The sequence below is a fragment of the Hordeum vulgare genome, chromosome 4H (genome assembly GCF_904849725.1).
Source record: "Hordeum vulgare subsp. vulgare chromosome 4H, MorexV3_pseudomolecules_assembly, whole genome shotgun sequence".
In the NCBI taxonomy this organism is placed as follows: domain Eukaryota; kingdom Viridiplantae; phylum Streptophyta; class Magnoliopsida; order Poales; family Poaceae; genus Hordeum; species Hordeum vulgare.
This window is the reverse complement of record NC_058521.1, coordinates 409,906,171-409,978,259: the sequence shown is the minus strand read 5'-3', so window position 1 is coordinate 409,978,259 and position 72,089 is coordinate 409,906,171. Positions and strand designations below refer to the sequence as shown.

Genomic DNA, 72,089 nt, shown 5'->3' with positions numbered 1-72,089 from the left:
TAAATATAGTTTATAAGCCCCAAAAATATCCCGCTTGAAGACTAACTCTCGAGTTTCTCCCCTTTGTCATAAAGTGGCGAAAAGGGACAAACTGAGGACTAACGCCCGTGAAGACTTCACTTCTTGGCGGTTGAGGAAGAGGCGTGATGCTTCTTGGGAGTAGTCTTCTTCCTTGGGCCGGTAGCAGTGTCAAGATGTTCTTCATCAGATTCAGTAGTGCGGAATGAAGAAAAGGAGTTGTCTTCAAGGTCTGGCACTGGGAGGCCACGACCAGTCAAAGTCTCGCTCAAAGTCCATTTCTTCAAGCTGAGTCTGAGTATTCAGATGTGCAAGTGTAGCCCAGGTGCGATCAAAAACCTCATGCAGATAGTGATGGTTAATCTTCACAGAGTTCTGTGTTTCAGTGAGGGTTTTGACAATGGCACCAAACTGGCGTTTGACCCATTTGTGGTTGCGATCCACCTTCTGGTGAAGACTGAGGAGGAGCTCTCTGGTATTCAGCACGCGAGGAGGAACGGGGCTTGCTGGACGAGTCTCAGTATCGTCCCATGAAGAATAAGCTTCTGGCTCTCTGAACTGGCCATCAAGGGGCCTACTGCCTTCTTCAATCACTGATTTTCCTTTTCCTTCAATGGGCTCGAAAGTCTTCTTGTTGACCCGGATAGGAGGCATATAACCAACATGGTTTTGACAATCAGCGTGAAAGTTGATGCCTGTCCTTGTCCTGATGAATCTCATGATCCACGGGGCATATATCTTGTGATCAAAAGGGCACATAGCATTGTCGGCCAAAGTGCTCAAGAAGAAATCATGGATATTGATAGGAATACCATGAATGATGTTGAAGAGGATATTCTTCATGAGGCCTACAACATCTTCTTCATCGTCATGGCCTTTGATCGGTGTGAGCACACTGCAGAGGATTCTGTAGACAGACCTGGGTGTGTCCTTGAGCTCGTGGACAAGGAAGGTTGTTCTTGAAGATTTTCCTTCAGCCAAAGGCTTCATGAGGACTTCCATCATTCCATTTGGCAGCTCACGCTCACCATAAAGCTTAACAGCCTCATCTGAGGGAATTGGTACGGGCAGTTCTCTGAGGAGTTCAGTAGCAGGAGCCTTGTAGTGAGTGTTTTGTGACATCCAGTCAAACACCCAAGTGTTGATGTCTTCAGGGTTACCAGATATGTGAAGAGTGGCATAGAACTGAAGAATTAACTCGTTGTTCCAGTCAGATATGTCGGAGCACATTGGGAGCAAACCTGCATCATGGAGTACACTGAGGACTGGCTCCAGGCAAGGTATTGCTTCAAGCTCAACATGAGGAATATGCCTGTGCTGGAATATCTTGTTTCGTCCACAAAGCACAGAGGCATAGTAGTTCATCTGAGTCCTAGTCCAAAACTTCAGATGCCTCATTTGAGGCTTGTCATAGGGGTTCTCTCCGATGAAGTACATGCGTTCTTCAAAGAAATTCTCCTTCTGAAACTTTGGACGCTTGGAGAATGGCTGACGCTAAACTGGTTGAAGATTTTGCTGAGGAATAGGAGGGGAGACAACAATAGCAGTCTCTGGGTTGAGCACAATGAATGCATTGTCTTGGGCAGGTGCATTCACTTCAGCATTTTCCTCAGAGTGAGGAATTTCAGCAGCTGGTACTTCAGGCTGACGAGATGGTGCTTGCTCTGGCTGAGCTTCAGGCTGAGGAATTTCTGCTTCTTTCTCAGTTGGAGGAGTTGGATCAGCCTGTTCCTCATCTTGAGGAGTTTGCTCAGAGTGTTGAATTTCGTCAGCTTGAGTATTTTCAGCTTGTTTTTCCTCAGCTGGCTTTGTCGCAGAGGCAGTTTCATCAGCTGGTGCAGCTGATGCTTGAACATTTTCTGTCTGAGGAATGGGAGGTTGAGGACTGTCGTCTATCTGAATTTCCTCATCAGTGTGTTCCTCAGGGGCGACATCTTTCATTTCCTCATCTGCCTTTTTTGCTGGATCATCAATGATGACCATCTCATAGGAAGGAGCGACATTCAGGGGCACAGGGTCCAGAGGAGCAGATTCTTCAAGTGCTTTGAGGCGCTTCGCCTCTGTTTCTTCTTTTACTGAGGAGGCCTTTCTCTTTTGGGCTTCCTTTTCAGCAGCCCTTGTTTTCTTCACGTCTGATGCAGACGGAATCATCTTCTTCACCTTTGAAGCTTTTGGTGAAGGGGTTCTCTCTACAGATTCTTCAGCTGGTATTGAGGAACCAGCTGGAACAGAGTCATCAGCCTGCTTTGATGAAGCAGCTGGATCAGGAGCAGTCTCATCAGCGGAAGCAAATTCATCAGTTGGAGTTTCCATGATGATTCATCTGCTGGCTCCTCAATCAAGGGCTGAGGAGTTGGTGCTGGGGGTGCGGCTCTCTGGTTGTAGTCATCAACGGCACTAGTGGCCAGCTTGATGAAATTGCTCTTGAGGCTTTTGCGATCTGACAGCTTGGCGTACTTGTCAGTCAATTTTTGCAGCTCTGCCTGTGTTGTCACCAGTGCATCAGGAGTCAATTTGAGGAGATTCTGCCTGAGGAATTTCTCCTTTTTGATCTTTGCAACTTTGGCCTGCCTGGCCTGCTGTTCTTTCCACTTGGCTTCATTAATGAAAGTGGTCACCATGTGACTGATGCCAGGCGGAAGCTTCCAGTCATCAATTGGAGTGTTTGGGTCCTCATACCAGATGTCGATGTAGTCAAGGAGGACCTTGGGGTCCATGGCCAGAGGAATGACACTGCCTGATGCTTGAGCTACTCTTTCTTGCTTGTTTCTGATGATGGCTTGCAGGGTTTCATCATCAAATTCATCACTTCCCTCTGATGCAGACGGGACTGTGATGATTTTGCTGGGGCTGGGCAGAGGTGCACGTTCAGCAGTTACCAAAGTCTTCGCAGGAGGTGTTGAAGACTTTGTCTCTGAGCTGGTTGCAGCTGGGAGTGAGGAGCTGGAGCTGGCGGTTGTAGGCTTCACGACTTGCTTCTGTACTGGTTTCTCTTGAGGCTTTGGAGGTGGAGCTGAGGATTTTGGTACTGAGGAGATTGGTGCTGAGGGCTTTGGCGCTGATGGTTTTGGTGTGGAAGGTTTTGGTAATGAGGGTTTTGGTGCTAAGGGTTTTGTGACAGAAGCCTGAGCAGACTTCTCTTGAGGCTTTGAAGCCCTTGGCTTTGATGGCACCTAAGGCATTTATTGTTTTGACTGCATTTGAGGAATTTCTGAGCCTGAGGTTTCTGCAGCTGAGGAATTAGCAGCACCTAAGGCAGCAGTTGAGGATTCATTAAATTTCCTCACTGCAGCTTCTGCCTGTTTCTTGAGCTTGGCCAGATGCTTTTCTTTCTCATCTGGATAGTCATCAATGGTCATGAGGCTTGAGGGATGTGCTACTTGATGATCCTCAAGTGGGGCCCTTCTGCTAGGAGGCTTCAGAGCGAATTTCTTCGCGTATTTGGGAGTCACAAACCTGTACTCCTTCCATTCCTTCGCCCATCGGCGTTCAATCTTCTGCAGCCGTATCTTTCTCTTGGCCATTGTCTCATTTTCATCAGGCGTGCAATAGTGCAAGTAAATGTCCTCAGGGATATCAGCAGCTGTGTTTTGCTCAAGTTTCTTTCCTCCCTTCTGTTTTCTGTCTTCCTCCATTTTCTTCAGTTGAGGATTTTGCTGATGAGCCTTGAAGAGTTTCTTCCTGAAATTCTGCAAATGAGTTAATGTGATGAGAACCGAGAGAATCATCAGCTGACATGTGTGTACCTGTGAACAGAGTATAGTTGCGAGGAATTTGGAGAGGTCATATGCGTTCTCAGATTTGAAGAAAACGAAAAAGTTTGGCAGTTTGAGGAATATAACCAGTGGTTGAGGAATTTGCCTAAGCATACTGTTCTTGGGTTCCAGAGTTGTACAGATCCGAAAATTCGCACAATTGAGGAATCTCGTGAATATCTTAGATGCTTAGCATAGTTCATCAATGATTGTGGTGATAGGTAGTGTTTGAGGAATCAACTGCGCATCGTATCTTGAGGAAAAACAGATTTCACATAGAAGATGTAAAATTTTAGATCTAACTTGCTGTAAATATGGGATATATTTATCCTGGAAGGTGCGCACGAAGAGCACAGAAAGTTGTGTGTGGAGAGGCTCTTCGTTCGAGTGTCCAATGCACCCTAACTCGGCGACAGAGGACGTCTACGCCGGCAGCGGACGAAGATGGTCTGACTCCGGCGTGGTTCCGGCGACGGAGAAGTCGAGGCAGTGAAGCTCTTCCTCACCGGCGACGAGACTACTAGCGGTGGCGCTAGGGTTCGGTGGAGTGTGCTGTGGCAGGAGAGCGATGAGGAGAAGAAGAGGATGCCGAGGGGGATAAGGACATATTTATAGCCAAAAGTTACTGTTGGCGCGAGAATGTCGAACCAAATAGCCCCTGCCTCTACGTCTCCGCACGACACGTGTAGCTCCCGTACGATGCGGTGGAGATAGTGGAGATCGTGGTTATCCGATCGTGGAAAGTGGGGGTTCAGTTACTGTGTCTTTAAAGAAACAATTTTTGAAGATTTGAGGATTTTCGTTACAAAATCATCAGCTGACAAGGACGCAGTGAGGATTTTGAACACAGTTTCAAGTAGAACGCATATGGAGAATCGAATAGACTGGATGAGTATAGCATAGAGGGAAAGTAGGGTCCGATCACATTCACTTAGCAGAAACATCAACTTGAAGAAATAGCAATAAGTGAATGCTGTTGAGGACTAGAAATCACAGTCTATCTAGTCAAATGAAAGTCATCAAGTGTTTTTGAGGATTTTTGTAATAAATCATCACAATGAAGAACAGCTGTTTTGAAGAAAAACGCATTGTGAGGAAATTGATCATTTGAAGAAAATCAACTTGAGGAATTTCACATTGGGCGGTGGCGTTACCCACCATATAAGAATGTTGATTACAGACGCCGCGTACAATTGTTGTAGGGCCCTGAGAATCAATTTCTTCATTAATTTCTTCACATTCAGAGTGACATTCTTCATCAGTTGAAGAAAATCGATTCATCATGTGTTGCACATCTAAGTCATCAACTTTGCATAAGTGTTAGGATGTGTGCATGTTTTTTTTACAAAACATTTGAAGACTCTAAGATATTTAGCTCACACCGCAACTTGCAAAACCTTTTCTCATCCAAGGTCTTAGTGAAGATATCTGCCAGTTGATCATCAGTCTTCACATGGTCAATGAGGATATTGCCCTTGAGGACATGGTCCCGAAGAAAATGATGACGAATCTGGATGTGCTTGGTCTTCGAGTGTTGTACTGGGTTGTATGAAATCTTGATAGCACTCTCATTGTCACAGTAGAGAGGCACATTTTTCATGTTGATGCCGTAGTCCTTGAGGGTTTGCTTCATCCATAGCAATTGAGCACAACAAGAACCAGCAGCAATGTACTCAGCTTCGGCAGTGGAGAGTGATACGCAGTTCTGCTTCTTTGAGGACCAGCAAACTAGTGATCTTCTGAGGAAATGGCATGTGCCAGAAGTTGACTTGCGATCCACACGGTCACCAGCATAGTCTGAATCAGAATATCCTACCAAATGAAGATTGGAGCGCTTGGGATACTATAACCCTAGTGTTGGTGTGTGAGCAAAGTATCGAAGAATATGTTTCACAGCCTTATGGTGTGATTCCTTTGGTTTTGCTTGAAAACGTGCACACATGCAAACACTAAGCATTATATCTGGCCTGGATGCACATAGATACAATAAATAGCCAATCATAGAACGATATACCTGCTGATCGAAATCTTTACCATTTTCATCAATGCCGAGGTGGCCGTTGGTAGGCATTGGAGTCTTGGCACCTTTGCATTCGTGCATGTCGAATTTCCTCAGAACATCCTTGAGGTATTTCTCGTGTGATATGAAGATTCCATTGCTTTGTTGACGAATTTGAAGACCTAAGAAGAATTTCAGCTCCCCCATCATGGACATCTGATATTCTTCACTCATCATGTAGGCAAATTCATCACTGTATCTTTTGTCAGTACAGCCAAATATGATATCATCGACATATATTTGACATACAAACAGCTCATTATCATAGGATTTTGTGAAAAGAGTTGGATCGAGTGAACCAGGTTTGAAGCCTTTCTTCATGAGGAATTCCTTCAATGTATCATACCATGCCCGAGGGGCTTGCTTGAGGCCATAAAGAGCCTTTTTGAGTCTGAAGACTTTGTCTGGATTCTTTGCATCCTCAAAACCTGGGGGCTGAGCAACATATACTTCTTCCTCAAGCTTACCATTGAGGAATGCGCTTTTCACATCCATTTGATATAAGATGATGTTATGATGATTAGCATAAGCAAGTAGTATTCGAATAGCTTCAAGTCTAGGAACAGGTGCAAAAGTTTCATCGAAATCTATTCCTTCAACCTGGGTGTAGCCTTCGGCTACAAGTCGTGCCTTGTTCCTCACCACTTGACCGTCCTCATATTGCTTGTTTCGGAAAATCCACTTGGTGCCGATGATGTTGTGCTTGCGAGGATCTGGTCATTTGACGAGCTCCCATACGTCATTCAGCTTGAATTGAACAAGTTCGTCTTGCATAGCTTGGATCCACTCCGGTTCCAGAAAAGCCTCACCAACTTTTGAGGGTTCTGTGATGGATACAAAGGAAAAGTGCCCACAAAAGTTAACTAAGTGTGAAGCTTTTGAGTGAGTGAGAGGACCTGGCGCGTTGATGTCGTCGAGGATTTTGTCAAGTTCTACTTTGTTTGCAATCCTCGGATGAGCTGGTTGAGGATTTTATCTGGGCTGAGGAAGTGGTGCTGGTGCAATTTCCTCGGGAGCATCTTCTTGGTTTTATCAGCGATGGGGATCGTTTCTTCACCAATTTCCTCAGTGGGGACAATGTCTTCAGTAGGCTTAAGCTTTATTGCTTCCTCGGGAGACAGTTTATCTAGATCAGAAGGCAATTGCTCTCTTTGCGAGCCATTAGTTTCATCGAACCGCACATCTACAGTCTCAACAACTTTGTTGTGATAGTTGTTGAAGACTCTGTAAGTGTGCGAGTCCTTTCCATAACCGAGCATAAAACCTTCATGTGCCTTAGGTGCAAATTTTGAGCTATGGTGAGGATCTCTAATCCAGCATTTTGCACCGAAGACTTTGAAATAATTTACATTGGTTTTCTTGTCAGTGAGGAGTTCATATGAGGTTTTCTTGAGGAATTTGTGAAGATATACCCTGTTGATGATATGGCATGCAGTGTTGATTGCTTCAGGCCAAAAGCGACGAGGAGTCTGATATTCTTCAAGCATAGTTCTTGCCATTTCAACCAGAGTCATGTTCTTCCTTTCGACGACACCATTCTGCTGAGGAGTATAAGGAGTAGACAATTCGTGAGTAATACCAAGTTCATCAAGATAATCATCAAGACCAGTGTTTTTGAACTCTTTTCCATTATCACTCCTGATATGTTTGATCTTGATGCCAAAGTTCGTCGAGGCCCTTGAGAAAAATCGTTTGAAGATTTCCTGCACTTCAGTTTTATACACTATGATATGCACCCAAGTGTATCTGGAATAATCATCAACTATGACGAAGCCATATAAAGATGCTGCATTGGTTAGTGTGGCATAGTGAGTAGGTCCAAATAAATCCATATGAAGCAATTCGAATGGACGTGTAGTGGTCATGATGGTTTTAGAGGGATGCTTGGATCTGGTCATTTTCCCAGATTCACAAGAACCGCAGAGATGATCCTTGAGGAATTTGACTGATTCGATGCCGATGACATGCTTCTTCTTCGCGAGCGTGTGCAAATTCCTCATGCCTGCATGACCTAGTCTTCGGTGCCACAGCCATCCTTCTGAGGTTTTTGCTAGTAAGCAAGTGGCTGGTTGAGGACCTGTAGAGAAATCAACAATGTACAAATCCCCTCTTCTTACACCTTCAAAGACTTTGGATCTGACAGATTCCATGATGACTAGACATCTATATCTACCGAAGATAACAATCATATCAAGATCACAAAGCATCGAGACTCACATAAGGTTAAAACCAAGGGATTAAACAAGCATCACTTTGTCCATATGCCTATCCTTGGAAATAGCCACTTTGCCAAGTCCCAATACCTTGCTTTTACCTTTGTCAGCATATGTGATTTGCTTCAGAGGTGACGGAGTTAGTGGCATATTCATCAGTAAGCTTTTATCACCAGTCATGTGATGTGTGCAGCCACTATCAAGAACCCACTCAGTATTCTTGGGTTTGTCATCCTGCAGATGAATTAGTACAGCTTACCATCTCATATGCTTCAGTTTTTGAAGAATATGATACTAATTTCATCAGATCAGTAATTTCATCATAACAGAAATGTAAGGACGTGTGAAATATTTCTATTTCATTAATCATTAGCTTGCGTCCTATCAAGCATTTCCTCAGGTCTCCAGCAATTTCTTCAGATGATGATTTTCATCTGGAGACCTGACCTGCAGAAGTGATTAGTTTGATTTCTTCACCACCCACATCTAAAGGGGTGGCAAAGCGTTCATCATCCTGCGAGCACCATACGAGAAAGGTGGCATTGAAGCCAATGCACTTCTCTTAACAGTAGGGGGATTAAAGTACTCATATGAATATGCAGAGAACTGGTTTGAGGATTTATGAACATAATGATTTGAGGAGTAACTCTCATATTCATATTCCTTGTAGTTTCCCTGCATGTTAGACGCATAAGCACGGGTACGAGCATAGTTTTGACCAGTTGAGGATTTTGATCCTCTTGAAGACTTTGGTCCTCCTGAGGAATTTGATTTGGGGTTCAGATTCTTTAGTGGGGGTGTCGTGAGGACATTCACCTAAAGATTTTCAAGACAGCTTTTGGGAACCCAGATTTTCCTCGAAGGAGGGCCATTCCTGCAGTTAGTTCCAACATATCGAGAAAATACTTCACCAGATTGATTTTTGAACAGTTTATAGTTGGAATCAAATGACTCATCCGAGGAATAGGATAATTCACATGAAAAGCTAGTTAGATTAGATGGATCAAAAGGAGGCCCAGTAGCAGCACCCCATGAGGTTTTGGGATACTGCTCAGGTTTCCAATAAGATCCATCAGCATTTAATTTCCTCTCAAAGGCAATTCCTTCTTTCCTCGGGTTCGTGTTCAAGATCTGCTTTTTGAGCACATCACAAAGGGTTTGATGTCCTTTGAGGCTTTTGTACATGCCTGTCACGTACAATTCCTTCAACCCTGCATTTTCATCAGTAACATTTGTGTTTTCCTCAAGTGAGGAAATAGACACAACAGGTGAAGTTGAAAAATTTATAGCAATGGTAGCATTTGATGATTCTAGTGAGGAATTAGCAGTTTCGCGTTCAATGCATTTAAGACATGGAGGAATAAATTTAACTTGACTAGCGCTGATCTGTTGAGCTAGTAACGAATCATTTTCCATACGAAGATCATCATGAGACATCCTCAGCTTCTCAAGATCAAGCTTCCTTTGAAGAAATTCATAGGAAAGCTTCTCATGATCAGTGAGGAGTGTATCATAACGATCCTGAAGATTATCAAATCTAGACTGAATACTTTTCATGTCATAAGTGAGGATTTGGGTAAGGTTCATTTCGTCATTCAACAGATCATCACTTTTGTCTAGCAGTTTCTGAAGCTTTTCCAGGGCAGTTTGTTGTTTAGTGGCAATGATAGCAAGTTTACTGTAACTGGGTTTCCTATAATCATTAGGTTCACAGTCACTTGAATCAGAGGAGGAGGCATTATTTGGTACCTTTGAACCTTTTGCCATGAAGCAATAGGTTGGAACGAAGTCATCAGCATAGTCATCAGTATGGATGGTGCAATTATCTTCTTCAAGATTGAAGATTGACTTGCTGACGAAGGTGGTAGCTAGTGCAAGATTAGCCTGTCCGGATTCTGAGTCTTCATCAGAACCCTCTTCTTCATCACATTCCTCTGATTCTGCCTCGGAGTCCATTTCCTTGCCAATAAGTGCCCGAGCCTTTCTGAAACTAGTCTTCTTGTGTGATGAGGGCTTTGAAAATGAGGATTTTGAAGATTTCTTCTTCTTCTTCGAGTCATCAGAACTGTCATCCTTGTATTTCTTCTTCTTTGATTCCTTTCCCCAACGGGGACAATCAGCAATGTAATGACCTGATTTCTTGCACTTGTGACATGTTCGTTTCTTGTAGTCCTGAGATAAAGATTCTGATTTCCTCATGTCTCTTCTTGAAGATTTACCGAACTGACCACGTCATGTAAATCTCTGGAATTTCCTCACAAGCATTGCAAGCTCCTGTCCAAATTCTTCAGGGTCACAAATGCTGTCATCTGTGTATACTTCTTCAGATGAGGAAATTGCTCTAGCCTTCAGTGCACGTGTTCTGGAATAGCTTGGTCCATATAGATCTCTCTTTTCTTCTAGCTGGAATTCATGAGTATTTAGCCTTTCAAGTATATCAGCTGGATCAAACATCTTGTAGTCTGGTCTTTCTTGAATCATCAAAACTAAAGTATCAAATGAAGAATCCAAAGTTCTCAGCAGTTTCTTCACAACTTCATGATCAGTGATGTCTCGAGCTCCCAGTGCTTGCAGTTCATTTGATATGTCAGTGAGGCGATCAAAGGTGTCTTGGCAGCTTTCATTGTCATGTCTCTTGAAGCGATTGAAGAGATTGCGAAAAATATCAACACGAGAGTCACGTTGGGTTGATACTCCTTCATTTACCTTGCACAGTCTCTCCCAGATCCGTGTTGCAGAGCCCAAAGCACTTATTCTTCCAAACTGGCCTGGGCTCAGATGGCCACAGATGATGTTCTTCGCTTGAGAATCGAGTTGCTTGAATTTCTTCACATCAGTTGCAGTGACACTGGCAGAGATGATGGGGACGCCATTTTCCACAATATACCAGAGATCATTATCAATAGCATGTAGATGCATTTGCATTTTGTTCTTCCAGAAGGGAAAGTTCTTTCCTTCGTATGTAGGACATGCTGCAGTCACCTTAAACATGCCTGCAGTCGGCATAACTAAAAATCCAGGTGATTAAACCAAAATCACACAGAACAAGGGAGTACCTTGCTCTGATACCAATTGAAAGTGCGTTATATCGACTAGAGGGGGGTGAATAGGAGATTTTTAGAATTTCATCACTGAGGAAATTCCTTTTGAGGAAATTCCTCACTGATGACTAACTTACAGCGGAAACAGTAAAGGATCAGAAGTGCAAAGTTTCACAACAGCAGTTTTTCAGAGTGAAGAATGTGAAAACAGATTGCACAGTGAGCAGGCACGCAGAATACAGATGAGGAATAACTAACGTGAAGAATTTTGGGTTGAGGAAATTCAGAGAAAGTCTTCAGCAAATTCTTCAAACAGTCACAGTGAAAGTCATCAACACATAATACAGGGAAAGTAAAGAGTTGAGGAATTAGAACCCGTTTCTCAGTGAGGACAGTCGTTGATGACCCAGTTCCAACTGCTGTGACAGTCGTACATCTGGTTTGGAGCGGCTTGGTATTGAAACCAAAGGACACCCAGTTCCGGGACACACAGTCCCTACCGTATTCTCCTTGAGCTAAGGACACACAGTCCTCGCCAACACTGGTGGTAAGTCTTCAGGGCAGACTTCCAAACCCTCACAAACTTGGTCACCGGCGATCCACAATTGACTGCTGGAAAGCTCTAGACCATGACGCCTAACCGTCTGGAGGATGCACAGTCCTCAAAGGTAACAGGCTTCAGTCCCACACAGGAACAACTTCTTCAGTGATGCTCAATCACTAGGTTTGGTTTGTGGTTTCGGTGGGTGTTGTATTTCCTCACTGATGAATTTCTCTCGAAGGCTCTGAGGAATTGGGTTGCTCTTATGACAAGTGTCAGTTTCTAACGGAGCAGCCAACGAGCTAGGGGTTGTGGGGGGTGGCTATTTATAGCCTGGGAGCATCCCGACATGATTTGACACTAATGCCCTTAAATAATATGACCGTTGGAGTGGATAAGACCAGTGACTTGGTGTGGCTATCGAAACGATCGGAACCCTCAACTGTGAGACTCCTCATGTCACTCATATTCCTCACTTGAGGCTTTTGGTAGGATTAGGCTTGGGTTGATCATCATGAGGAAATTCATTCCATAGTGTAACTTCGACCCCCTTTAACAGTACGGTGTTCCTATTACTCAAATGCGAAGAAAGTAAAACAGAAAGTGTAAATCTTCATGCTTCAAATTCTTCAGAATGATTTTCTTCAAGAACCACCGGTCTTTTCAATATCAGTATCTTCATGAGGAATATCAATTTCATCGCAGATTCCTCGCGATTCATTTCTTCAGCTTCAGACCAATTTCTTCAACTGAAGACATATATTTTTAGGGGTCGATATTCTTCAAATATCTCAAACTCCTTAATGACTTATAGATCCTGTGTACACTCATAAACACATTAGATACTTCACCTATAAGTATTCAAACCACCAAAATCACTAAGGGGCACTAGATGCACTTACAAACCTGAATACGCGTCCAGAAAGCATAGTCGCTCGCAACCCGCCGTGGAGTCGATGATCTGATCAATACGGGGCAGCGCAAAGGGATCCTTGGGACAAGCTTTGTTAAGATCTGCATAGTCGATGCACATACGGAAGGTGTCGTTCTTGTTGAGAACCAAGACCGGGTTAGCCAACCATTCAGGATGAAAAACTTCGACAATGAAACCAGCAGCTAAGAGTCGGGCAACTTCCTCTCCAATTGCCTTGCGCCTCTCCTCGTTAAAACGACGAAGGTATTGGCGAACCAGCTTCATCTTGGGATCTACATTGAGATGGTGCTCGGCGAATTCTCTCGGTACACCTGGCATGTCAAAAGGTTTCCATGCAAAGATGTCCCAATTCTCACAGATGAATTCAATGAGCGCGCTTTCCTATTTGGGATCCAAACCGGTCCCAATGGTGGACTGCTTTGAAGAGTTGCCAGGGACAAAATCCACCTGCTTGGTATCATCTACTGACTTAAACTTAAGGGGCGGTTCAGAGTAGACTGTGGGTCTCTTCAATGGGCTCATGTCAGCCGAATCCACGTTGGCTTGGTGGTACTTCAGCTCTTGTGTAGCACACCGTGACTCAGCGTACGCGGCGTCCCCCTGTTCACATTCTTGGGCTATGTTCCAGCTTCCATTGACCGTGATCGTACCATTGAGACCCGACATTTTAAGCTTGAGATACACATAGCAATGCCGGGCCATAAAACGAGCGTAAGCCGGCCGGCCAAACAAAGCATGATAAGGGTTCTTGATTTTGACGACTTAAAACGTCAATGACTCACTTCTGTAATTGGACTCATCACCGAAGGCCAGATTCAACTTAATCTGACCAACAGGGTATGCCGACTTACCTGGGACGATGCCGTGGAAGACCGTGGTCGACGGCATCAAATTCTCTTCCTTAAAGTTCATCCGCCGGAAGGTGTCATAGTATAGAATATTGATGCTGCTACCTCCATCCATAAGGACCTTAGAAAGTGTATACCCTCAAACCTAAGGCGCCACCACTAATGCCAACTCGCCAGGGTTATCAATCTGGGGCGGATGATCGGCCCTGCTCCACGTCATAGGCTGCTCAGACCAATTTAAGTATCGGGGAACATCCTGCTCATTCATATTGATAGTCCTCTGTCTCACCTTCCTGTCCCTCTTGCAAGAGCTCGTGGTAAAAACATGGTACTGTCCACCATTCAGCTGCTTAGGGTTGCTCTGGAACCTGCCCTGGTTGTTTGGCTGCTGGAATTCTCCCCGGTCATTATACTGCTGGTTGCCTTGACCAAACGACTGTCCACCATTGTTATGTGAGCCGCCTTGCCCTTGAGCCCCCGGGTTAGGAAAATCACCAAACGAAGAACCACGTGCCCTGCCCGAACCAAACTGATCCTACGGGGCGCCTTCGCCACCTCCTTGATGACCTCGGGACGCGTGAAGGCGAAACTCCTGCATCACAAAACAATTCTCCCAAGAATGAGTAGACGGGACACCTGGGGTACTATGCTTGGGACAAGGTCCCTTGAGCATCCCCTCATAATTACGTGGCTTCTTCCAAGTGAAGCCTCGATCTTCGAAACCGCCCTGATTCGTGTTCTAGCATTGATTTCGTGGCCCGGCATTGGTGTTAGCAACAAAATCAGAGACACCATCATGTTGCCTCCTCTTTCCGTGACCTCCCTGGTTATTATTGCACCCAGAGTGTTGGTGGTGTCTCTTTCCTCCTGCACCTCTTCTGGCTCCATCGACCTTCTCATCATCAGAACCGGTGTCCTTCATCCCATCCGACTTAGCATACTTGGTGAGGGTGTCCATCAGTTTGCCCATATCCTGCACCTTTCACTTGAGGCGGCCAAGCTTCAACACCAGGGGTTTGAAATGACAGTTCTTTTCCAGAATCAACACGACCCGAGCCACCGAAATATCATTCGAGGAGTGGATGATTTCCGTGACCCGCCAGGTCCAATGATGGGCGGATTCATCTGCCCGCTGAACACAATGCTGGGGATACACAATGGTCATCGGACGCTTCAAGTCCCACGGAAATTCTTGAAAAAATGCTCCTTGAGTTATGCCCAGGTGTTGATGGAGTTTGGCGGTAGGTTCTTCAACCATGTACGAGTCGGCCCTTCCAACATCATGGTGAAGTATTTGGTGCAGACCGCATCACTGACATCGAGCATGTCCATGGCCAGCTCATAACTTTCTACCCATGCCCCCGGCTCAAGATCAGGAGTGTAATTGGGCACCTTGCGCGGACCTTTGAAGTCTTTGGGCATGCGTTCATTGCGTAGGGCAGGTGATAGGCAAGGGACTCCGACATTCCTACCTTGGCCACCATGTCCCGAGGTTGGTTGAGCATGACCTGGAATTCCTTGACCCGCCAAGGCTGCCATTGCTTCCACTTCGGCCTGTCGGGCAGCTCATGCAGCGTTGACAAGCGCATGAGCATTGGGTGTTGGTGGCTCTGTTGGATTGGCCTGAGGTTGATGTCGACGGGCATCACTGGAAATCGCCGGAGGGTCATCTGGGCGGCTCTTTGTAGGGCTCACCTGTGGCGCGGAATGCGGACGATCGCGACTGTAAGAGAATTGTGCCTGCTGGATGACCGCAGTCTTTAGCATCTCTATGGCCTTTCGTACCTCCACCTCCAGGGCAGTATTCCCACAGATGGGGAGAGAATCCACATGGCAAGTCGCAGCCAGCACGTTATCCACCGGATTGGAGAAGTGACCCTGAGGTGTTTGGAAGTGTTGACTCGCCTACGGGTTCAACGGGGGTTGCATTGGCTGTTGGACGATCTCCCCATGTGGTTGTCCTGGCGGGTTGCATTCTGCCCCGAGCGTTTGCGGGCTGTTGAACAAGTGGGTTGGATTAAGGTTGGGCGGGATACGACTGTTGGGGAACGTCGCATCGGAAACAAAAATTTTCCTACGCGCACGAAGACCTATCATGGTGATGTCCATCTACGAGAGGGGATGTGTGATCTACGTACCCTTGTAGACAGTACAGCAGAAGTGTTAGTGAACGCGGTTGATGTAGTGGAACGTCCTCACGTCCCTCGATCCGCCCCGCAAACCGTCCCGCGATCAGTCCCACAATCTAGTGCCGAACGGACGGCACCTCCGCGTTCAGCACACGTACAGCTCGACGATGATCTCGGCCTTCTTGATCCAGCAAGAGAGAGGGAGAGGTAGAAGAGTTCTCCGGCAGCGTGACGGCGCTCCGGAGGTTGGTGGTGATCTTATCTCAGCAGGGCTCCGCCCGAGCTCCGCAGAAACGCGATCTAGAGGAAAAATCGTGGAGGTATGTGGTCGGGCTGCCGTGGAAAAGTCGTCTCAAATCAGCCCTAAAACCTCTGTATATATAGGGGGAAGAGGGGGAGCCTTGCCTTGGGGTCCAAGGACCCCTAAGGGTTTCGGCCGAGCCAAGGGGGGCAGCCCTCCCCTTCCAAACCGAGTCCAACTAGGTTTGGAAGGAGGAGTCCTTCCCCCTTTTCCCACCTCCTCTTTTTTTTCTTTTCTCTTTGATTTTCTTCCTATGGCGCATAGGGCCTTCTTGGGCAGTCCCACCAGCCCACTAAGGGCTGGTGTGCCACCCCCAAGGCCTATGGGCTTCCCCGGGTGGAGTTGCCCCCCCCCCCCCGGTGAACTCCCGGAACCCATTCGTCATTCCCGGTACATTCCCGGTAACTCCGAAAACCTTCCGGTAATCAAATGAGGTCATCCTATATATCAATCTTCGTTTACGGACCATTCCGGAAACCCTCTTGACGTCCGTGATCTCATCCGGGACTCTGAACAACATTCGGTAACCAACCATATAACTCAAATACGCATAAAACAACGTCGAACCTTAAGTGTGCAGACCCTGCGGGTTCGAGAACTATGTAGACATGACCCGAGAGACTCCTCGGTCAATATCCAATAGCGGGACATGGATGCCCATATTGGATCCTACATATTCTACGAAGATCTTATTGTTTGAACCTCAGTGCCAAGGATTCATATAATCCCGTATGTCATTCCCTTTGTCCTTCGGTATGTTACTTGCCCGAGATTCGATCGTCAGTATCCGTATACCTATTTCAATCTCGTTTACCGGCAAGTCTCTTTACTCGTTCCGTAATACAAGATCCCGCAACTTACACTAAGTCACATTGCTTGCAAGGCTTGTGTGTGATGTTGTATTACCGAGTGGGCCCCGAGATACTTCTCCGTCACACGGAGTGACAAATCCCAGTCTCGATCCATACTAACTCAACGAACACCTTCAGAGATACCTGTAGAGCATATTTATAGTCACCCAGTTACATTGCGACGTTTGATACACACAAAGTATTCCTCTGGTGTCAGTGAGTTATATGATCTCATGGTCATAGGAACAAATACTTGAGACGTAGAAAACAGTAGCAACAAAATGACACGATCAACATGCTACGTCTATTAGTTTGGGTCTGGTCCATCACGTGATTCTCCTAATGACGTGATCCAGTTATCAAGCAACAACACCTTGTTATAATCAGAAGACACTGACTATCTTTGATCAACTGGCTAGCCAACTAGAGGCTTGCTAGGGACAGTGTTTTGTCTATGTATCCACACATGTATATAAGTCTTCATTCAATACAATTATAGCATGGATAAAACGATTATCTTGATATAGGAATTATAATAATAACTATATTATTATTGCCTCTAGGGTATAATTCCAACAGTCTCCCACTTGCACTAGAGTCAATAATCTTGCCCTCACATCATCATGCAAATTACATTGTAATAAAACTAACACCCATACAGTTCTGGTGTTGATCATGCTTTGCCCGTGGAAGAGGTTTAGTCAGTGGGTCTGCTACATTCAGATCCGTGTGCACTTTACATATATTCATGTCCTCCCCTTCGACGTAGTCGCGGATGAGGTTGAAGCGTCGTTTGATGTGTCTGGACTTCTTGTGAAACCGTGGTTCCTTTGCTAAGACAATGGCACCCGTGTTGTCACAGAACAAGGTTATTGGATTCAGTGCACTTGGCACCACTCCAAGATCCGTCATGAACTGCTTCATCCAGACACCCTCCTTAGCTGCCCCCGAGGCAGCCATGTACTCCGCTTCACATGTAGAATCTGCTACGACGCTTTGCTTGGAGCTGCACCAGCTTACCGCACCCCCATTAAGAATAAATACGTATCCGGTCTGCGACTTAGAGTCATCCGGATCTGTGTCGAAGCTTGCATCGACGTAACCTTTTACGGCGAGCTCTTCGTCACCTCCATACACGAGAAACATCTCCTTAGTCCTTTTCAGGTACTTTAGGATATTCTTGACCGCCGTCTAGTGATCCACTCCTGGGTTACTCTGGAACCTACCTGCCATACTTATGGCCAGGCTAACGTCCGGTCTAGTGCACAGCATTGCATACATGATAGAACCTATGGCTGAAGCATAGGAGACGGTGCTCATATGCTCTCTATCCTCATCAGTTGCTGGGCACTGAGTCTTAATCAATCTCGTACCTTGTAAAACTGGCAAGAACCCTTTCTTGGACTGTTCCATTTTGAACCTCTTCAAAACTTTATCAAGGTATGTGCTTCGTGAAAGTCCTATCAGGTGTTTTGATCTATCCCTGTAGATCTTAATGCCTAGAATGTAAGCAGCCTCTCCTAGGTCCTTCATAGAGAAACTTTTATTCAAGTAATCCTATATGCTCTCCAAAAACTCTACGTTGTTTCCAATCAGCAATATGTCATCCACATATAATATTAGAAACGCCACAGAGCTCCCACTCACTTTCTTGTAAATACAAGATTCTCCAACCACTTGTATAAACCCAAATGCTTTGATCACCTCATCAAAGCGTTTGTTCCAACTCCGAGATGCTTGCACCAGTCCATAAATGGATCGCTGGAGCTTGCACACCTTGTTAGCATTCTTAGGATCGACAAAACCTTCGGGTTGCATCATATACAACTCTTCCTTAAGGAAACCCTTAAGGAACGCCGTTTTGACATCCATCTGCCAGATTTCATCATCGAAAAATGCAGCTATTGTTAACATGATTCTGGCGGACTTAAGCATCGCTACGGGTGAGAATGTCACATCGTAGTCAACTCCTTGAACTTGTGAAAAACCCTTTGCCACAAGTCGAGCTTTATAAACGGTCACATTGCCGTCAGCGTCCGTCTTCCTCTTAAAGATCCATTTGTTCTGAATAGCCTTGCAGCCCTCAGGCAGTACTTCTAAAGTCCACACTTCGTTCTTATACATGGATCCTATCTCGGACTTCATGGCTTCTAGCCATTTGTTGGAATCTGGGCCCACCATTGCTTCTTCATAATTTGCAGGTTCATTGTTGTCCAACAACATAATTGATAAGACGGGATTACCAGACCACTCTAGAGCAGCACGTGGTCTCGTTGACCTGCGTGGTTCGAAAGAAACTTGAAACGGAGTTTCATGATCATCATCATTAACTTCCTCCTCAACCGGCGTCGCAACTACAGAGGTTTCCCCTTGCCCTGCGCCACCATCCTGAGGGATGAGAGGTTCGACAACCTCGGCAAGTTCTATCTTCCTCCCACTCAATTCTCTCGAGAGAAACTCCTTCTCGAGAAAAGCTCCGTTTTTAGCAACAAACACTTTGCCCTCGGATTTGAGATAGAAGGTGTACCCAACTGTCTCTTTTGGGTAACCTATGAAGATGCACCTTTCCGCTTTGGGTTCCAGCTTTTCAGGCTGAAGCTTTTTGACATAAGCATCACATCCCCAAACTTTAAGAAACGACAACTTTGGCCTTTTGCCATACCACAGTTCGTATGGTGTCGTCTCAACGGATTTTCATGGTGCCCTATTTAAAGTGAATGCAGCTGTTTCTAATGCATAACCCCAAAACGATAACGGCAAATCGGTAAGAGACATCATAGATCACACCATCTCTAATAAAGTACGATTACGACGTTCGGACACACCATTACGCTGTGGTGTTCCAGGCGGTGTCAACTGTGAAACAATTCCACATTGTCTTAAGTGAGCACCAAACTCGAAACTCAGATATTCACCCCCACGATCAGACCGTAGGAACTTGATCTTCTTGTTACGATGATTTTCAACTTCACTCTGAAATTGCTTGAACTTTTCAAATGTTTCAGACTTGTGCTTCATTAAGTAGACATAACCATATCTACTCAAATCGTCAGTGAAGGTGAGAAAATAACGATATCCGCCGCGTGCCTCTACGCTCATCGGACCACACACATCGGTATGTATGATTTCCAACAAGTCACTTGCATGCTCCGTTGTTCCGTAGAACGGAGTTTTAGTCATCTTGCCCATGAGGCATGGTTCGCACGTGTCAAGTGAATCAAAGTCAAGTGACTCCAAAAGTCCATCGGCATGGAGTTTCTTCGTGCGCTTTACACCAATATGACCTAAGCGGCAGTGCCACAAAAATATGGCGCTATCATTGTTAACTCTAACTCTTTTGGTCTCAATGTTATGTATGTGTGTATCGCTATCAAGATTCAATATGAACAATCCTCTCACATTGGGTGCATGACCATAAAAGATGTTACTCATAGAAATAGAACAACCATTATTCTCTGACTTAAAAGAGTAACCGTCTCGCAATAAACAAGATCCAGATATAATGTTCATGCTCAACGCAGGCACTAAATAACAATGATTCAAGTTCATAACTAATCCTGATGGTAACTGAAGTGAAACTGTGACGATGGCGATTGCATCAACCTTCAAACCATTTCCTACGCGCATCGTCACTTCATCTTTCGCCAGCCTTCGTCTATTCCGCAGTTCCTGTTTCGAGTTGCAAATATGAGCAACAGAACCGGTATCGAATACCCAGGCACTACTACGAGAGCCGGTTAAGTACACATCAATAACATGTATATCAAATATACCTGATTTTTCTTTGGCCGCCTTCTTATCAGCCAGATACTTGGGGCAATTGCGCTTCCAGTGACCCATACCCTTGCAATAGTAACACTCTGTTTCAGGCTTAGGTCTAGCTTTGGGTTTCTTCGTCGGATTGGCAACAGGCTTGCCGATCTTCTTTGATTTACCCTTCTTGCCTTTGCCGTTTCTCTTGAAACTAGTGGTCTTATTCACCATCAACACTTGATGTTCTTTACGGAGTTCAGACTCTGCGACTTTCAGCATCGCAAACAACTCGCCGGGTGACTTATTCATCCCTTGCATTAGTAGTTCAACACAAAGCCTTTATAGCTTGGCGGCAGTGACTGAAGGATTCTGTCAGTGATAGCCTCTTGCGGGAGTTCAATCCCCAGCTCAGCTAGACGGTTTGAGTACCCAGACATTTTGAGCATATGTTCACTGACAGACGAGTTCTCCTCCATCTTGCAAGCATAGAATTTATCGGAGGTCTCATACCTCTCGATCCGGGCGTTCTTCTGAAAGATAAACTTCAACTCTTGGAACATCTCAAATGCTCCATGACGCTCAAAGCGACGTTGAAGTCCCGGTTCTAAGCCATACAAGACTGCACATTGAACTACCGAGTAGTCCTCCTTACGTGCTAACCAAGCGTTCTTAACATCCTGATCAGCCGTAGTGGGTGGTTCATCTCCTAGCGCAGCATTAAGGACATAATACTTCTTCCCAGCTTGTAAGATTAGCTTAAGATTACGAGCCCAGTCTACAAAGTTGCTTCCATCATCTTTCAACTTAGCTTTCTCTAGGAACGTATTAAAATTCAGGGTGACTGTCGCGTGAGCCATGATCTACAACACAAATATATTCAAAGTGGACTTAGACTATGTTCAAGATAATTAGAGTTTAACTTAATCGAATTACTCGCTAAACTCCCACTCAAAAAGTACATCTCTCTAGTCATTTGAGTGGTTCATGATCCACTTACACTAGCTCAAGTCCGATCATCACGTGACTTGAGCATAGTTTCAGTGGTAAGCATCCCCATGCTAATCATATCATCTATATGATTCATGATCGACCTGTCGGTCTCATGTGTTCTGAGGCCATGTCTGCACATGCTAGGCTCGTCAAGCTTAACCCGAGTGTTCCGCGTGCGCAACTGTTTTGCACCCGTTGTATGTGAACGTTGAGTCTATCACACCCGATCATCACGTGGTGTCTCGAAACGACGAACTGTAGCAACGGTGCATAGTCGGGGAGAACACAATTTCGTCTTGAAATTTTAGTGAGAGATCACCTCATAATGCTACCGTCGTTCTAGGCAAAATAAGGTGCATAAAAGGATTAACATCACATGCAATTCATAAGTGACATGATATGGCCATCATCACGTGCTCCTTGATCTCCATCACCAAGCACCGGCACGATCTTCTTGTCACCGGTGCCACACCATGATCTCCATCAACGTGTCGCCATCGGGGTTGTCGTGCTACTCATGCTATTACTACTAAAGCTACATCCTAGCAAAATAGTAAACGCATCTGCAAGCACAAACGTTATTATAAAGACAACCCTATGGCTCCTGCCGGTTGTCGTACCATCGACGTGCAAGTCGATATTATCTATTACAACATGATCATCTCATACATCCAATATATCACATCACATCGTTGGCCATATCACATCACAAGCATACCCTGCAAAAACAAGTTAGACGTCCTCTAATTTTGTTGTTGCGTGTTCTACGTGGTGACCATGGGTATCTAGTAGGATCGCATCTTACTTACGCAAACACCACAATGGAGATATATGAGTTGCTATTTAACCTCATCCAAGGACATCCTCGGTCAAATCCGATTCAACTAAACTTGGAGAAACTGACACCCGCCAGTCATCTTTGAGCAACGGAGTTACTCGTAGCGATGAAACCAGTCTCTCGTAAGCATACGAGTAATGTCGGTCCGAGCCGCTTCGATCCAACAATACCGCGGAATCAAGAAAAGACTAAGGAGGGCAGCAAAACGCACATCACCGCCCACAAAAACTTTTGTGTTCTACTCGAGAAGACATCTACGCATGAACCTAGCTCATGATGCCACTGATGGGGAACGTCGCATGGGAAACAAAAAATTTCCTACGCGCACGAAGACCTATCATGGTGATGTCCATCTACGAGAGGGGATGTGTGATCTACGTACCCTTGTAGACCGTACAGTAGAAGCGTTAGTGAACGCGGTTGATGTAGTGGAACGTCCTCACGTCCCTCGATCCGCCCCCGCGAACCGTCCCGCGATCAGTCCCACGATCTAGTGCCGAACGGACGGCACCTCCGCGTTCAGCACACGTACAACTCGACGATGATCTCGGCCTTCTTGATCCAGCAAGAGAGAGGGAGAGGTAGAAGAATTCTCCGGCAGCCTGACGGTGCTCCGAAGGTTGGTGGTGATCTTATCTCATCACGGCTCTGCCCGAGCTCCGCAGAAACGCGATCTAGAGGAAAAACCGTGGAGGTATGTGGTCGGGCTGCCGTGGAAAAGTCGTCTCAAATCAGCCCTAAAACCTCCGTATATATAGGGGGGAAGAGGGGGAGCCTTGCCTTGGGGTCCAAGGACCCCTAAGGGTTTCGTCCGAGCCAAGGGGGGCAGCCCTCCCCTTCCAAACCGAGTCCAACTAGGTTTGGAAGGAGGAGTCCTTCCCCCTTTTCCCACCTCCTCTTTTTTTTCTCTTTGATTTTCTTCCTATGGCGCATAGGGCCTTCTTGGGCAGTCCCACCAGCCCACTAAGGGCTGGTGTGCCACCCCCAAGGCCTATGGGCTTCCCCGGGGTGGGTTGCCCCCCCCCCCCCCGGTGAACTCCCGGAACCCATTCATCATTCCCGGTACATTCCCGGTAACGCCGAAAACCTTCCGGTAATCAAATGAGGTCATCCTATATATCAATATTCGTTTCCGGACCATTCCGGAAACCCTCGTGACGTCCGTGATCTCATCCGGGACTCCGAACAACATTCGGTAACCAACCATATAACTCAAATACGCATAAAACAACGTCAAACCTTACGTGTGCAGACCCTGCGGGTTCGAGAAGTATGTAGACATGACCCGAGAGACTCCTCGGTCAATATCCAATAGCGGGACCTGGATGCCCATATTGGATCCTACATATTCTACGAAGATCTTATCGTTTGAACCTCAGTGCCAAGGATTCATATAATCCCGTATGTCATTCCCTTTGTCCTTCGGTATGTTACTTGCCCGAGATTCGATCGTCAGTATCCGTATACCTATTTCAATCTCGTTTACCGGCAAGTCTCTTTACTCGTTCCGTAATACAAGATCCCACAACTTACACTAAGTCACATTGCTTGCAAGGCTTGTGTGTGATGTTGTATTACCGAGTGGGCCCCGAGATATCTCTCCGTCACACGGAGTGACAAATCCCAGTCTCGATCCATACTAACTCAACGAACACCTTCGGAGATACCTGTAGAGCATATTTATAGTCACCCAGTTACGTTGCGACGTTTGATACACACAAAGTATTCCTCCGGTGTCAGTGAGTTATATGATCTCATGGTCATAGGAACAAATACTTGACACGCAGAAACCAGTAGCAACAAAATGACACGATCAACATGCTACGTCTATTAGTTTGGGTCTAGTCCATCACGTGATTCTCCTAATGACGTGATCCAGTTATCAAGCAACAACACCTTGTTTATAATCAGAAGACACTGACTATCTTTGATCAACTGGCTAGCCAACTAGAGGCTTGCTAGGGACAGTGTTTTGTCTATGTATCCACACATGTATATAAGTCTTCATTCAATACAATTATAGCATGGATAATAAACGATTGTCTTGATACAGGAATTATAATAATAACTATATTATTATTGCCTCTAGGGCATAATTCCAACAACGACCCTGGCGCCTCCTCTCGTACACGGCTTCCGACGCAACTCGCTGACGCTCAAGTCGCCACGCCTCCAGCTTTAGACGTTCCTCCTGCTCGTCCATCTGGGCTCGTTGATCCATCATCCGGGTCTTCTCCACATCAATCTAGCGTTGTATCTGGGCCATCTCTTCACGGAGTTTAGCTAATTCGGTGTTAACCTCCGTCAGATTGTCAGCCGTCACAACCACCTCCATAAGTTTTGCCATCTCTACCATCAGATCTGACATAGCCTGAGCTGGGGTTTTACTTGATCCGCTAGCTCCATTGGCGTTTGCGGTGCTTCGCTGATCCTGAGCCGCCGTAGCCCCTTCCATATAGATGGCGATCTGGCGGGGGTGCTCCCGTGGTTCTTCGGAAATCGCCGCCTCAGGGAAACCGCCCAGCCTTCCCTCATGGAGAGGGCAGATTGAATCAGTGTCTCCAATCGATGACTCACCATCTGAATTGACACGGGTGTCTCCGTCAGCTTCCGGCTCCTCTAGGAGGGTGACTCCTTGCGTGAAGCCGACGAAGGCGCGACGTCGTCTGAGCTGACGCGCGGCGGGGTGGGCGAGCCGAGCCGGCTCGACAATGTCGGTGCAGATGTCCGACTCGGGAACCGGCATTCCAACTTTGCCGATGAAGACGTTGATCTTGCCGAAGGGGACCCGGTACCCGGATTTGATCGATCCGGCCTCGGAACCCCAGCCTGAGTTGTCGATGTAGTATTTTTCGCGGCGGCTCTTCGTCATAAGGCCGACCGCATAGCTCCCGAACCCTGGAAGGGCTCCCTATGAGAACTCAACTCCACCGTGCGCACGTCCCACGGTGGGCGCCAACTGCCATGGTTTTGTCACGGCAGATGTCCTTGTGAAATGACTTAGCGATGAGGCCATGATACTTCTCCATCGTATCTACTTTTCCAAACTCTTTTGCCCTTGTTTTGGACTCTAATTTGCATGATTTGAATGGAACTAACCCGGACTAACGCTGTTTTCAGCAGAATTGTCATGGTGTTGTTTTTGCGCAGAACTAAAAGTTCTCGGAATGACCTGAAAATTTACGGAGAACTTTTGTGGAATATATAAAAAATACTGGTGCAAGAATCAGCGGAGGAAGTGGAGCGTGGAGCCCACAAGCCCACCAGGCGCGACCCCCCCTAGCCGCGCCTGGCAGTCTTGTGGGGCCCACAAAACTCCACCGCCTCCAAATCCAGCTCTATTTAGTCCATTTCGCCCGAGAAAAATCGAGTAGAAGAGTTCATCGCGCTTTACGATACGGAGGTGCCGCCACATCCCGTTCTTCATCTGGAGGGAAGATCTGGAGTCCGTTCTAGGCTCCAGAGAGGGGAGATCGTCGCCATCGTCATCACCAACCTTCCTTCATCGCCAATTCCATGATGCTCTTCACCGTTCGTGAGTAATCTCATCGTAGGCTTGCTGGACGGTGATGGGTTGGATGAGATCTATCATGTAATGGAGTTAGTTTTGACGGGGATTGATCCCTAGTATCCACTATGTTGTGAGATTGATGTTGCTACTACTTTGCCATGCTTAATGCTTGTCACTAGGGCCCGAGTGCCATGATTTCAGATCTGAACCTATTATGTTGTCGCCAATATATGTGTGTTCTTGATCCTATCCTGCAAGTTGTAGTCACCTACTATGTGTTATGACCAGGCAACCCCGGAGTGACAATAGCCGGAACCACTCCCGGAGATGACCATAGTATGAGGAGTTCATGTATTCACCAAGTGTTAATGTGTTGGTCCGGTTCTTTATTAAAAGGAGAACCTTAATATCCCGTAGTTTCCATTAGGACCCCCGCTGCCACGGGAGGGATGGACAATAGATGGCATGCAAGTTCTTTTCCCTAAGCATGTATGACTACATATGGAATACATGCCTACATTACATTGACGAACTAGAGCTAGTTACATATCTCTCCGTGTTATAACTGTTGCATGATGAATAGCATCCGGCATAAACATCCATCACCGATCCAATGCCTACGAGTTTTTCCTATTGGTCCTTGCTACATTACTTTGTCGCTACTGCTGTCACTGCTGCTACTGTTACTCCGTTGCTACTGTTGTTACTCTGCTGCTACTGTTGTCACTTTGTTGCTACTGGTTACTGTTGCTACTTTTGTTATCATACTACTTTGCTACTGATACATTGCTGCAGATACTAAGACTTTCAGGTGTGGTTGAATTGACAACTCAACTGCTAATACTTGAGAACATTCTTTGGCTTCCCCTTGTGTCGAATCAATAAATTTGGGTTGAATACTCTACCCTCAAAAACTGTTGCGATCCCCTATACTTGTGGGTTATTAGGCCATCGCAGCTATGTGGTGACTCAACGGGGTTGATCGGGAAACAGGAGGCGAGTTTACCCAGGTTCGGCCTCCCAGATTGAGGTAAAAGCATACGCCCTGCTTTGTGTATATCGATGTGGGAATCGATTACAAGGTTGCGGATCCGCCTGATCTAGCTCTCGATTGATGTTAACTTAACCCTATCTTCCCTAGAGACTCGCCTTTATATACAGGTCGAGGCTCTAGGTCTTACAAGAGTCCAACTCTCATTACAATTTGTAAGCCGGTTTATCTCTAACCCGCCTTGTCTCTCACGCAAGGAAACTCCTGGTGTCTCTTTCCTTACATGGACTGCAAGTCGCCTTTGTTGAGTCTTGGGCCAACCGTCTCATCTGGTGCCTTCCGCTTCTTTGATAAGGGCCCATCTTGACCATAGGGATAGAGCCGCCATTATCCTGACACGGCCCACAGGGCGGGTCTTACAACAGGATAATATCCCCAACAGTATGCGAAAAGATTCAAGGCGAGCGACAGGAGCAAAGGTTTCACCGTAGTCGATACCCTTGACTTGGGAGTAGCCTTGTGCTACCAATCTTGCCTTGTTCCGAGTGACGACACCGTTTGCATCTTGCTTGTTCTTAAAGATCCACTTTGTCCCAATGACATTGTGGTTTTCCTTTGGTCTTTGCACTAGACACCACACTTTGTTGCGCTCGAAGTTATTGAGTTCTTCATGCATGGCGTCAACCCAATCAATGTCTTCGAGATCCTCTTGTACCTTTAGTGGTTCAATGCAAGAAAAAAATGCATGATGGGCACTAAAGTTTGATAGTTGACGACGTGTGGTTACCCCTCTCTATAAGCCGCAGTAGACATTCTCCAGCACATGAGAAAGATTTTTGAGTGTTTTGGCAGTCTTGGTCGTACGCCTTTCTTGAATCTCCTCAGGGGTGAGCTGAGAAGCCTGTTTAAGACTTTTACTGCCTTTTTGAGTTTGCCCTTGATGTTGAGATTGATTTTGTTCTTGTGCTTGCTCTTGATCTTGAACTTTGTCTTGATCTTGAGCTTGCTCTTGATCTCGGGCATCCTCAGAGGGGTGAGCAGAATGAAGGACATCATTTGGTGCACGACCATCTTGAGGTTGACCTTCCCCTTGATCGGGATCACTAGGATGAGGGCCTTTAGAGCGTTTTTGGAAGCATGTGGGTCTTGCATCGGTGATGGGTCCAAATGAGTGGAACATTGTCCTTCTCCTTCCACCACAAGGGGTTCCTCAATGGACATGAAGTATCCCACACCCATTCTTCTTATGGCTTGGGGAGGAATTTCATCACCTACATCATAAAGACCACTTTGCTCCACTTGGGAGCCATTATTCTCATCAAGCTTCATGTTACACATCTCCTCAATGAATCCCGAGGACTTGTTGAGGACATGGTAAGCGCGAGAGTTTGTAGCATAACCAACAAATATACCCTTTTGAGCTCTAGGTTCAAATTTAGACAAACGAGCACCTTCCTTAAGAATGAAACACTTAAAGCCAAACACCCGGAAGTACTCGAGGTTGGGCTTGTTACCGATAAGAATTTTATTTGGAGTCTTGTTCAAGCCTTTGCGAAGGTAGAACCGATTGGATGCATGACATGCGGTGTTGATGGCTTCGGCCCAAAAGTTATAAAAGATTTAAACTCCGCCATCATGGTTCTTGCCGCATCCATCAACATCCAGTTCTTCCTTTCTGCCACACCATTTTGTTGAGGAGTGTAAGGAGCAGAGTATTGATGCTTCATTCCTTCATCACTCAGAAATTCATTTAGGGTGTAGTTCTTGAACTCGGTGCCATTGTCACTTCTGATCATCAATATTTTGCATTATGTTGACGTTGAGCTTCATTAGCAAAGTCGATGACGGTTTGTTGAGTCTCACTCTTTCTCTTGAAAACTATACCCAGGTATATCTTGAATAATCATCCACTATCACCAAGCAATACTTTCTTCCCCCAAGACTATCATAAGAAGGAGAACCAAAGAGATCCATGTGAAGGAGTTCCAAGGTCCTTTTCATGTAGATGATAGTTGTGGGGCGGTGAGCTGTCTCATGAATCTTTCCTTCAATACATGCACTGCAAGCACTATCTCTGGCGAAACTCACATTGGTTAGTCGAAGAACGTGATCCCCTTTGAGGAGACTTTGCAAAGATCTCATATTGACATGGGCTAGCCGGCGATGCCAAAGCTTCCCCACATCAACTTTAGCAATTAAGCAAGTCGCTGTCTCAGTGGGTCGCTCCGAAAGTTAACCACATAGAGATCATTCTCGACATGCCCAACAAAGGCTACATTAAGAGTCTTGCTCCATAAAAGGGCCACAGAGTTAATGCCAAAGAAAGTACTAAAGCCCATAAGTGCAAGTTGATGAACATAAAGTAAATTGTATGCGAGGGTCTCCACAAGCACAACCTTTTCAATGGTAGGTTCCGGAGAAATTACCACCTTGCCAAGACCCAATACCTTTGAAATTTCATCATCACCAAAGGAGACTTGGGTGGCAATGGATGGGTCGGGATGAACGTCCACCACCAAGTTATTGCTTCCGGTCATATGATTTGTTGCTCCACTATAGAGAAACCATGACACCCTACCGGAAGCAAACTCCCGCATAAGATCAATGCTTGGATTTAGGTACCCATTTTTTAATGGGTCCTCTTAATCTAGAAACAAGGGTCTTAGGAACCCAGATGGATTATGAAATGTACTCATCATAAGAACCAACAAACTTAGCAAAAATATTTCCATCACTGGCACGACACAACACATAGGAGGGATTAAAGCCGTCGGCTGTGTTGGGTAGAGGGGTATTGCCCTTCGCGGCATTACCACCCTTAGCTTGGTCCTTTTTCTTCCCATGAGTACCCTCCCCTATTTTAACAAAGGTTTCCATAAGCTGGGGAGGTTGCTTGGCCTTCTTCTTCTTGTTCTTCTTCTTAGACTTGGGTGCAAACCCAACTCCTTCCTTTGCAACCACTTCCTTTTGACTTCTCAAAAGGTCATTAAGATTCTTCTCACCTTGGATACATGTCACAAGGCCTTTCTCAATCCGCTCTTTCAATTTGGAGTTCTCCTCCACAAGATGTGCATGCTCACAACAGGGGTTAGTAGCATGGACATTATCAATCAAGACAAATGGACAACAAGTGGTTATTTCCTTAGTGAATTTTACTTGGAGTTGAGCATGACACTCTTTTAAAGAGACATGAGCACTCTTCAAGGCCTTGTGAACCTTGTCAAGTCTTGCAAGCTCTTTCTTGAGTCTATCATGATCAAGCCCAAGTGCACCCTTTTCGGATTGAAGCACACGGGTAAGAACAACAGCATGATCAAGATCCTTTTTTTTATCTTAGCAAGGTCATTTCTAGGCGACTCCTCAAGAATTAATCAAAGTCCTTGCTATTTTTCAAGAGCAATGGAAACATCCGCAATCTCATCGCCATAGTCACGACTATGACCTTGTAGCATAGAATAATATCTTCATGAGATTCAATAAGGTCATTAGCCTCACCGAGTTGTTCCAAGAGAGAAACAACATACTTCTTGGATTTACCCTTGAGATTTCTCATGAAATTACCAAAGGAGTTTTCCTCCTCCACCACCTCTTCCTTTTCATCTCCGCTATCCACGGTAGTGGAAATGATAGCTTTGATGTTGCAAGTTTGAGTGTTAGATGTTACCTTGTTGGATGCCTTGGCCATCAGACAATTGGCAACGCGATTCTTGTTGGGGGCCTTGAAGAGAGACACCATGCTTGGAGAAGAAGATGCAATGGCCACCGTGGCTATTCCCATTGCTTCACCACTTGTCTCATCGTCATCATCCTCATCGGAGAGGTACTCTTCTTGAGCCACCAACCCCTTAAGGGGCACATTCTTGGGGAAGTTGTTCTTGTTTGGGAAAGATTTGGTCTTGTCTCTGTGAATGAGCTTTCTACCATTGTCTTCCCTCTACTCATAGGGACAAGCTGCCACAAAGTGACTCACATTGCCACAGTTGTAGCAAGTTCTCACATGTTGCTTTCCCTTAAACCCGCTGGAATTGTTCTTGGAGAAGTTGGGCCTTGGGTTTTTCTTGTTGCCCCAAAACTGCCTTGATGCAAGAGCCACGTGCTCGTGGTAGGCATACTTGGTGTCTTCAGGACAAGATTCTTCTTCGTCTTCCTCAACTTCCTCCACAACAGCCTTGGCCTTCAAAGCAAGGTTGGGGGAGTCTTTTCTTAACCAATGAACTCGGGCTAGAGCATTGTCAGCGGTCGTGTTCAATATGTTCATGGCAATAAACTCATCCAACACATCGCTTGAGGACAAGGATTGAAAGTACGGCCTTTGACGGATGACGGAGGACATGGACTTGTTGAAGGGCATGATGGCCTTCAGAAACTTACGCTTAATCCAATCATCATCCACATCTTTGCTTCCGTGATCTTGGAGAGCAACAACAAGAGTTGTAACTCTTCGGTAGAGCTCACGAGGTTCCTCATCCTCGATCATAGCAAATTCATCGGACTCATCAAGAACCACTTCATAGTTGGAGTGTTGAATGCTTGATCTTCCCTTGTACATGGGGATGATGTGCTCCCAAAATCTTTGGCACGAGTGAAGGGACGCAAGTGAGGAAGGTCTTCAATAGGGACTGATTCTTGAAGGATGAACAAAGCGGAGTGATTGAGTTGATTGTCAACCTCTTCTCTTGGCGTGAGGTTACTTGGATCATGCGGGTAGAAACCCTGCTCAATAATTCTCCAAAGTTGTGTTGAGTTGTCGTTCAAATGAGACTTGATACGAAAAAACCCAATTAGCAAAATCATTCTTAACAAGTGTAGGAGGAGGACCATGATTAACAATATGCTCTGTGTGAACTGGTCCTCCATGGTCCATGGGAGGTGGGACAGATGCAAAGGTATTTGCCCCGCTCATTCTGTGAGGCAATTTGTTTCTATGAGTACTAGCATTTTCCTTTTCAGGATTGGTTTCCGAACGAGAGGCAATGGGATTAATCATAGGCAATGGTTCAAAAGAAGGCTTCAAACCCTCAAGGAAATCTTTGAGCATGTTTTTGACCTCGATAGCCACTAGGACTTAAATGTGGACATGAACTCATTTAACTCCTCACGAGTGAGCGAGTTCGCAGTAGCTCCCTCGGATATCTCCCTGATACGTCTCCAACGTATCTATAATTTTTTATGGTTCCATGCTATTATCTTGTCAAACTTTGGATGTTTTGTATGTCTTTTATATCTTTTTTGGGACTAACTTATTAACTCAGTGCCAAGTGCCAGTTCATGTTTTTTCCGTGTTTTTGACCCTTTTCAGAGGAGTATTTTAAACGGTGTCCAAACGGAATAAAACTTCCGAAATGATTTTTCCAGAACAGAAGATACGCACGGGACATGAGAACCATGGCAGAAGCCACCAGGGGACTCCACAAGCCCCCTAGGCGCGGCTAGGGGGGGCGCGCCTAGCAGGCTTGTGGGCCCCCTGTGGCTCGTCTGCCCTACCTCTTCCGCCTATAAATTCCTGAAAAATCCAAAACTGCGGGAGAGATCCACGAAAATACTTTTCCGCCGCCACAAGCTTCTGTCTCCGCAAGATCCCATCTAGGGCATGTTCTGGTGCCGTGCCGGAGGGGGGATTCAGATACGGAGGGCTTCTTCATCAACACGATGACCTCTCCGATGATGCATGAGTAGTTCACCATAGACCTTTAGGTCCATAGCTAGTAGCTAGATGGCTTCTTCTCTCTCTTGGATCTTCAATACAAAGTTCTTCATGATCTTCATGGAGATCTATCCGATGTAATCTTCTTTGCGGTGTGTTTGTCGAGATCCGATGAATTGTGGATTTATGATCAGATTATCTATGAATCTTATTTGAGTTTCTTTTGATCTCTTATATGCATGACTTCATATCCTTGTAATTCTCTTCGAGTTGTGGGTTTTGTTTGGCCAACCTGATCTATGATTCTTGCAATGGGAGAAGTGCTTGGTTTTGGGTTCATACCGTGCGGTGACCTCACCCGTGACAGAAGGGGTAGCGAGGCACGCATCGTGTTGTTGCCATCAAAGGTAAAAAGATGGGGTTTATATCATTGGTTTGAGTTTATCCCTCTACATCATGTCATCTTGCTTAAGGCATTACTCTGTTCGTCATGAACTCAATACACTAGATGCATGCTGGATAGCGGTCAATGTGTGGAGTAATAGTAGTAGATGCAGAAAGTATCGGTCTACTTGTCTCGGACGTGATGCCTATATGTATGATCATTGCCTTAGATATCGTCATGACTTTGCGCGGTTCTATCAATTGCTCGACAGTAATTTGTTCACCCACCATAATATTTGCTATTTTGAAGAGAAGCCTCTAGTGAACACTATGGCCCCCGAGTCTACTTCACATCATATTTTCAGCCTTTCACTTTTACTTCGTTGCACTTTCCGCCTTCAGATCTCACTTTGCAATCAATCTTGAAGGGATTGACAACCCCTTTATAGCGTTGGGTGCAAGCTCGTTTGTGTTTGTGCAGGTACTCTGGACACTTGGCTTGATTCTCCTACTCGATTGATACCTTGGTTCTCAAACTGAGGGAAATACTTACTGCTCCTGTGCTGCATCATCCTTTCTTCTTCAAGGGAAAAACCAACGCAAGCTCAAGAGGCAGCACTCCCCAACCCTGTCCTCATCTCCATCCATACTCTTTGGGTGGTGAAACCCTTAATAAAGAGACGAGGCTCTGATACCAATAGAAAGGATTGATATGGTTGACTAGAGGGGGGTGAATAGGCAACTAACAAACTTTAAGCTTTTCTTTAAACAAATTAGGTTTAACAACAAATAGGTTGTCTAGATATGCAAATAGGAGAGCAGCCTATTTGATGCTAACGAAAACAATAGGAAGCAATAATTAAATACAAGTAAAGGTAAGAAATAACCACAAGTGGAACCGATGAAGACGAGGATGTGTTTCCGAAGTTCCTTCCCTTTGATGGGAAGTACGTCTCAGTTGGAGCGGTGTGGAGGCACAATGCTCCCCAAGATTCACTGAAGCCACCATATTCTCCTCACGCCCTCACTGTTGGGGAACGTTGCATGGGAAACAAAAATTTTCCTACGCACACACAATTCCTATCATGGTGATGTTCATCTACGAGAGGAGATTTAGATCTACCTACCCTTGTAGATCGCACAGCAGGAAGCGTTAAGAAACGCGGTTGATGTAGTGGAACGTCCTCACGTCCCTCGATCCGCCCCGCGAACCGTCCCACGAACCGTCCCGCGATCCGTCCCACGATCCGTCCCGCGATCCGTCCCACGAACCATCTCGCGATCCGTTGCACAAACCGTCTTGCGATCCATCTCAAGATCCGTTCTGATCTAGTGCCGAACAGACGGCACCTCCGCGTTCAGCACATGTACATCTCGACGATGATCTCGGCCTTCTTGATCCAGCAAGAGAGACGGAGAGGTAGATGATTTCTCCGGCAGCGTGACTGTGCTCCGGAGGTTGGTGGTGATCTATCTCAGAAAGGCTCTGCCCGAGCTCCGCAGAAATACGATCTAGAGGAAAAACCGTGGAGGTATGTGGTCGGGCTGCCGTGGCAAAGTTGTCTCAAATCAGCCCTAATACCTTAGTATATATAGGAGGGAGGGGAGGGACCTTGCCTTGAGGCTCAAGGAGCCCCAAGGGGTCGGCCGAAGTGGGGGGAGGAGGATTCCTCCTCCGATCCTAGTCCAACTAGGATTAGAAGGTGGAGTCCTTCTCTATTTTCCCACTTCCCCTTTTTTTCTCTTTGATTTTCTTTCTCTCCTGCGCAGGGGCCTTCTTGGGCTTGCCCACCAGCCCACTAAGGGCTGGTGCGGCATCCCTAAGGCCTATGGGCTTCCCCGGGGTGGGCTGCCCCCCCCCCCCGGTGAACATCCGGAACCCATTCGTCACTCCCGGTACATTCCCGGTAATGCCGAAAACTTTCCGGTAATCAAATGAGGTCATCCTATATATCAATCTTCGTCTCCTGACCATTCCGGAAACCCTCGTGACGTCCGTGATCTCATACGGGACTCCGAACAACATTCGGTAACCAACCATATAACTCAAATACGCATAAAACAACGCCGAACCTTAAGTGTGCAGACCCTGCGGGTTCGAGAACTATGTAGACATGACCCGAGGGACTCCTCGGTCAATATCCAATAGCGGGACCTGGATGACCATATTGGATCCTACATATTCTACGAAGATCTTATCGTTTGAACCTCAGTGCCAAGGATTCATATAATCCCGTATGTCATTCCCTTTGTCCTTCGGTATGTTACTTGCCCGAGATTTGATCGTCAGTATCCGCATACCTATTTCAATCTCGTTTACCGGCAAGTCTCTTTACTCGTTCCGTAATACAAGATCCCGTGACTTACACTTAGTCACATTGCTTGCAAGGCTTGTGTGTGATGTTGTATTACCGAGTGGGCCCCGAGATACCTCTCCGTCACACGGAGTGATAAATCCCAGTCTTGATCCATACTAACTCAACAGGCACCTTCGGAGATACATGTAGAGCATCTTTATAGTCACCCAGTTACGTTGTGATGTTTGATACACACAAAGCATTCCTCTGGTGCCAGTGAGTTATATGATCTCATGGTCATAGGAATAAATACTTGACACGTAGAAAACAGCAGCAACAAAATGACACAATCAACATGCTACGTTTATTAGTTTGGGTCTAGTCCATCACATGATTCTCCTAATGTTGTGATCCCGTTATCAAGTGACAACACTTGCCTATGGTCAGGAAACCTTGACCATCTTTGATCAACGTGCTAGTCAACTAGAGGCTTACCAGGGACAGTGTTTTGTCTATGTATCCACACAAGTATTGTGTTTCCAATCAATACAATTATAGCATGGATAATAAACAATTATCATGAACAAAGAAATATAATAATAACTAATTTATTATTGCCACTAGGGCATATTTCCAACACTCACACGATGCGAGGTGCCGTGATTCCACTAAGTGATGCCCTTGAAGGCGGCGACCGAACCCTTACAAACAAGGTTGGGGCAATCTCCACAACTTAATTGGAGGCTCCCAACGAGACCATGAAGCTTCACCACAATGGAATATGGCTTCGAGGTGATCTCAATCGTCTAGGGTGCTCAAGCACACAGGAGTAACAAGATCCGCATGAAATTAGTGGGGAGAATCAAATTTCTCTTGGTGGAAGTGTAGATCAAGGCCCTCTCAACCAAACCCTAGAATATCAAGAAGTTTTGTTGGCTAGGGAGAGAGATCGGGATAAAACAGAGCTTGGGGGCAAAGGTGGAGTTATCAGGGAAGAAGAACCCAATTATATAGTGGGGAAGGGAATCTGCCCGTTACCCACCCCGTGTGCACGAGACAAAGCGGTACTACCGATGATAAGAGGTAGTACCGCTCATGGGAGCGGTCCTACCGCTCAGGCAAAAGGAGACAAGCCAAAACTGAGGCAGAGACGCTAGTACCGCTAAGGGTGGTAGTAACACGCGGTAGTACCGTGCTACGGGCGGTACTACCGCCGTGTACTACTGCAAAATGCGCCCAAAAATAGTGTTCGCACTTTTGAGAGCGGTACATGCCAGCGGCACTAGCAGAAAACTACCGTACTGAGCGGTTCTACCGCCCGTAGGGCGGTACTACCGGTGATAAGAGGTAGTACCGACAAATGCAAGGCATGTTTAGGCAGGGTAGAAAATCTCCATCGAAGCGAAAAATGGGTGAGGGAGAAGTGTACGTGATGATTCCACCCAGACTTTTCCAAAGTGGATCCCCTCTTAATAGTATGACTTTTCCTACGACCCAAGCACACCAACAACGAAGCGTAAGAGCGAAAACCGTCTTCACATCAAAACACCGAGGGGCAAGAATTGTCTTTGTGCAAACCTAGGAAATACCTGAAAGGCTTATTGCACACGATTAGTCCGCAAAAGTATCGTCATCAATCACCAAAATTACACGAGTAGAAATATGCCCTTACAACTGTCATACCTTACTGCCTATCTTTATTTGAAGCTTTGATCGTATGTTGTCATCAATTACCAAAAAGGGGGATTGAAAGCACATATGCTCCCTTGGTGGTTTGATAATTCATGACAACATACATTGTCTCTTCGACTAATAGGTCTACCTAGCTTATTTCAGATATAGTCCACATAGAGCATTGACTAAGGATTGTGAGGAGAAGCCCCAAGCAAGGAAAGGAATAGGATTGGCCAACCTTCAAGCTTCAAGTCTCTACATTTTACATTTTGTGAGAAAAAATCATTTGACTCCATAGGAAAGCCAATAGTATTAAAACGGGACGAGGTGTCTATGATGATCTAGTTGCTCAAGTACTTAGAGATTAGTCACCAAAAGTACTCATGAAATTCTCCCACAAATATTCTATCCAAACCCTAAAGTCAATTTTGGTGCCACCAATATTTCCAAATCGGCCCTGCCGAGTTTTACCCTAGACAAAACCTTTGCCAAACCCTAACATCTCGGTACTACCAAGTTTGGTTTCGGTCTGACCGAAAAACATTGACCAACTCATTGGATAGACATTTGCTAAATTGAGATCTCCGAGTTTTGCAAATTGGTGTCACCGAGTTTTGTAATTGCCAAGGCCTGCCAAAATTCGACCCTCCACTATTTCTATATCGGTCTCACTGAAAAGCCTAAAGTTGCCACATTTTGCACTAGTCGGTGCAACCGAGTTTTTTTACTTTGGTTTGACCGAGTTATGCAATAATGTTGTAACGGTTGGATTTTTGGAGATGCCTATATATACCTCACCACCTGCCTCTCGTTCAAAGAGGAAACACTTAAAACGAACCAACACTTGCACCATCCATTTTCTAAGAGAGAGCAACCTACTCATGTGTTGAGATCAAGATATTCCAATCCTATCATATGAATCTTGATTTCTAGCCTCCCCAAGTTGCTTTCACCCAATCAATCTCTTCTATCCAAGCCAAATATCTCAGAGAGTGATTGAGTGTTGATGAGACTATTTTTTGAAGCACAAGAGCAAGGAGTTCATCACACTACCACATTTATTACCTTTTGGAGAGTGGTGTCTCCTAGATTGGTTATGTGTCGCTTGGGAGCCTCTGACTTCGTGTGGAGTTGAACCAAGAAGTTTGTAAGGGAAGGAGATCGCCTACTTCGTGAATATCTACCCCGAGTGAGGCTAGTCCTTCATGGACGATAGTCATGATGGAATAGACAAGGTTGCTTCTCCATGGACCCTTTGTGGTCTGAGCCCTGCGTGGACTCTCACGACCGTTATCCTCCGTGGGTTGAAGTCTCCATCAACGTGGACGTACGATAACATCACCTACAAGAACCACGCAAAAAGTCACCGTGTCGTCTTTGTGTTTGATCTTCCTAACTCTACTCCTTACTATCATGTGCATGTCTTTACTTTTCGCTCTTATACTTGTAGACTTGCATGTGTAAGATGTGTTTGACTTGCTGTAATTGCTAAAATATGCAAACCATTAAAATTTGAAAAGGATTAAGTTTTAATTTTGTCAAATAGTCTATTCATCCCCTCTAATATCCCTTCTAGTGATCCCACAACTCCCCGCGTGACTCCTTTGAAGGTGCGTCCTACATTCCGTGCTCATCACCGAATGTACATTGTGATGAGTTTGTGTGCAAACATAATGTCCGATTTATTAGCTGTATGTACTCTTTTGAAGGTCATGCTTCTATTATCGAAGCTCGTAATCTAGTATGCTATCTTGTTCCAACCCATGGAAAGTATGCTATCTAAATGCAGATTCATATGCCCATGGGTAGAGGGCGTCCCCACTCTTCAACCTGGCCTAGTTTGTATCCTACTCTATATAAACTTTGTAAAAAAAACCCAGTAAAACAGACATTTGGTGACTGAGCTCACTGAAGCTTGAAATTTTTGAAGAATTCAAAATTCAACTTTTTTGGTTTCAAAAAAATCTAAAAAAAGTTGTGCAAGTAGACAATGATGTTATTTGTATGTGTGTAATTTTTATGAATCAAATACCTTGAAATATGATCTGGATAAGAAATATAAATTCATGGTATGAAAGAATGAATAGTATCATGTGTTAAAAAGCTTCAGATTTGTCGTTTTTATACAAGTCACATTTCAACGTATTTTGCTCTGAAAATTTACACACATGTATGTTATGTCTTCATTAATCTCTGTATATTCTTAAATTTGTCTGAAATATAAAAATATAAATTTACACGAATTTTAAATTTTATATTTGAATGACTGCATGGAGCTCTACCTCCAAAAGCAATTTAGGAAAACCCAGCCGTTAAGCAAAGCAACCGTTTGTGCCTCGGGTAGAAAAAACGGACGTTCGATTCTAAAAAAAAAAAGAAAAAAAAGGAGGATCGAGTCATTGCTTTGGATCGAAGGATCCTGCCCGCAGCTGAGTTCCTCCTTCGCTCTTCCAAGTTCCAAGTCCAACCCCCTTCTCCCCTCCCCCTCCCCCTCCCCGCTTCTTCTTAAAGCTTCGAGTCAGAATCAACCCCCTCCCCAACGCAAGGCAGACTTCTTCTTCCCTCATTCGTCCTCCTCCCAATCACCGGATCCCGGAATCAGCCAGGACCAGGACCCCTCCGTACGTGAGCTCGGTTGTTCTCCCCTGGCTAGTATAATCCAGCGGAAGGTATGCGCATGCTTCGCGGAGTTTCTCCAAATCGTGAAAAAGGCATTAGGTTTTGAAGTTAGGCGGATGAAGCTGTGGGGGTCGATGGGGGAATAGAATTTGGTGGGAGTAGGGCTCTGAAGGCACTCTTAATATGTCGATGGTGTTGTAGAAGGATTGCGATTTCCTTTTGAGTCTGCATTTAGAGGGCACTTTAAATTCCTCTCTTTTTTTTCCTTTTATTTACTTTAGAGAAGCCGCACTATATAAGTGATTTGTTCCAGATGAATATTTTGTGTGCTGTATGCTTAGCTCGACATATATATTCGTGCTTCAGTGCACTGCTAAGATGTTGATTTTGTATCTGTTTTTTCTTGTTGTTCTGACTCTTTTTCTGGCATAGTACTTCATGTCAGCGAGCAATCTTAGGCGGCGGCTCCATCATGCGGATGTTGATGGAAGGAAGAATGAACATGTTGACATATGCCATGTAGATTCCCTGGATGAACCTCTACTAGGGAAGTCTAGTTATGATGATGGCGGATCAGAAGTTAGTAATTTTCTAAACATAATTTCATAACTTCTTCCAACCTTGGGGGTGAATGCAGAGTATTGACAAATGTCCTTACCTCCTGAAGGTATATGACCCCAGAAGGCAAGACTTGTGGGATGATGATGATAGGAAAAAGGAACAATTACACTGGTCGTTTCTTTTCTCAAATTTGATTGCACAGTGGGCACAGTGGTTAGGTACTGCTCTACGCATTCATCTATACACTCTGTAATGCTTGACACTGACGGACTGTTATATTGTCTTCTAGTTTGATGGTTTTCTATCACTTGGTATGCGAATTTACATATTAAATTATTATTCATCTTTGCCAAATATAGATTCACTGATTAGTTCGTGTAAACGGGTAGGCAGGTAGCTATCATGAAATTAGAAGTAATATTTCTGATTTCAAATCCATGACATATCTTTGATTGTATCAAGTCATGTAAACAATATACTGATGTGGCAATGCTCTATCTTGGAAGTCGTTGAGTTTTTGTTCTAGACGAATTTCTAGTAGCTATTGATGTACTTCCTAGCCATGATTTTAATTCTGTGATATACTGATATTCTTCTGTCCTTTTTGCTATTTGTTGCAGCAAATATTATTGTAAGCTCCGGGTCAATTTTTGGTAGGTTGTTTCCCTTTTCTTCGGATAACCAAACCAGCAATCCAGTATATCTTAGTCCCTTGCAGGTAACATGTGGAACAAAGTTAGATAAAACAGGCCCTTAGAATTATTTAAGTTCTGAACTTCTGTTTTACAGGAAGAAAGATTGGACAATTTAAGACGCAGATTGAAAATCCCTTTTGACGGTTCCCGTATTGAGCACCAAGTACATACAACCCATTTGGAAAGCTCGGGCATGCCCTTCTATTATTATTTTTCCACTAGTCGTGCTCTCATAGAAGCAAAGCAACTGATCTGCATTATTCTTTTTAGGACGCCTTGAAACAACTGTGGAAGTTAGCTTACCCAAGTCGTGAGATTCCTCCTCTAAAATCAGAATCGTGGAAGGAGATGGGTTGGCAAGGCACTGATCCATCAACAGATTTCAGGTCTCCTTTGAATGGTCTTGACTGTTATGTACCAGGCTACGCTTATGGTGTAGTTTACTCAATTGATAAAGCCATCTAACACAAATAGTCTCCATGCAGGGGTGGTGGATACATATCATTGGAGAACCTCATCTTTTTCGCTAGGAACTACCCAGTAAAGACCTAGACTCCAAAACTGCGGTCATATCTCTGTTATTATATAGTTTCGTCTGATCATTACATCTGTTCTGTATCAGGCATCCTTTCAAATGCTTCTGAACAAAGTGCAAGGTCAAAGAGCAGATTGGGAGTACCCTTTTGCAGTTGCTGGTATCAACATTTCATTCATGCTGATCCAGATGTTGGATCTGCAATCAAGTAAGAGCACGAGCAATTCATTGCTTCTAAGAAAATTGCTAGAACTTGGTTCGAAGAAAACTAAATTTTCTCCGGTGTTACTTTTTGTAACACCTACTTATGGGCCCACATGTCAGATATTATATTCCTTTATCATCTACCTTCCTCTCAATATTGAGCCAACTTGGGTCCCACACATAGTCAACTCTCGTAGAACCTGGTTCTGGTACTAGAGTGGGCACTAAGATTTGTTAGTACCAGTGAAATTACCAACATTGGCCATGCTCTGTAATGCTATTGTTCCTAATTCCTAGTTTCTGCGCTTCTCACTTCTTCGCAGCTGTTCCATCTTCAAAGTCAGGAGTCCGTTTCCTGGAACTACTCGGACGAGATGAAAATGCATTTGATCACCTCTATTGTGTAGCCTTTCGGATGCTTGACGCCCAGTGGCTCGTGAAACGTGCCTCATATATGGAGTTCAATGTAAGCTTTTTTGCATTCCTTGTAGGCTAATCCTGCTTTTAGTTGTACCATTAATCTGTAATTAGCTGCATTACTATTTGGTTGTGTCAGGAGGTGATGAAATCCACGAGAACTCAGTTGGAGCGTGAACTGGTTTTAGAGGATGTATTGGCGGTCAAGGACCTACCGTCTTACACAATGCTGGACAAATAATAGAGCTTCTGCATTTGATTTGCCGTGAGATAGATCTGACCCTGCTATGGGGGATCGGAGAGCGGGATGGGTCGACTCAGACTGAAGGGCTACTAACTTGATGTGTCGGTGTCTGGTGATAAATTGTGTATGGCCCCTTGTTGTGGTTGTATATTGTTGCATGTAGTCCATTATTCAACTTGATCGTGAGGAAAATTTGAGGCGTTCAACATGTATATATGTAAGCATGTTGTTCATGTATCTCTGCAGCTTTCATACTTGCCACAATAAAAAAATAAAGGAGGTAAATACACTGGGAGTGCCTAAACTTGCATTCGATGGTCACTTTGGTAGCTTATAAGTTGCAAAACGCAAGTTTCTGTTGCTTGAACTTGCCTCGATGTGCAAATATGATGCCTCATCTGGTATGCCATGCCTGTGTGGTGCGTGTATTCTTGTTTGTAGCTGTCTACAGTCTACTCTGAGGTGTGCATGTGGGCCCCGCTTGTCAGCATAATAGAGAAATAAACCTCTCTTGAGGTACGTGGATCCTACATATCATCTTGCGGGGTGTAGAAATATGAACAAACAACGGTGTTGTCCACGATTCAACCCCAAAGACCTCATGTGCTACACATCACACATGCACATTGTTATGATCCTGGATAAGCAAGGTACACTGACAGTCTTGGGAAGATACGTCTCTATATGAGGTGTGCATCCAACATATCATCTCGTGGGGTGTAGAAATATGAACGGTCTCTATATGAGGTGTGGATCCAACATATATCATCTAATGGGGTGTAGAAATATGAACGAACAATGGTGTTGTCCACAATTCAACCCCAAAGACCTCATATGCTACACATCACATATGCACATTGTTATGATCCTGGATAAGCGAGGTACACTGACAATCTTGGGAAGATATGCCTGTTTAGTGGTGGGACGGGCTTCAAAGATTTACAGTTGTTCAATGACGAGCAAAGCAGGCCTGGAGACTGCTAGACAAGCCAGATAGTTTATGTGCCTTCGAGGACGATACTTTTTGGATGGGAACTTTTTACAAGCTCGCTACCCTACGGATGCTTCGGTGACGTGGAGAGCCATTTGCCAGCGGAGGAAAGTTCTGAAAGCAAGCCTCTCATTAGGCTTATAGGTGATGGACGAATGACTGAAATTTGGCATAACCAGTGGATCGAGGGAACTATCTTAATGAAGTCATTGGGCATATTTTCATATAAACTGATTCATCTAGTTCATATCTCATTGAGGAGGATTCTGGAAGGTGGGTCGAAAAAGTGATGCACACAATGTTCATTGCACCAGATGCAGATGCTATACTGAAAATGTCGAGGCCCGGGATATGACTTGCTGATTTTTTTGGGCTTGGGCATGGGAGCGCATGAGCGTTTTCTCAGTACGGTCGATGTACGAAATGTTGTTAGTGTTAGGTTGATCTTTTCCGCGTGTGCCCAACGGCCCACCGGATCCTTGATCCATGTGCCCTGATCGGGCGCGCCCAACCCATTATGGTTGGTGGGCCCATGTGGGGGCCGGGGCACGAGTTACGAGGTTCGCCGCCGCCACTTTCCCCACCTACACGCCCTATCAATCTAGGGTTAACGCGGTGTTCACGGAAAGCACTACCGCCACCACATCTCTCTCTGTCACCGCCGCCGCCACCACCTCACCGATGGAGGCCGGCGGGAGCTCCTCAAGTGTAGGACAAGGTAAATCCACCGTCTATGCTACTGGGATCCTAGCCTACACCATTGACTGATCCTATCAATGGTATTAGCCCAGGTAGGTGTATTTGATTTTCGGTAGCAAAGAGAGAAATCCCCAAGCCCCAAAGAACCCTAGCAGGGCAAAGAAAACCGGAGAGGGCCTCGGGCCTCGCCGGCAAAGAGCGCCACCGTAAGGCCGCGCCGACCCTCTAGATCTCGACGCGCATCGGCAAGCAGAGGCATCGGAAGAAGGTACCACCTCTCCAGGGGCAAAGAACAAATCGGGTCGAATCCGAAAAACAAAAAGAAATGCAAATAAAACCACTCCCTCCGAGGGCAAAGAACAACCCCACAGGGGCGAAGAGCTCCATTACCAAACCGCTCGACAGCGGCGCGCTCACCGCAAGGCGGACGCGCAGCCGGCGAGGGGGTTGGCAACGAAGCGGTTTGGGGACGCGCAAATACACTCCCTACGGGGTACAAAGGAGGGAGACCCCGCTCAGAGGGAAAGGGAGGCCTCTGCGCCTTGACCCACACCGACTGCGAGAGAGAGCCGTGCGGGAGAGAACAAGAAACAACGGCGCGCACGGCGCTGTGGTTGGTGAGCCCGCCGCCAGTGGCCGAGCTTCACCCCCTCATGGTGCCACGCGATAGAGAGGTTGGAGAAGGAGAGAGTGCTCCGCAGGGGAGAGAAACCCAGCTCGGGCTCGCGCGGCGCGGTGGCGTGACGCCGCCACCAGCGCCGGAGCTCCCCGGCTGTGTGGTGCCACGCAAGGGAGAGAAACCCAGCTCGGGCTAACGACGAGAGAGAGAGAGAGAGAGAGAGAGGCGCGGCGGGAAAAAATGAACCCTAGGGTTCCCCATTGGTGGTTGCAGGGCTTTTTGTCCCACGCGAAAGGGGCGGACAACCGTCGGATTAGATCTGACGGCCCCGATCGAGCGGCCGGGAAAACCCTAGCCTCCAGTGGGCTGTCAGGCCAAAAGGGGAGGAGGCCCGGCCCAGGCCAAAGAGGCGCCCCAGGCCACGGGCTGCGCGGGAGCACTCCTCGGGCCAGGCCGGTTACGGCCGAGAGCAAAGCTGACAATTTTTTTTTCTGTTCAGTTTTTTAGGCACATTTCAAACAATTTTAAATTTCCTTTTCTATGCATTAATTTTCCAATGATTTTTTTTATAAAATAGAGAAGTAAATAGAAATTTTCCTGCAAAGAAAAATAAAAGTTTCTGAAAATAAAAATAGAGTTTTTTTCAAAAAAAAATCATGGATTTTATAAAGAGGATAATAAAGTTCATGAATTTTTTATTTAGTAACAGTGTAAAGTAGAAAAAGTACATGAATTTTATTTTCACGTTTTCCGCTGCAAAGCATTTATGCATTTATTTTAGTGCTCTTTTTACAAAGAAAATAAAAGTTAAGAGAGAATTACAATTAAAGAGCACATTAAAGTGACTGTTTATTAAAATAGAATATGATTCTGTTATTTTTTTACCAACGTTGTTAATAAGATAATCATGTTTTATCGTTATTAGAATTAAAGGTGCATTTATTTCTATTTTTGCCCAAGGGTAATATAGTTTTAATTGCATAGACAATTGTGTGTTTAATTTGACCAACGTTAGATTAATGCATATGATTGTTATATAGTTTTTGTTGCAGAAGGATGGCGATATCGATGAAGACGTGGGCCACCGAATTAAGGCTGGGTGGATGAAGTGGCGCCAAGCTTCTGGCGTACTCTGTGACAAGAGAGTGCCAGAAAAGCTAAAAGGTAGGTTTTATAGGACAACTATCCGACCTGCGATGTTGTATGGCGCGGAGTGTTGGCCAACCAAGAGACGACATATCCAATAGTTAGGTGTAGCAGAGATGCGCATGTTGAGATGGATATGTGGCCACACAAGGAAGGATCGGGTACAGAATGACGATATACAGAGAGACTTGGGGTAGCACCGATTGAAGAGAAGCTGGTCCAGCATCGTCTCAGATGGTTTGGACATATTCAACGGAGGCCACCGGAAGCGCCGGTGCATAGCGGACGGATAAAGCGTGCTGAGAATGTTAAGAGGGGTCGTGGTAGACCAAACTTGACATGGGAGGAGTCCGTCAAGAGAGACCTGAAGGTTTGGAATATCGACAAAGACTTAGCCATGGACAGGGGTGCGTGGAAGTTAGCTATCCACGTTCCAGAGCCATGACTTGGCTTCGAGATCTTATGGGTTTCAACTCTAGCCTACCCCAACTTGTTTGGGACCGAAAGGCTTGGTTGTTGTTGTTGTTGTTGTTGTGATTGTTATACTGATCTCACTTAAATTGTGATAACTAAAAGATATTACCTAAAAGATATTCCGACACTCAGAGGTGATAACTACTGTGAGTGGAGGAAGAAAGTAGACATGGATTTTGTCTGTGCTGAGGTGGACTGGGTTCTGGAGGAACCACAACCCGTTAAACCTCCACAGCCAGTGAGAGATGCAAAAGACACTGATGTTGTATGGGAGAAAAAGCAGAGGGATCATGCTCCAGTGGAGATGTCCTACACGCTCAGCAATCAAAAGTGGATCAACGCCAACAAAAAGTGTCTGGCATTTATAAAGAATACAATTGAGAACGCCATTGTGGGCTCAATTGCAGAGTGCACTTCCACAGGGGAGATGATTACCAAGATAAAGAGCCAGTTCACTGGTTCTTCAAAGACATATGCCACCCAGTTGATAAAACAACTGGTTACAGAGAACTACACTGGTGGTGTCCATGGCATTAGAGAGCACATCCTTTAGATGAGCAACATGGAAGCAAAGCTCAAGCCAATGGACGCGGAAATCAGACCAGCACTCCTCGTGCACTTGGTCATGGCTTCACTGCCAAAGGAGTTTGAAACTTTTGTTGTAAACTATAACATGTCACCTCAAACAAGGGACATTGAAAAGAGAATAGCAATGTGTGTCCAAGAAGAGGACAGACTGAAAGCCTCACATGGTGGTTCAATCAACTATGTGAAGGACAATAAGAAAAAGAATTTCAGTCAAAACAGCAAAGGTTCTCCTTCAAATCCACATGGTAAAGGCCCCTCGCATTTTCAGCATCAGCAAAAGCCTCTTCGAGTGGACAGGGACACTTGTCTCCACTGCAAGAAGACAGGGCACTACAAAAAGGATTGCCCTGACTGGGTAAAGACCATCATGGCAAAAAGAGGTAACGACATCGTTTCCTTTGTTAATGAATCCCTGTATTCACAGTTGTTGAAATTTACTTGGTGGATTGACTCAGGTGCAACTATTCATGTTGCAAACTCTTTACAGGGATTCCGTACGACGAGGACTATGCAAAAAGAGAAAGAAGTATTGAAGTCACAAATGGCGTCCAAGCAGAAGTTGAAGCTGTCGCCGACATCTCCTTGGAGTTGGCTGAAGGATTCAATCTTTTGCTTAGAAACATCCTATTTGTTCCTTCATGCAATAGACATTTAATAAGTGTTCCTTGCTTAGATAAAGACAATTACAAATGTTATTTTGGACATGGCAAGTGTGCCATATGGTATAATAATGCTTATGTTGGTGTTGCTTTACTTCATAACGAGCTTTATTTGTTATCACTTCGTAAAAAAGTGCATTACGTGTGTAATGTGAATGAGCAAGATTCCTCATGGAACAAAGAACAAAAGAAAAGAAAGAGAACTCACGACTCCTCGAAGTTATGGCACTATCGTTTGGGCCATATTTTGAAATGGAGGATAGAAAGACTAATTAAAAGTGAGATTCTTCCTCCACTAGAGTTCCCAGATTTAGAACAATGCATTGATTGCGTTAAAGGAAAGTATGTAAAACAAATTAAAAAGGGTGCAAACCGAAGCACCGGAACACTAAAATATCCACATTGACATTTGTGGACCATTTTCCGTGAAAAGCATGGATGGCTATGACTCATTCATAACATTCACAGATGATTACTCCTATTTCGGTTATATTTATCCAATCAAAGAAAGAAATGAAGCATCGGATAAAACCAAAATTTTCAAAGTTGAAGTTGAAAATCAGCTTGACAAAAGAATAAAGATAGTGAGATCTGACCGCGGGGGGGGGGGGGGGGGGGTAAGTGTTGGGGAACGTTGCATGGGAAACAAAAATTTTCCTACGCACACGAAGACCTATCATGGTGATGTTCATCTACAAGAGGGAGATCGGATCCACATACCCTTGTAGATCTCTAAGAGGGAAGCGTTAAGAAACGCGGTTGATGTAGTGGAACAGCTTCGTGATTCAAATCACCGTCATCCCACGATCCGTTGCGGTCTAGCGCCGAACGGACGACACCTCCGCGTTCAGCACACGTACAGCTCGATGATGATCTCCGCCTTCTTGATCCAGCAAAAGAGACGGGGAAGTAGATGAGTTCTCAGGCAGCGTGACGACGCGCTGGTGATGGTGATGATCTATTCCTGCAGGGCTCTTCCCGAGCTCCGTAGAAAACTGATCTAGAGGAAGAACTACGAAGTAGAGGTTTAGGGTTGCAGGTGGCTAAAGTTGTGTCTCAAAAACCCTAAAACCTCTAGTATATATAGGAGGAGGGGAGGGGCTAGCCTTGGGGCTCAAGAGAGCCCCTAGGGCGTCGACCGAGTGGAGGAGGAGGGTACTCCAACACCAATTCGCTTTGGGGAAGGAGGAGTCCCCTCCTTCCTTCCCACCTCCCTCTTTTTTTTCTCCTTTGATTTTTCTTCTAGCCGACATAGCTCCATTGGGCTGGCCTCACCAGCCAACCAAGGGCTGGTGCGCCACCCATGGGCTATTGGGTTCTCTCCCGGGTGGGTGGCCCCCTCCCGATAAAAACTCAGAACCCATTCGTCACTCCCGGTACACTGCCGGTAATGCCCGAAATCTTTCCGGAGGCCAAATGAAACAATCCTATATATCAATCTTCGTTTCCGGACCATTCCGGAAACCCTCGTGATGCGTGATCTCATCCGGGACTCTGAACTACCTTCGGTCACCAACACCTATAACTCAACTATACCGAAACGTCACCGAACCTCAAGTGTGCAGACCCTGCGAGTTTGAGAAATATGCAGACATGACCTGACACACTCCCCGGTCAATATCCAAGAGCGGGACCTGGATGTCCATATTGGATCCTACATATTATACGAAGATCTTATCGGTTGAACCTCTGTGCCAAGGATTCATATAATCTCGTATATCATTCCCTTTGTCCTTCGGTATGTTACTTGCCCAAGATTTGATCGTCGGTATCCCTATACCTATTTCAATCTCATTACCGACAAGTCTCTTTACTCGTTCCGTAATACAAGATCCCATGACTAACACTTGAGTCACATTGCTTGCAAGGCTTATATGTGATGTTGTATTACCGAGTGGGCCCCGAGATACCTCTTCGTCACACGGAGTGACAAATCCCAGTCTTGATCCATGCTAACTCAACCGACACCTTCGGAGATACCTGTAGAGCACCTTTATAGTCACCGAGTAACATTGCGACGTTTCATACACACAAGGTATTCCTTCGGTGTCAGTGAGTTACATGATCTCATGGTCATAGGAATGAATACTTGACACGCAGAAAACAATAGCAACAAAATGACACGATCACATGCTACGTTTATATTTGAGTCTTGTCCATCAAATCATTCTCCCAATTTTGTGATCCAGTCATCAAGTGACAACACTTGCATATGGTCAGAAAACTTTAACCATCCTTGATCAACTGGCTAGTCAAATAGAGGCTTACTAGGGACATTGTTTTGTCTATATATCCACACATGCATTTATGTTTTCATTCAATACAATTATACCATGGATAATAAACGATTATCTTGAAACAGGAAATATAATAATAACTATTTTATCATTGCCTCTAGGACATATTTCCAAAGTCTCCCACTTGCACTAGAGTCAATAATCTAGTCTCACATCGCTATGTGATTTACATTGGAATGAATCTAACACCCATACAGTTCTGGTGTTGATCATGCTTCGCTCGTGGAAGACGTTTAGTCAGCGGATCTGCGACATTCAGATCCGTGTGCACTTTGCAAATATTTACGTCCTCTCCTTCGACATAGTCGAGGATGAGGTTGAAGCTTCGTTTGATGTGTGTGGTCTTCTTGTGAAACATCGGTTCCTTTGCTAGAGCAATGGCACCAGTGTTGTCACAGAACATAGTTATTGGATTTAGTGCGCTCGGCACAACTCCAAGATCTGTCATGAACTGCTTCATCCAGACACCCTCCTTAGCTGCCTCCGAGGCAGCCATGTACTCTGCTTCACATGTAGAATGTGCTACAACGCTCTGCTTGGAACTGCACCAGCTTACCGCACCCCCATTAAGAATAAATACGTATCCGGTTTGATACTTAGAGTCATCTGGATCAGTGTCAAAGCTTGCATCGACGTAACCCTTTACGACGAGCTCTTCGTCACCTCTATAAACGAGAAACATTTCCTTAGTCCTTTTTAGGTACTTCAGAATATTCTTGACCGCCGCCCAGTGTTCGACTCCTGGATCACTTTGAAACCTGCCTGCCATACTTATGGCCAGGCTGACATCTAGTCTTGTGGACAACATTGCTTACATGATAGACCCTATGGCTGAAGCATAGGGGACGATACTCATCTTTTCTCTATCTTCCACACTTACTCGACACTGAGTCTTACTCAACTTTATACCTTGTAACACTGGCAAGAACCCCTTCTTGGATTTCTCCATTTTGAACTTCTTCAAAACTTTATCAAGGTATGTGCTTTGTGAAAGTCCTATTAGGCGCCTTGATCTATCTCTATAGATCTTAATACCTAATATGTAACCAGCTTCTCCTAGGTCTTTCATTGAAAAACATTTGTTCAAGTAATCCTTTACGCTCTCTAAAAACTCCACATTGTTTCCAATCAGCAATATCTCATCCACATATAATATTAAAAACGCTACAGAGCTCCCACTCACTTTCTTATATATACAAGATTCTCTAACAACTTGTACAAACCCAACCGCCTTGATCACCTCATCAAAGCGCTTATTCCAACTCCGAGATGCTTGCACAAGTCCATAAATGGATCACTGGATCTTGCATACTTTGTTAGCATTCTTTGGACCGACAAAACCTTCGGGTTGCATCATATACAACTCTTCCTTCAGAAAATCATTAAGGAACGCCGTTTTTACATCCATCTGCTAGATTTCATAATCGAAAATGCAGCTATTGCTAACATGATTCAGACGGACTTAAGCATCGCTACCGGTGAGAATGTATCATCGTAGACAACTCCTTGAACTAGTGAAAAACCCTTTGCCACAAGTCGAGCTTTTATAAATGGTCACATTACCGTCCGCGACCGTCTTCTCCTTAAAGATCCATTTGTTCTGAATAGACTTACGACCTTGAGGTAATACTTCCAAAGTCCATACTTTGTTTTCATACATAGATCATATCTCGGACTTCATGGCCTCTAACCATTTGTTGGACTCCGGGCCCACCATTGCTTCTACATAATTCGCACGCTCATTGTTGTCTAACAACATGATAGATAAGACAGGATTCCTGTACCACTCAGGAGCATTACGTGATCTTGTCGACCTACGAGGTTCGATAGTAACTTGATCCGAAGCTTCATGATCATTATCATTAGCTTCCTCCTCAACTGGTGTTGCCTCGACAAAGATTTCTCTCTGCCCCGCACCACCATCCTGTTGGAGCAGAGGTTCCACAACTTCATCAAGTTCTATCTTCCTCCCACTCAATTCTTTCGAGAGAAACTCCTTCTCAAGAAAAGCTCCATTCTTAGCAACAAACACTTTTCCCTCGGATCTAAGATAGAAGGTGTACTCAATTGTCTCTTTTGGGTAACCTATGAAGACGCACTTTTCCGCTTTGGGTTCCAGCTTTTCAAGGTGAAGCTTTTTGACATAAGCATCGCATCCCCAAACTTTAAGAAATGACAACTTTGACTTCTTGCCATGCCATAGCTCATATGGTGTTGTCTCAACGGATTTTGATGGTGCCCTATTTAAAGTAAATGCAGCTGTCTCTAATGCATAACCCCAAAACGATAATGACAAATCTGTAAGAGACATCATAGATTGAACCATATCTAACAAAGTGCGATTACGACGTTCGGACACACCATTACACTGTGGTGTTCCAGGCGGTGTCAACTGTGAAATGATTCCACATTGTCTTAAGGGAGCACCAAAATCGAAACTCAGATATTCGCCCCCTCGGTCAGATCGTACGAACTTGATCTTCTTGTTATGATGATTTTGAACTTCACTCTGAAATTGCTTGAACTTCTCAAACGTTTCAGACTTGTGCTTCATCAAGTAGATATATCCATACCTACTCAAATCATCAGTGAAGGTGAGAAAATAACGATATCCGCCGCGCGCCTCCACACTCATTGGACCGCACACATAAGTATGTATGATGTCCAACAAGTCACTCGCATGCTCCATTGTTCTGGAGAACGAAGTCTTAGTCATCTTGCCCATGAGGCATGGTTCGCACGTGTCAAGTGATTCGAAATCAAGTGAATCCAAAAGCCCATCAATATGGAGTTTCTTCATGCGCTTTACACCAATATAACCTAAGCGGCAGTGCCACAAAAAGGTGGCGCTATCATTGTTAACTCTACATCTTTTGGTCCCAATGTTATGTATATTTGTGTCATCACAATCAAGATTCAATATGAACAAACCCCTCACATGGGGTGCATGACCATAAAAGATATTACTCATAAAAATAGAACAACCATTATTCTCTGATTTAAATGAGTAACCGTCTCGCAATAAACAAGATCCAGATATAATGTTCATGCTTAACACAAGCACTAAATAACAATTATTTAAGTTCATAACTAATCCTGATGGTAACTGAAGTGAGACTGTGCCGACGGCGATTGCATCAAACTTTGAATCATTTACCACGAGCATCGTCACTTCATCCTTCGCCAGCCTTCGTTTATTCCACAGTTCCTGCTTTGAGTTGCAAATGTGAGCAACAAAACCGGTATCAAATACCTAGGCACTACTACGAGAGTTGGTTAGGTACACATCAATAACATGTATATCACATATACCTGGTTTGGCGTTGGCCGCCTTCTTATCAGCCAAATATTTGGGGCAGTTGCGCTTCCAGTGACCCATCCCCTTGCAATAATAGCACTTTGTTTCGAGCTTAGGTCCAACCTTGAGTTTCTTCGTCGGAGTGGCAATAGATTTGCCGCTCTTCTTGGAGTTACCCTTCTTGCCTTTGCCGTTTCTCTTGAAACCAGTGGTATTATTGACCATCAACACTTGATGTTCTTTCCGGAGTTCTGACTATGCGACTTTCATCATCGTGAATAACTCGCCGGGTGACTTGTTCATCCCTTGCATGTTATAGTTCAAAACAAAGCTCTTGTAGCTAGGTGGCAGTGATTGAAGAATTCTGTCAGTGATAGACTCTTGCGGAAGTTCAACTCCCATCTCAGCTAGACGGTTTGAGTACCCAGACATTTTGAGCACATGTTCACTGACAAACGAATTCTCCTCCATTTTGCAAGCATAGAATTTATTGGAGGTCTCATACCTCCCGATCCGGGCATTCTTCTGAAAGATAAACTTCAACTCGTGGGACATCTCATATGCTCCATGGCGTTCAAAGCGTCGTTGAAGTCCCAGTTCTAAGCCATACAAGACTGCACATTGAAGTACTGAGTAGTCCTCCTTACGTGCTTGCCAAGCGTTCAAAACATCTTGATCAGACGTAGCGGGTGATTCCTCTCCTAGCGCTGCATCAAGGACATAATTCTTTTTCCCAGCTTGTAGGATGAGCCTCAGATTATAAGCCGAGTGTACAAAGTTGCTACTATCATCTTTCAGCTTAGCTTTCTCTAGGAACGTATTGAAATTCAGGGTTGCTACTGCGTGAGCCATTGATCTACAACATAAAATATTGCAAAGTGGACTTAGACTATGTTCAAGACAATTAGAGTTTAGCTAATCAAATTACTAATAAACTCCCACTCAAATAGACATCCCTCTAGTTACTTGAGTGAGGCATGATCCAAATTCACTAACTCAGTTCCGATCATCACGTGAGTTGAGTGTAGCTTCAGTGGCAAACATCTCTATGCTAATCATATCAACTATACGATTCATGCTCGACCTTTCGGTCTCTTGTGTTCCGAGGCCATGTCTGCACATTCTAGGCTCGTCAAGTTTAACCCGAGTGTTCAATGTGTGCAACTGTTTTGCACCCGTTGTATGTGAACGTTGAGTCTATCACACCTGGTCATCATGTGGTGTCTCGAAACAACGAACTATCGCAACGGTGCACAGTCGGGGAGAACACAATTTTATCTTGAAATTTAGTGAGGGATCACCTTATAATGCTACCATCGTTCTAAGCAAGATAAGGTGCATAAAAGGATTAACATCATTCAATTCATAAGTGACATGATATGGTCATGATCTTGTGCTTCTTGATCTCCATCACCAAAGCACCGGCATGATCTTGATCGTCACCGGCGCCACAGCATGATCTCCATCATCATGCCACCATCGAGGTTGTCATGCTATCTATGCTATTACTACTAAAGCTAGAACCTAGCAATATAGTAAACGCATCTGCAAACACAAATGTTAGTTTAAAAACAACCCTATGGCTCCTGCCGGTTGCCGTAGCATCGACGAGCAAGTCGATATTTAACTATTACAACATGCTCATCTCATAGATCCAATATATCACATCATGTCTTTGACCATATCACATCACATGCATACCCTGCAAACACAAGTTAGACGTCCTCTAATTTGTTGTTGCCTGTTTTACGTGGCTGCTATGGGTATCTAGTATGATCGCATCTTACTTACGCAAAACCACAACGGAGATGTGCAAATTGCTATTTAACCTCTCTCCAAGGACCGCCTCGGTCAAATCCAATTCAACTAAAGTTGAAGAAACAGGCACCCGCCAGTCATCTTTATGCAACAAGTTGCATGTTAGTCGATGGAACCGGTCTCTTGTAAACGTACTAGTAATGTTAGTCCGGGCCGCTTCAATCCAACAATAACGCCGAATCGAGAAAAGACAAAGGAGGGCAGCAAATCGAACATCAATGCCCACCAAAACTTTTGCGTTCTACTCGAGATTATATCTATGCATGAACCTAGCTCATGATGCCACTGTTGGGGAATGTTGCATGGGAAACAAAAAATTTCCTACGCACACGAAGACCTATCATGGTGATGTTCATATACGAGAGGGAGATCGGATCCACATACCCTTGTAGATCGCTAAGCGGGAAGCGTTAAGAAACACGGTTGATGTAGTGGAACAACTTCATGATTCGAATAACCGTCGTCCCACGATTCGTTCGGATCTAGCACCGAACAGACGACACCTCCGCTTTCAGCACACGTACAGCTCAATGACGATCTCCGCCTTCTTGATCCTGCAAGAGAGACAGGGGAAGTAGATGAGTTCTCCGGCAGCATGACAGCGCGCCGGTGATGGTGATGATCTATTCCTGCACGGCTCCGCCGGAGCTCCGCAGAAAACTAATCTAGAGGAAGAACTACGAAGTAGAGGTTTAGGGTTGCACGTTGCTAAAGTTGTGTCTAAAAAACCCTAAAACCTCTAGTATATATAGGAGGAGGGGAGGGGCTAGCCTTGGGTCTCAAGAGAGCCCCTAGGGCATCGGCCGAGTGGAGGAGGAGGGGACTCCAACTCCAATTCGGTTTAGGGAAGGAGGAGTCCCCTCCTTCCTTCCCACCTCCCTCTTTTTTTTTCTTTGATTTTTCTTATAGACGACATAGCCCCATTGCGCTGGCCTCACCAGCCCACCAAGGGCTGGTGCCACCCATGGGCTATTGGGTTCTCTCCCGGGTGGGTGGCCCCCTCCCGGTAAAAACCCGGAACCCATTCGTCACTCCCGGTACACTGCCTGTAATGCCCGAAATCTTTCCAGAGGCCAAATGAAACAATCCTATATATCAATCTTCGTTTACGGACCATTCCGGAAACCCTCGTGACGTCCATGATTTCATCCGGGACTCCGAACAAACTTCGGTCACCAACACCTATAACTCAACTATACCGAAACGTCACCGAACCTTAAGTGTGTAGACCCTGCGGGTTCGAGAACTATGCACACATGACCTGAGACACTCCCCGGTCAATATCCAACAGTGAGACCTGGATGTCCAAATTGGATCCTACATATTCTACGAAGATCTTATCGGTTGAACCTCTGTGCCAAGGATTCATCTAATCCTGTATATCATTCCCTTTGTCCTTCGGTATGTTACTTGCCCGAGATTTGATCGTCGGTATCCCTATACCTATTTCAATCTCGTTATCGACAAGTCTCTTTACTCGTTCCGTAATACAAGATCCCGTGACTAGCACTTGAGTCACATTGCTTGCAAGGCTTATATGTGATGATGTATTACCGAGTGGGCCCCGAGATACCTCTTCGTCACACGGAGTGACAAATCCCAGTCTTGATCCATGCTAACTCAACCGACACCTTCGGAGATACCTGTAGAGCACCTTTATAGTCACCCAGTAACGTTGCGACGTTTTATACACACAAGGTATTCCTCCAGTGTCAGTGAGTTACATGATCTCATGGTCATAGGATTGAATACTTGACACGCAGAAAACAATAGCAACAAAATGACACGATCACATACTATGTTCATAGTTTGGGTCATGTCCATCACATCATTCTCCCAATGATGTGATCCAGTCATCAAGTGACAACACTTGCATATGGTCAGAAAACCTTAACCATCCTTGATCAACTGGCTAGTCAACTAGAGGATTACTAGGGACAATGTTTTGTGTGTATATCCACACATGCATTTATGTTTTCATTCAATAGAATTATAGCATGGATAATAAATGATTATCTTGAAATAGGAAATATAATAATAACTATTTTATCATTGCCTCTAGGGCATATTTCCAACAGGGAGTACTACTGTCGACACACTCCATATAGCCAAGTTCCTGTACCTTTTGCAAAGTTCTTGCAGGAGACTGGCATAATAGCCCAGTATTCAATGTCGCGCGAACCTCAACGAAATGGAGTAGGTGAAAGGCGTAACCGTACACTTATTGATATGGTGGCAACATGATGAGTTACTCCAACTTGCCATTGGGATTATGGATGGAGGCGCTTAAAACCGCCATTCACATTCTCAATAGGGTGCCAAGTAAGTCAGTGCCCAAAACACCATACGAGCCGTGGACAGGAAAAGTACCATCCTTGCAACACTTCGATGTGTGGGGGTGCCCAAATGAGGCCAAAATGTTTAATCCAAACATTGCAAAGTTAGATCCCAAAACAGTGAGTTTCCATTTCATTGGCTATCGTGATAGATCAAAAGGTTTTCGTTTCTACTATCGAGAAAGATACACAAAGTTTGTAGAAACGAGACATGCGGTCTTCTTAGAGGTCGAAATGATGAGGGGGAGCATGGTAGCTTGAAAATTTGATCTTGAGGAGAAGAGGGTGCATGCACCTAATCCGATGATTCATGAGCCATTTTTCTCACTACCTGTTGTGACTCCAACCATGAAAACTATGGGAGAAGATCTGGAACCTGTCCTTCAGGATCTGACTGAACCTGTTGCTGAACATGAAAGGGAGGTACAACAGCCAATCTTAGAGGATGTGCCAGAGAATGAGGCACTTAGAAGGTCTAACAGAACTAGAAGATCAGCTATTCCTGCTGATTATAAAGTTTATAACACAGAATTGGTTCATATGGAAGGTGATCCCGCTTCATATGAAGAAGCCATGAGAATCCCTCACTCATCAAAATGGCCGGAGGCAATGGAAGACGAGATGAACTCGATGAGTTCCAATGATGTTTGGGACTCAGAGATTATTCCTAAAGGAGCCAAAATAGTAGGTTGTAAATGGGTCTACAAAATAAAGCATGACTCTAATGGGAATATAGAATGCGACTTTTTCCCTAGTCTCATGTAAGGATTCCTTCAGAATCATAATGGCATTAGTTGCACATTTTGATTTAGAGCTGCATCAAATAGATGTAAAGACGGAATTTCTAAATGGAGATTTAAAAAAATGTCTACATGAAACAACCCAAGGGTTTTATAATGGAAGGCAAGGAAGATATGGGATACCGCCTAAAGAAATCCATTTGTGGACTAAGGCAAGCCTCTAGACAGTGGTATCTAAAGTTTAACGATACAACTAAAAGATTTGGATTTAAAGAAAATGTTGAGGATAACTGTGTTTATGCAAAGTTCAAAAATGGGAAATACATTTTCCTAATCTTGTATGTGGATGATATCTTCCTTGCTAGCAATGTTGTTAGTCTACTACAAGAAACAAAGAAGTTTTTATCCTCAAACTTTGATATGAAAGATCTTGGTGATACTTCATATGTTTTGGGCATTGAAATTCACCGAGATAGGAAAAATGGAGTCTTAGGACTATCGCAGAAAGCATATTTAGAGAAGGTTCTCAAAAAGTACAATATGCATGCGAGTAAGGCCACACCTGCTCCTATAGTCAAGGGCGATAGTTTTGGGAAATTCCAATGTCCCAAGAACCAGTACGAGCTCGATGAGATGAAAGCAGTACTATATACTTCGGCTATTGGAAGTTTAAAGTATGCACAAGTGTGCACCCGCCCTGACTTAGATTTTATCACCGGGGTACTCGGTAGATATCAAGAGAATACAGGCCTAGAGCATTGGAAGATGGTAAAGAAAGCATTGCGCTATGCGCGAGGCACAAAGGCTATCATACTAACATACATAAGATCTGATTCCCTAGAGATAAAAGGGTATTCAGACATAGATTTTGCGGGAGATAGAGATGATAGAAAATCCACGTGAGGATACGTGTTCACTCTCGCTGGAGGGGCTATTTCCTGGAAAAGCTCCAAATAGACCGTAGTTGCAAGCAGAGTTTATAGTATGTTTTGAAGCCACCGGGCAGGTGATATGGCTACAGAAATTTATACCCGAATTTAAAGTGTAGTACTGGAATTCAGAATTTTGCCGTCTGCCTTGCCTTTGCCGTCTGCTGACGCATGGCAAAGGTACTCTTTGCCGTCAGCTGTCACAGTGCTGACGGCAAATAGGTGGCTCATGGCAAAGGTTTAATTTGTCGTCGGCCACCTCTTTGCCGTCCGCTGGCGGATGACAAAGGATCCCTATGCAAACGACAAAGGTTGGGCAGACGACAAAGCCCCCCCCCCCAAACGGCCGAAACCGCACCCCTACCCACCCCGCCCCATTGCCGTCTGCCACTCTCCCTTTGTAGACGGCAAAGGGGACATGGCCCTAACGACTCGGGCGCCTCCCCTAACGGCTCCCACCCCGCACCCCACTCCCTGCCCGCCTACCCCCCCCCTCTCTCTCTCTCTCTCGCGCGCGCCGTCGTCTGCCCACCCGCCGCCGCCGTAGCTCCCCTCCCCAGCCACCCGCGCCACCGCCCTCCCACCCGCCGCCCCTCCGACCTCCCTCCCGACCGCCGCCCCCATCCCACGTCCCTCCCGGCCGCCACCCGCCCCTCCCACCTCCCTCCCGGCCGCCCCCATCCCACCTCCCTCCCGGCCGCCGCCACCCCCCTCCCACCTCCCTCTCGGCCGCCCCCGTCCCCTCCCACCTCCCTCCTAGCCGCCGCCCCCTCCCACCTCCCTCCCGGCCGCCGCCCCCATCCCACCTCCCTCCTGGCCGCCCCCCTCTCACCACCCTCCCGGCCGTCGCCCCCCTCCCACCTCCCTCCCGGTCGCCGCCCCAGCCACACCTCTCATGTGCCGACGACCTCGGCGCCCCCCGGTTAGTACTGTTTATTTTTATTTTTTTCCTGTTTTTTCTTCTTCTTTTTTGCTAGAATGTCCGAATAATAAAAAGAAAAAGTAGAAGAAGAATGTGTAGTTTAGTGATAGATTTAGTTTTTTTCTAATTTTTATGTTAAATTAGATAGTTAGTTTATTAGGTAGAAAAAGTAGATAGAAAAGAAAAAAAAAATAGATAGAAAAAAACTTAGAAGAAAATAAGAGAATAATAAACTAGAAGAAAAAAAGAAGAGGAGGAAGAAGAAGAAGAAGAAAGAGGAGAGGAGGAGAAAGATAAAAGAAAGAAGAAGAAGAAGAAGAGGAGGAGGAGGAGGAGGAGAAAAAATACGAATAATAATAATAATAAGATGATCAAGAAGAAGAAGAAGAAGAAAAAGAGGAGAGAGGAGAAGAAGAAAGAAGAGGACCCCGACCCGTGACCCCCGGCCCCCGACCCCGGCGCGCGACGCCACCAATCCCCGACCCTCGACCCCCTACCTCCGACGCCACTAACACCCGAGTCCAGACCCCGACGCCGACACCACTGACCCCCGACCCTCGACACCCGACTCCCGACTCCCGACCCCCGATTCCACTAACCCCCGACCCCCGACGCCCGACGCCATTGACCCTCGACTCCAGACGCCACTGACACTCGACCCCCGACCCCCGACGCCCGACGCCACTGACCCTTGACTCTCGACGCCACTGACCCTCGACCCCCGACCATCGACCCCCGACGGCACTCACCCTCGACCCCTGACCCCCTACCCCGACCCCCGACGCCACTGACCCCCAACCCCCGAGCCCCGACACCTCTTCGGCCTCTTGTTGACCGAAAAGACCCCAACCCCTGATGCCAGTGACCCTCGACCCCCGACGAAACTGACCCCCGACCACCGACACAACTAACCCTCGACATCCGACGCCACCGATACCCGACACCACCGACCATCGATGCCACCGACACCAGACACCACCGACCATCGACGCCACTAAGCCGACGGGGTCATAGTTTTGTAAATTATGAGTTAGGTCACATAGTTATGTTAATTATAAAAACATCATATTTGTGTTGATCGTGTGAATTTCAATGTGCAGTTGTTCGACGACCTCCACGTGTGTTGGACGAGCTCTGCCCCTGTGTTTGTTGGTGAGCACAAATGACTTCTCCTCGTACCCCCTTAATTTGCTCTGTTTTGGTCTTCGTGACGACGAAACTTGCTAGCTATAGGTTTCTTCAATCATGAGTATGCGGGACCAGTATGCGTCTCCCGTTCGAAAGGGCGACATCTATAAATATGCATGTCTTCGCATATTTATAACCTCCATCCTTCCGAATTGTCCAACGTTATCCATGGACAACCTGAGTATGTGTAGATTGGGTTCGTTTTCCCGTATGTTGTGCTCCGAATCCGATGCGTAATTTCGTCAGTGCCTCCCTGTTGTTCTCCGGGTACACATCCTCTCTGCTTATTACCGAGACGTGTATCAGAGAATAGCGCGGAGGTGTTGCCGAAATTCTGCGTCGCATCTGGAGCGGAGCATGGGGAAACGAACCCAATCTACACATACTCGGGTGGGATTAGGACCTATCTTTACCTATTAGCGTGTAGGTTGCATGGACGTAATAAAACTGACAAACTTGATTAGCGGATGAATATAGATGATGAATTATATATTTATTTCTTGTGCGCCCATAGGTAGCTAGGCAACATGAGTGATCGTGCTTGGATGTACACTGGTCACCCTAGTCAGAAAGACATGACCAATGAATGGTTAACAAAAACCAGGGGGTTTGTGAGAGCCGCATTTGCAAATGGCCAGCAAAAACATGGTGCCCCTGTCCCAACTGTGACAACTCGAAAAAGCAGACAGAGTTTGAAATGGGTAAACACCTGCAGAAGTGGGGTTTTACGCCTAATTATATGGTGTGTACTTTTCATGGCGAGTCTGACCAACATGCCAGAGCTAAGGTGATTCGTCATCGCACCGACGAGCATGGTACCGGGATCGAAGACATGGTGCAAGACTTTGATGATGCTCGGGATTCGAACGATGAGATGGAGGAATCTGCAAAGGCCTTCTATGAAATGTTGGAGTCTTCAAAACGTCCTCTCCACGAGCAGACTGAGCTTTGTCAGCTGGATGCCATCGCGCAAGTAATGGCTCTAAAGGCTCAATTCAACCTAGGCAGAGAATGCTACGACGCGATGATGACGATATTTGGACCCTTTCTACCCAAAGGCCATATAAGGCCTACAAACATGTGCCAGTCAGAGAAAATCCCCCGTGTACTTAAGATGCCCTATGAGAAGATACAGGTCTGTGAGAATGGATGTGCCTTATTTAGGCTTGAGTATGCGGCCTTGAACTATTGCCCCATTTGCAATTCTTCCAGGTATATTGTGGTAGACAACGATATGGGTGAGAAGAATCATACCAAAATCCCCATTAGTGTTCTTCGGTATCTGCCAATCGTACCAAGACTTCAACGTATTTTCATGGTCGAAGAGACGACCAGACAGATGACATGGCACAAATTGGGCAAAATAACCGAACTAGATGTGGATGGGAACAAGATGCTGGTACACACTTCAGATGGTTTTGCATGGAGGCACTTCGATGCATTACATAAGGATAAATCGGAAGATCCAAGGCATCCTAGAGTTGCCATCAGGACAGATGGGTTCAATGTGTATGGCATGGAAAGGGGAGGACTTTAACCCGAGCGAGGGGCTTATTGATCCAGAGCTGGTGATGATAGATGGCAACGGGAGGCCTCATGGCTCGATCGCCATTGGAGACGGCCTTATACGTTGTCCTAGCACTCTCTGGAAGATAAAGGGACGCCAAACGAGATCCTGTCCTGAGATAACACCTCGTCCACGGCCAGTCGAGCTCGCCATCGAGGTTAGTTTAGTGGACTCAACTATCTTTCCGCATTATGTTGTGCGTTGGAACCAATATGATTACAATGCTAACAATGAGTTGTGTTGCAGGCTGCTATTCTGAAAGAGAGAGAGGCAATGCAGGCAGTTTTGGCGGAGAAGGATAAGGAGATGAAGGAGCTGGAGGAGAGGACGACTGCATTGGTGGAGGCAGAGAGGGCACATAATGATGCGTCTAACAGGGCCATATACGAGCTCTTTGTGGTAAGTTTATTCTTCATATTATTTCAAATCTTGCATTTTAATGTCCGTTTCATTAATAACTAAAAAGTTTGACTTGTCGAAACCAAATGTACATTCTATGTGCGAGAAGACCGGCCAAGTCCCTCCGGCGATGCCAGTCATTAACATGGCGGGGACGATGAGTTTCATTTCAATGCAGTGATCTTAAGAGTGTCCTCATGCTAACGACACATTGCAAACGATGTTTGGTGCAAAATATCTCCCGAAACGCATCGCACGACCCTTCTACAGTGGAGCCTTCTCCAGGTGAAACAAGCCAGAGCCACCGTGCTTCACCGTCGTGATGACGATAATGGTATGTTATCCTCCTTCTTCTTCTCTCCTCCTTCTTTTCCTTCTTCTTCTCCTTCTTGTTTTATTCTTCTTCTCCTCTTCCTTCTCCTTCTCCTTCTCCTCCTCCTCCTCCTTCTACTTTTTCTTCTCATTCTTGTTCTCTTCTTGCTTCTTCTCTTTCTTCTTCTACATACCTTATTTGCCCCAACATAGACATAGACATACTTAGCTAACTGTCCTCCAAAATGACATAATTAGCTTAGTTAGGTAAAAACATCATAAGAACCTTGGTTAGCTCATTAAAATGACATACTAAGCTCATAATGGCCTATTTAATAAACAATTACCTATACTTACCTAATTATCCTCCAAAATGACATAATTAGCTCCAAAAAGGCATAATTAGCTCTAGAATGGCCTATACTTAGCTTGCCTTCCACCTAAATGACATAATTAGTTAGTTAGCTCCAAAATGGCCTATTTAATAAAAATGACATATACTTAGCTAATTATCCTGCAAAATGACATAATTATCTCCAAAAAGGCATAATTAGCTAATTTAGCCCGAAGAAGGGGACAAGAGGAGAAGAAAGAGGAAAAATGAAAAGAAGGAAGAAGAAGAAGAAGGAGAAGGAGAAGGAGGAAGAAGAAGGAGAAGAAGGAGAAGGAGGAGAGAAGCTCCTTCTCCTTCTTCTCCTTCTTCTCCTTCTTCTTGTCCTTCTTCTTTTCTTCTTCTTCTCCTCTTCCTTCTCCTTCTCCTCCTCCTCCTCCTTCTTTTACTTCTCCTTCTTCTTCTCCTCTTGCTTATTCTCTTTCTCTTCTTCTACATATCTTAGACTCATCCAACAAAGACTAAATTGGTTAATTATCCTACAAAATGACATAATTAGCTTAGTTAGGTGAAAACATCATAAGAACCTTGGTTATCTCATGAAAATGACAAATTTAGCTCAAAAATGAAATAATAAGCTAAAAATGGCATAAGAACCTTGGTTAGCTCATGAATATTATATACTTAGCTTGGCTTCCACCTAAATGACATAATTAGCCAATTTAGCTCCAAAATGCCTTAATAATCATAGTTGGCTCCAAAATGACATATTTTACCCAAGTTAGCTCTAGAATGGCCTATACTTAGCTTGGCTTCCACCTAAATGACATAATTAGCTTAGTTAGCTCCAAAATGGCCTATTTAGTAAAAAATGACATATACTTAGCTAATTATCCTCCAAAATGACATAATTAGCTCCAAAAAGGCATAATTAGCTAATTTAGCCCGAAGAAGGGGACAAGAGGAGAAAAAAGAGGAAAAATGAAAACAAGGAAGAAGAAGAAGAGAAGAAGAAGAGAAGAAGAAGGAAAAGGAGAAGGAGGAAGAAGAAGGAGAAGAAGAAGGAGGAGAGAAGCTCATTCTCCTTCTTCTCCTCCTCCTTCTCCTTCTTGTTGTCCTTCTTCTTGTCCTTCTTCTTCTCCTTTTCCTTCTCCTTCTCCTCCTCTTCTCCACCTCCTCCTCCTTCTTCTTTTACTTCTCCTTCTTATTCTCCTCTTGCTTCTTCTCTTTCTCTTCTTCTACGTAGCTTAGACTCATCCAACAAAGACTAAATTGGCTAATTATCCTACAAAATGACATAATTACCTTAGTTAGGCGAAAACATCATAAGAACCTTGGTTAGCTCATTAAAATGACAAATTTAGCTCCAAAATGAAATAATAAGCTCAAAATGGCATAAGAACCATGGTTAGCTCATGAATATTATATACTTAGCTTGGATTCCACCTAAATGACATAATTAGCCAAATTAGCTCCAAAATGCCTTAATAATCATAGTTGGCTCCAAAATGACATATTTTAATCAAGTTAGCTCTAGAATGGCCTATACTTAGCTTGGCTTCCACCTAAATGACATAATTAGCTTAGTTAGCTCCAAAATGGCCTATTTAACAAAAAAATGACATATACTTAGCTAATTATCCTCTAAAATGACATAATTAGCTCCAAAAAGGCATAATTAGCTAATTTAGCCCGAAGAAGGGGACAAGAGGAGAAGAAAGAGGAAAAATGAAAAGAAGGAAGTAGAAGAAGAAGAGAAGAAGAAGGAGAAGGAGAAGGAGGAAGAAGAAGGAGAAGAAGGAGAAGGAGAAGAAGGAGAAGGAGGAGAGAAGCACCTTCTCCTTATTCTCCTTCTTCTTGTCCTTCTTCTTTTCTTCTTCTTCTGCTCTTCCTTCTCCTTCTCCTCCTCCTTCTCCTCCTCCTCCTCCTTCTTCTTTTACTTCTCCTTCTTCTCCTCCTCTTGCTTCTTCTCTTTCTCTTCTTCTACGTAGCTTAGACTCATCCAATAAAGACTAAATTGGCTAATTCTTCTACAAAATGACATAATTAGCTTAGTTAGGTGAAAACATCATAAGAACCTTGGTTAGCTCATTAAAATGACCAATTTAGCTCAAAAATGAAATAATAAGCTCAAAATGGCATAAGAACCTTGGTTAGCTCATGAATATTATATACTTAGCTTGGCTTCCACCTAAATGACATAATTAGCCAATTTAGCTCCAAAATGCCTTAATAATCATAGTTGGCTCCAAAATGACATATTTTACCCAAGTTAGCTCTAGAACGGACTATACTTAGCTTGGCTTCCACCTAAATGACATAATTAGCTTAGTTAGCTCCAAAATGGCCTATTTAGTAAAAAATGACATATACTTAGCTAATTATCCTCCAAAATGACATAATTAGCTCCAAAAAGGCATAATTAGCTAGTTTAGCCCGAAGAAGGGGACAAGAGGAGAAGAAAGAGGAAAAATGAAAACAAGGAAGAAGAAGAAGAAGAGAAGAAGAAGAGAAGAAGAAGGAGAAGGAGAAGGAGGAAGAAGAAGGAGAATAAGAAGGAGGAGAGAAGCTCCTTCTCCTTCTTCTCCTCCTTCTTCTCCTTCTTCTTGTCCTTCTTCTTGTCCTTCTTCTTCTCCTTTTCCTTCTCCTTCTCCTCCTCCTTCTCCACCTCCTCCTCCTTCTTCTTTTACTTCTCCTTCTTATTCTCCTCTTGCTTCTTCTCTTTCTCTTCTTCTACGTAGCTTAGACTCATCCAACAAAGACTAAATTGGATAATTATCCTACAAAATGACATAATTAGCTTAGTTAGGTGAAAACATCATAAGAACCTTGGTTAGCTCATTAAAATGACAAATTTAGCTCCAAAATGAAATAATAATCTCAAAATGGCATAAGAACCATGGTTAGCTCATGAATATTATATACTTAGCTTGGATTCCACCTAAATGACATAATTAGCCAAATTAGCTCCAAAATGCCTTAATAATCATAGTTGGCTCCAAAATGACATATTTTACTCAAGTTAGCTCTAGAATGGCCTATACTTAGCTTGGCTTCCACCTAAATGACATAATTAGCTTAGTTAGCTCCAAAATGGCCTATTTAACAAAAAAATGACATATACTTAGCTAATTATCCTCTAAAATGACATAATTAGCTCCAAAAAGGCATAATTAGCTAATTTAGCCCGAAGAAGGGGACAAGAGGAGAAGAAAGAGGAAAAATGAAAAGAAGGAAGAAGAAGAAGAAGAGAAGAAGAAGAGAAGAAGAAGGAGAAGGAGAAGGAGGAAGAAGAAGGAGAAGAAGGAGAAGGAGAATAAGGAGAAGGAGGAGAGAAGCACCTTCTCCTTATTCTCCTTCTTCTTGTCCTTCTTCTTTTCTTCTTCTTCTGCTCTTCCTTCTCCTTCTCCTCCTCCTTCTCCTCCTCCTCCTCCTTCTTCTTTTACTTCTCCTTCTTCTCCTCCTCTTGCTTCTTCTCTTTCTCTTCTTCTACGTAGCTTAGACTCATCCAACAAAGACTAAATTGGCTAATTCTCCTACAAAATGACATAATTAGCTTAGTTAGGTGAAAACATCATAAGAACCTTGGTTAGCTCATTAAAATGACCAATTTAGCTCAAAAATGAAATAATAAGCTCAAAATGGCATAAGAACCTTGGTTAGCTCATGAATATTATATACTTAGCTTGGATTCCACCTAAATGACATAATTAGCCAATTTAGCTCCAAAATGCCTTAACAATTATAGTTGGGCAAAATGACATATTTTACCCAAGTTAGCTCTAGAACGGACTATACTTAGCTTGGCTTCCACCTAAATGACATAATTAGCTTAGTTAGCTCCAAAATGGCCTATTTAATAAAAAATGACATATACTTAGCTAATTATCCTCCAAAATGACACAATTAGCTCCAAAAAGGCATAATTAGCTAGTTTAGCCCGAATAAGGGGACAAGAGGAGAATACAGAGGAAAAATGAAAAGAAGGAAGAAGAAGAAGAAGAGAAGAAGAAGAGAATAAGAAGGAGAAGGAGAAGGAGGAAAAATAAGGATAAGGAGAAGGAGGAGAGAAGCTCCTTCTACTTCTTCTCCTCCTTCTTCTCCTTCTTCTTGTCCTTCTTCTTTTCTTCTTCTTCTCCTCTTCCTTCTCCTTCTCCTTCTCCTTCTCCTTCTTCCTTCTCCTTCTCCTTCTTCTTGTCCTCTTGCTTCTTCTCTTTCTCTTCTTATACGTAGCTTAGACTCATCCAACAAAGACTAAATTGGCTAATTATCCTACAAAATGACATAATTAGCTTAGTCAGGTGAAAACATGATAAGAACCTTGGTTAGCTCTTTAAAATGACCAATTTAGCTCAAAAATGAAATAATAAACTGAAAATGGCATAAGAACCTTGGTTAGCTCATGAATATTATATGCTTAGCTTGGCTTCCACCTAAATGACATAATTAGCCAATTTAGCTCCAAAATGCCTTAATAATCATAGTAGGCTCCAAAATGACATATTTTACCCAAGTTAGCTCTAGAATGGCCTATACTTTTCTTGGCTTCCACCTAAATGACATAATTAGCTTAGTTAGCTCCAAAATGGCCTATTTAAGAAAAAATGACATATACTTAGCAAATTACCCTCCAAAATGACATAATTAGCTCCAAAAAGGCATAATTAGCTAATTTAGCCCAAAGAAGGGGACAAGAGGAGAAGAAAGAGGAAAAATGAAAAGAAGGAAGAAGAAGAAGAAGAGAAGAAGAAGAGAAGGAGAAGGAGAAGGAGGAAGAAGAAGGAGAAGAAGGAGAAGGAGGAGAGAAGGTACTTATCCTTCTTCTCCTCCTTCTTCTCCTTCTTCTTGTCCTTCTTCTTTTCTTCTTATTCTCCTCTTCCTTCTCCTTCTCTTCCTCCTCCTCCTCCTTCTTCTTTTACTTCTCCTTCTTCTTTTCCTCTTGCTTCTTCTCTTTCTCTTCTTCTACGTAGCTTAGATTCATCCAACAAAGACTAAATTGGCTAATTATTCTACAAAATGACATAATTATCTAAGTTAGGTGAAAACATCATAAGAACCTTGGTTAGCTCATTAGAATGACCAATTTAGCTCAGAAATGAAATAATAAGCTCAAAATGGCATAAGAACCTTGGTTAGCTCATGAATATTATATACTTAGCTTGGCTTCCATCTAAATGATATAATTAGCCAATTTAGCTCCAAAATGCCTTAATAATCATAGTTGGCTCCAAAATGACATATTTTACGCAAGTTAGCTCCATAATGGCCTATACTTAGCTTCGCTTCCACCTAAATGCCATAATTAGCTTAGTTAGCTCCAAAATGGCCTATTTAATAAAAATGACATATACTTAGCTAATTATCCTCCAAAATGACATAATTAGCTCCAAAAAGGCATAATTAGCTAATTTAGCCCGAAGAAGGGGGCAAGAGGAGAAGAAAGAGGAAAAATGAAAAGAAGGAAGAAGAAGAAGAAGAGAAGAAGAGAAGAAGAAGGAGAAGGAGAAGGAGGAAGAAGAAGGAGAAGAAGGAGAAGGAGGAGAGAAGCTCCTTCTCCTTCTTCTTCTCCTTCTTCTTGTCCTTCTTCTTTTCTTCTTCTTCTCCTCTTCCTTCTCCTTCTCCTCCTCCTCCTCCTCCTCCTCCTCCTTCTTCTTTTTCTTCTCCTTCTTCTTCTCTTCTTGCTTCTTCTCTTCTTTCTTCTTCTCTTCTTGCTTCTTCTCTTTCTTCTTCTACGTAGCTTATTTTCCCCAACAAAGACATACTTAGCTAATTATCGTCCAAAATGACATAATTAGCATAGTTAGGTAAAAACATCCTAAGAACCTTGGTTAGCTCATTATAATGACTAATTTAGCTCCAAAATGACATAATAAGGTGAAAATGGATTAATAATCATAGTTTGTTACAAGATGACATATTTTATCCAAGTTAGCTCTAGAATGACCTATACTTAGCTAAGTTCTCTCCTAAATGACATAATAAGGCTATGTAGCTCCAAGATGACATATTCCACCTAACTTAGCTATTAAATGGCCTATACTTAGCTAAGTTATCTCCGAAATAACCTATATATACTTATTCATCTAGTATTCTTCTTCTAACTTTCTTATTTGTCATTTTCCAGATTACATTCACTTCACGGGAATCTTGGATTATATTGATGGAATGCTTGAATATGATTTCTTGTACCATGGCTTCACGGAAGCTTGTATTGAAACTATTGTAGTATATGGATATATATGAAACTTTGTATGGATGGATGAAACTGGTGTAATATATGGTTTGGTACGGATGCAACTTGCATAATATGTATGTACTATGGATGAAAGTTATTTGAATACGGTTATGCGTACGGAAACAAATTTATTTTCGTCAAATGTATATATATATATATATCCTGATTATTGTCAAAATTGCTGGATATAATAGGAAATAAAATAAGAAGGGGTTGTTTTGAGCCTTTGCCATGAGGGGGCAAACGACAAAGGACTCAGGGCAGCCGGCAAAGGGGTCAAGGCTAACGGCAAAGGGGGAGGGGGCTGGGTGCAAAGGTGGAGGGAGAGGGGCTGGGTGCCCCCTTTGCTGTCAGCCCCCTCATGGCAAAGGGGGGGAGGGCAGACGACAAAGAGGGGAGGGAGAGAGGGGCTGGGTGCCCCCTTTGCCGTCATCCCCCTCATGGAAAAGGGAGGAGGGCAGACGGCAGAGGGGGGGGGGGGAGAGAGAGGGACTGGGTGCCCCCTTTGCCATGAGGGGGCTGACGACAAAGAGGGGAGGCATGCCGTTAATACTTAACGAGACCGTCTGTGGATCTGTCGTCCCATTTAATTTGCCGTCTACCCCCCTCATGGCAAAGATTCTTTGCCGTCCGCCTTACAAAAGCAGACGGCAAATAACCTCTTCACCGGATATTTTTTTGCCGTCAGCTGACGGACGGCAAAGCCTTTGCCGTCCGTGGTTCCCCCCTTTGCCGTCAGCCATGGCAAACGACAAATTCTCAGATTCCTGTAGTGGTGGTAGATTGTATTCACAAGCCTCTAAAGATGTACTGTGACAACCAGCCTGCAGTATGTTATGCTCACAACAACTAGTTGAGTAATGTTACCAAGACAATAGATATAAAGTATTATGTTGCGAAAGATAAAATCCACGATCACACTATAAGTCTCGAGCATATAAGGACAAAGGATATGCTTGCGAATCTGCTAACGAAAGGCTTACCACCCAATGTGTTCAAGGAACACTTAGCCGGCATGGGGTTAATGGAAAACCTATGATTCCTGGATCATAAGAGGCCCAAAAGGAACGGAATTTGTTTCTAAACAAAACGTATGTTGTAGCTGTATGATTCTATCGGCAATTAAGTTGTGACAATGAGACATGCTCTATGTACCAATATGTGATGGAACAAATAAAGTACAAAGTATAAAGTTAAAGTAAAAGTTGAAATCAAGGGGGAGAATGTTGTGTTGATCTCTTTCTTGTGGGCCCAAGGGCCCACCGGACCCTTGATCCATGTGCCCTGATCGGGGGAACCCAACCCATTATAATTGGTGGGTTCCTGTGACCCGCGCTATATTAACAGAGGTGGGGGCCGGGGCACGAGTCACAAGGTTCGCCGCTGCCACTTTCCCCACCTACATGCCCTACTGATCTAGGGTTAGAGCGGTGCTCATGAGAAGCACTATCGCCACCACATCTCTCTCTGTCGCCGCCGCCGTCACCACCTCACCGATGGAGGCCGGCGGGAGCTCCTCAAGTGCAGGACAAGGTAAATCCATCGTCTATGCTACTGGGATCCTAGCCTACACCATCTACCGATCCTATCAGTTAGAGCAAGCTTAGCGAGGTCCAAATATGCCAAGTTCCTCTACACATGGGGAGGATTGCTGAAGAGCGTTATGGATGTTCCATGTCCAACCAAAAGTTAGGGTGTTTTGTGGAGGGTTCTTAAGAATATGTCAAGCCTTTTATGCTCAAGGGGGAGATACCGTTAAGGAAGAGAAAGATAGCAATAAAAAAATATGTACATACTACAACTATATTTGGATTGAACTTGTCTTACCCTACCTACTCCCAGTATCTGCATGCTATGATTTAGGGGGAGAGGAAATTCTTACATATTCATCCTTAAGGGTGAAATTCCTAAAAATTCTCTTGGAGACATATTTATCATCAAATCAAATTTCTCATATGTTCTCCATATCTTGGTACTTTTGAAGTTCTTTGCATCTTTACAGTAGAGTACTCTTGTGTTATCTAACAATTTTTCCCAAGTGTACTCCTACTGCTAAGACGCTCAAGAACCTCAAGGTAAGTATATGCATCATATCCTTGTTCATGATGATCTCTTGTCTCTTGCACATATTGTTTCCATGGGTGAGTCTTGCACGTGGAAGCTCTTCATTCACATATGTTTGATGTCTATAGCCAAGATCTATATGACTTGTGTTGTCCTTCTACCATGTGTGTGCCCATGCAGTCCAAAGCAACTATCCTTTAAAAAGGGATAGCACACATTTAGGGGAGCTTGTACTAGTCATGTATCTATCAAAGCTATCATATTCTAATGTTTATCTTTATTTGAAGCTTTGTGTGTATCTTGTCATCAGTTACCAAAAAGGGGGAGATTTAAAGCACATATGCTCCCTTGGTGGTTTTGATAATTCATGACAACATACATTGTCTCTTGGACTAACACTTTTTCCTAGTATATTTCAGGTATAGTCCAC

At 44.5% G+C, this 72,089-nt stretch overlaps 1 protein-coding gene across 2 annotated transcripts; it reads left to right on the top strand.

Moving 5' to 3' along the window:
* Positions 1-39,244: 39,244 nt before the first annotated feature.
* On the top strand, positions 39,245-42,351 carry LOC123448761 (ELMO domain-containing protein A). 2 transcript variants are annotated; one of them, XM_045125759.1, is made up of 10 exons: positions 39,245-39,441; positions 39,824-39,970; positions 40,059-40,170; positions 40,573-40,670; positions 40,742-40,828; positions 40,918-41,033; positions 41,133-41,187; positions 41,270-41,390; positions 41,710-41,852; positions 41,943-42,351. In XM_045125759.1, the coding sequence occupies exons 2-10, from the start codon at positions 39,830-39,832 to the stop codon at positions 42,042-42,044; spliced, it is 975 nt and encodes a 324-aa protein (XP_044981694.1). In that variant the 5' UTR covers positions 39,245-39,441; positions 39,824-39,829; the 3' UTR covers positions 42,045-42,351. The 2 variants fall into 2 exon arrangements, with proteins under 2 accessions (XP_044981694.1, XP_044981695.1); XM_045125760.1 differs by having other exon boundaries at positions 39,247-39,441; positions 40,742-40,810.
* Positions 42,352-72,089: the final 29,738 nt, after the last annotated feature.

Bases quoted from the DNA above. Each gene is read 5' to 3' on its own strand.
- LOC123448761 (XM_045125759.1), top strand. From the start codon at position 39,830: ATGTCAGCGAGCAATCTTAGGCGGCGGCTCCATCATGCGGATGTTGAT. The intron at 39,971-40,058 runs GTTAGTAATTTT...TACCTCCTGAAG, and splicing joins ATGATGATGGCGGATCAGAA to GTATATGACCCCAGAAGGCA. The intron at 40,829-40,917 runs GAAAGCTCGGGC...TATTCTTTTTAG, and splicing joins AAGTACATACAACCCATTTG to GACGCCTTGAAACAACTGTG.